The sequence below is a fragment of the Vicia villosa genome, unplaced genomic scaffold (assembly GCF_029867415.1).
Source record: "Vicia villosa cultivar HV-30 ecotype Madison, WI unplaced genomic scaffold, Vvil1.0 ctg.000761F_1_1_3, whole genome shotgun sequence".
In the NCBI taxonomy this organism is placed as follows: domain Eukaryota; kingdom Viridiplantae; phylum Streptophyta; class Magnoliopsida; order Fabales; family Fabaceae; genus Vicia; species Vicia villosa.
The window spans coordinates 4,217-76,305 of record NW_026705342.1 but is presented as its reverse complement, the minus strand read 5'-3'; the positions used below and the strand labels follow the sequence as shown (position 1 = coordinate 76,305).

Below are 72,089 nucleotides of genomic sequence, written 5' to 3'. Positions count from 1 at the left end.
CAACTCTATTCATTATGAATGGTGGAAAACAAATCCATAGTGGAGTAGCTTACATAATTTCACAATATTATTGATGATCTTGAGAATATTGATGTGAAGATTGATGATGAGGACAAGGTTTTACTCTTTTTGAGTTCATTACTCAGATCCTTTGAGCCCTTTAAGGATGCCATTCTTTATGGTAAGGAATGTACTATTACTTTGGATGAGGTCCAAATGACAGTGAAATACAAAGAATTTTCAAAGGCAAAAGATTTTAAGATTGATGATATTGGTGAAGGCTTAAGTGCCTCAAGAGGAGGAACTGAGCATAAAGGGGTGTCTAAATTGAGGAAGTTTGACAAGTCAAATGTAAAATGTTTTAATCGTCAGAAAACTAGTCACTTCAAGAAGGATTGTCTTGAGAGAAAGGTCAATGATGATTCTATTCAAGTTGTGGTGGCCATTGATGAGGATGGTTATGAGGATGCTGATACACTAGTGGTATCGAATTTGGAAACTGAAGATAGTTAGGTTATTGTCTCAGGTAGCTCTTATCACATATGTCAAAGAATAGAATGCTTTGAGACTTTGAAGCTGGTGCAAGGTGGAGTAGTTCACCTTGTTGATAATAAGGATTGGAAGGTTCATGGTATTGGTACGACCAAGCTTAAAATATTTGATGATTGTGAGTTTCTAATTCATAATGTGAAGTATGTTCTATAACTCAAGCAACATTTGTTATCTATACGCATGTTTGATGATCTAGGCTATTTCACTAGAGTTGAACACAAAGTGTTGAAGATTTTACATGATGAAGTGATTATTGCTAAAGGGTCTAAAATATGTGGTCCATATATTTTAGAAGGTTCAAATGATGTTATTCATTCATTATTAACTAGTGGAGGCTTTCATGACAAGAAAGAGATATGGGATTTGAGGTCAAGGCGTTATGAATGCCTTGAGGTTGTTTAAGAAGTGTATAATGAATTTTGCAGAAAACAAGGGATAAAAATGCATGTGACCATAGAGTTGTTATTGAGTTTTTGGAGAATGGATGATGTCAAAGAAGCTTACTTGGTTGGTAGAGAATTTCTTTAGAGGAACAATAGTAAAAACCAAGGGATAAACCTGTTCGAAACTATAACGGAGAAAACTCAGTTTGATAGAGTTTCCTACTATGAATACTAGTAGTAGTAGTGAGGAAACAGTTACATAGATCTCTGATTATCACTTGACTCGTTATAAGGTAAGGAGGGGATTGTAGCATCTCAAAGGTACGATTATGCTAACCTTGGGTGTTATGCTTTGAATATGGATGAAGGGTTACAAAATACAGAAACAGGGACCTTTAGAGACGCGTTTGAAGGCATAGTCGACGAAGGTTGGAGAATCATACTATCAGGCTTGTTATATTACCTAGGAAGAAAAATATTTTCCTCAAGGGAACTTCTTGGGTTCGACTATCGGTCCTAATCTAAGCTATATTTAGCGTAGTATCAAGACTTCTCGGATAGTGTTAAAGGAAAGATGTTGTTGGAAGATTAGTGACAACTCTTCTATTCATATTTGGTTATACACTTGGCTTTGTGATTATGATAGTTCTCGGATTCACACTGTAACTCGGTGAACTGACTTTAATTTTTAATATGCAACAATGTTGCGGTGAGCATGAGTCGCCACCGACTTTTATTTTGTCCAATTTTAGGAAAGGTAAAAAGTACAGAAAAAGACCTTTTGAAAAGAAAACGGCCTCGGGGGGTAAGTTATGAAAAGGGAAGGTGCAAGCACCCTTTTCATCCGTAGTTATCTACGGGCTCTTAACTTGCTTAGCTCATGTTTGTTTGTTTGTTTTGAAAGGAGCATAAGGACTTTAGTGTAAATGCGTAGCCTTAGTTTTTTGAAATAGTATTGAAAAGATATTTTTATTGAGCTAGGCAGTTTAAGAGCACTACCCTAATTGATTGGTCTTTTTCTGTAATTTTTAAAGTTCCCAGGACTATCCATACTATATAGAAGTAGGTAGTCCTTGTTTTATTGGACATGCGGGTCATCGAAGGGTCATCGAGGTCGTTTGAAGGCAACAGGTAGAGGTACCTTTAGCTATATTCGAAGGGACAATCATTGCTTCGTAGGCAACCGTTTGAGGGACTAGATCATATTACCGAGGCAACATCGTGGGTCATTGAGGGACTTATGATCTTTACAATGATTTTAAATCGAGGGACTTTGCTAAAGGATACCTCTACATTCGAGGGACACGACCTTATTTCGAAAGGCAACCAAAAGGGGCGTACCCTAAGGGTGAGTGAGTGCAAGTGTGTTGGATTCGATTATAATTTATCTTGTATTTTTGTGTGATCTATCGTTTCTTTTATCTTGCCATACACGTCTTGATTTAAACATACATTTAACACAATATAAAAATACGGAAATTAAACATGCGGGAAAGTAAAGAGGTTCACTATAATATTTACATTTGACCTATATACATTCTAGTAATAAAATAAAAATCGATAAATTAAACAATCACGCGTCGTACAAGGGATTTTAGATGAGAGAAGAAATCGGGAGGAAACTAGTGGTTAATTAAATTAAATTACTTGATTAATTCCTAAGTTAAAAATTAATAATTAAATTCTAAATAAAAGGTTATGTTTAAAATTATCAAAACCTAATTAGTTCTAATTATCTTTAATGGTGATGACTAATTAAATTAAATTATGTAATTAACCTAATATATATTTTTACTAATTAATTAAAAAAAACATGTGAAATAGGTTAGAAGGTGGAAATAAGTGGGAAAATCAGAACAGAAAATAGGGATCAAAAAACGCCCTCAGACCAGACTCGAACTGGGGTCATGGGGTTTGCAAATGCTGCGTTTGCCATTTGTGCTGCATGCTGTAATTTGTTAGTTCAACCAAACAAATAAAATAAATATAAAGAACAAAAATAAATGGTTGAGTCAAAAGCACAATCTGCGTGGGACCTTGGACGGTTGATCGTCCAATGAGATGAAGAGGGAGAGTTTTGAATTGCTGACTCTCCAATCACAGCACAGCGTGTGGGTCAAAGAGGTACCAAGACCGGCCACGTCACCATCTTCCCCAACCATCAAACCTGCAGAAAATTAAACACCAAATCGCTACCATATTTGCTACGGTTTGGCTGCGTTTTGGTCGTAGCAACACCTGCGAAATCGAAACATGCGAAAAAACGGTCCCAATAATAATTAAAACAGTCCAGATTGCCTAATTAACATACTATGAGTTCAATGGCACAATTATTTTGGATCGAAATAGCTTGCACGCATGAAAACGAGAGCTTTTGTTTTTGGTGCCCTAACAATGGTGGATTTCATCTTACACGTCATGGTTCCTTTGCAACGGTTTAGACCTTCTCTAAATCAAACAAGTAACTCAAATATGCCATTAGATTCGATTAGAAATCACTAAATCATCACAAACGAAAATTAACATATGCATGCAAAAGTATGAACATGGTGCAATAGTGATACGTGTTATGGGGACTCAACCATGGTCCATTCTCGTTCTATATTACCCGGAAATATGTTTGGAAGAGTCGTTTGACCTTTAATGATGCTGCAAATAGGAATCCGAAAGTTCAAGCTTTCTTGAGTTTTTTCTTGCGAGTTTGGAATGCTTCTTGGGGCTAGGGTTTTTTGTGTGAGAGAGATGTACGTGGGAGTGGAGAGTATAGAATCGGCCAGTTTGTGGTCAATAAGGGTTAGAGAGGTGTCTCTATTTGTATTAAAATTTTAGGTTAAATTAAAATAGAAATTAGTTAAGACAAAATCAGTAATTAAATAACTAAATTAAACATTAAAATATTTGTTTTCATTTTTTTTCTAAAAATAGGAAAATCAAATCAAAACTTTAACGTAAACTTGAATTTGAATAAAAAACTACCATATATACTTTTTATGATTTTTGGACTAAAAATGCATAAAAAATTGAGAAAAGTAAAAAATAAATATTTTTTAAAATACTTAATTAAATAATACGAAAATCAAAATTAAATGATTAAAAAAACATATTTTTGTGATTTTTTGAATAAAAAGTGAAATAAAGTTAGAAATAAATTCAAGAAGCAAATAAAAGAAAAAAATGTTAAAAGTGAGGTTCGAACCCGGAACCTCTCACTCTTGTACCTCTTACCCTCAAAGCCTTACCAATTGTGTCATGTCACTTAATCGAAATAAAATGACATTTGTAATTATATGAGGGCAAATTTTGGGGTATGACAGCTGCCCCTGTTCAATCTTCTTAAACCTGAGGATGTAGATTGGCCTGTGTGCCTATCGGAATCTGAAGGTGGAAGAGGATTGAACACTATAATGCCCATAAATTTGCCCTTGCTGAGATAGGGATTTTTGTAGGAGATGGGCTTAAAGATGCCATCCGGATGTTGGCGTAAAATTGTCTGAGATGGGCTTAAAGATGCCATCTAGGTGTTGACAGAGTATTGTCTAAAGCAGATGCTTTTCAGACTGAGTCATATGCATTGATTGTGTTCTAAGGAGAGATTCATCAAAATGAAGTAATGTCTTATAGAAGACTACCTGAAGAGGATCCTGAATAGGTTAGATCACTGACTGATGTAAAGAAGTTTAGGCTTTAATACCAAGCTCGGGCAAAAGTGTCTTAGAGAAGACTAACTGAGAAGCTCCTTGAAAGGGCAACAGATGTCTTAGAAAAGATTGAATAAATATGTTAAAGAAGATTACCTAAAAAGGTGGAGATATGTCTTAGAGAAGACTACCGAGAAAGACTATGATACGTCTTAAACAAGACTATCCTAGAAAGGTATGATATGTCTTAAACAAGACTGACCTAGAAAGGCTCCTAGAAAGGATATGATACGTCTTAAACAAGACTACCTAGAAAGGCTCCTAGAAAGGATATGATATGTCTTAAAAAAGACTACCTAGAAAGGTTACGATACGTCTTAAACAAGACTACCTAGAAAGGCTCCTAGAAAGGATATGATATGTCTTAAAAAAGACTACCTAGAAAGGTTCCTACAAAGGATAAGAAACGTCTTAGAAAAGACTACCTAGAAAGGTTCCTAGAAATGTTATGAAACGTCTTAGAAAAGACTACCTAGAAAGGTTATGACATGTCTTAAACAAGACTGGCTTAGAAAGGCTCCTAGAAAGGATATGATATGTCTTAAACAAGACTACCTAGAAAGGCTACTAGAAAGGATATGAAATGTCTTAGAAAAGACTACCTAGAAAGGTTATGAAACGTCTTAGAAAAGACTACCTAGAAAGGTTATGAAACGTCTTAGAAAAGACTACCTAGAAAGGTTATGACATGTCTTAAACAAGACTGGCCTAGAAAGGCTCCTAGAAAGGATATGATATGTCTTAGAAAAGACTACCTAGAAAGGTTCCTAGAAAGGATAAGAAGTGTCTTAGAAAAGACTACCTAGAAAGGTTCCTAGAAAGGATGAGAAGTTCTTTGATTGTTGATGAATTATCTTTGAAGAAAGATCCAGGATGAAGTATCAGAATTGTATTTGTATCTTGAATGAGTGCCAATATTAAATTGTTGACAAGATCATCTTTGCACCGTATTAGGATGATAATGTTCTTTTGATTAGGAAATGACCTGAAAAGGCAAAATTAGTTTTATGCAATGTCATGATGCATGTATTGTGTGATGAGGTTCTTGAAATAAGGAGCATGCTGAATGTTATGTATGCATTGTGAATGATGCATGGATGGACTATATAGTCGAAGCATATTGGTATCTCTGTATTTCAATTGTTGGTTGAGAAAATAAATCTCTGTATGCTGCTGGAGATGATGACAAGGTGATTGTGTTGAGAGTTCTTGTCTTCCATTCGAGGATATCCAACTGGGGATTTTTATTACCGCTTGGGGATGAAAGTAGCTTGAGTGATTTGATCCTGGTGTGCCCTGACGGGGGATAAGAGAGATGGATAACTGACCAAGTTTCCACTGTGAGTGACAACTTTACTGGGAACAGTGAGTTTGAATAAACCCTGTTGGAGAAGAAGATTATATCGGAGAGCCTATACTGTTGGGGAGCCAAGTCTCTGTTGGGAAGAGATTACTTGAAGATAACTCCTCGAGGATTACTCTGTGGGGATATTGTTGTGAAAACAACTTTGTGGGTAAGATCCCTTGAGATTTCAATTTTTATTGCCCCCATGTCATTGCTGTTGGAAAACATTTTCTTAACCATATGTGGTCATTCGCTTGTGGGAGTCTACCTGCCCCTGGATTCGGTAACTTGATATACTCGATTCTTGAGATTATTGGAATTAGAACTTTGAATGAGAGGCTGATACTGACACCATCTGATACTAGTGTTAGAACAAGATTTGTTCTTATCAATTATCTTAGTTTTGATGATAACAATAATATGAATTTTGCTTAAGATAATATGGTACTCTAATCCAATGCAATTTCCCTTTCAGGAAATATATATAAAGAGTACGCATAATTCAGCGCTCAGAAGATGTGTCTCAAATGGTTCAGCATGCAACATCAGAACATGGTCTGGCAAGACATCAGAAGATGGTCGAAGCAGAATCAGAACATGAGTCTATGGAAGCATCAGAAGAACATGAGATCAGAAGCACTGAAGATCAGAAGATGGTATCACGCTCAGAAGCACTTCAAGGTCAGAAGATCAGAAGATGCTGTGCACCAAGCTGTTTGACTCTGATGATATTCAAACGTCGTATTCATAAACATCAGATCAGAAGGAAGTACACGTGGCAGACTACGCTGACTGACAAAAGGAACGTTAAAGCTACTAAAGGCTACGTCAGTAGACACAGCGTGAACAAGGCTCGAGGTAGTTGACAAAAGCGTATAACATTAAATGCAAAGCTGTACGGAACACGCAAAGCATTAAATGCATTCAACGGTCATCTTCTCAACGCCTATAAATATGAAGTTCTGATGAGAAGCAAGGTTAACGATTCTGCACCAAAACAACTCATATCAAACTTGCTGAAACGCTGTTCAAATCTAAACTCAGAATCTTCATCTTCATCAAAGCTCACTACATTGCTGTTGTAATATCTTAGTGAGATTAAGCTTAAATTGTAAGAGAAATATCACAGTTGTGATTATCGCTTTTAAGAAGCATTTGTAAACTCTTGAATTGATTACATTAAGTTGTAAGGAACTAGAGTGATCAGTTGATCAGTATACTCTAGGAAGTCTTAGCAGTTAGCTGAGCAGGAAGTCTTGGCAGTTGGCTGAGCAGGAAGTCTTGGCAGTTGGCTGAGCAGAAAGTCTTAGGAGTGAACTAAGCCTAGAGTGATCGTGTTGATCAGTAGACTCTAGAAAAGTCTTAGGAGTGAACTAAGCAGTTGTTCCTGGAGTGATCAGGTTGTGATCAGAAGACTCTGGAAGACTTAGTTGCGGCTAAGTGGAAAACCATTGTAATCCGTGCGATTAGTGGATTAAATCCTCAGTTGAGGTAAATCATCTCTGCGGGGGTGGACTGGAGTAGCTTCGTTAACAGCGAACCAGGATAAAAATAATTGTGTATTTTATTTTTATCGCTCAAGATTTTAAGTCACACTTATTCAATCCCCCCCCCCCCTTTCTAAGTGTTTTTCTATCCTTCAATTGGCATCAGAGCGCCGGTTCTAAGGTGCAAGCACTTAACCGTGTTTAGAAAAGATTCAGGAAGAGAAAAACGCTTCATTTAAAAGATGGTTGATGAAAGTGAAAGGACTATACCTACACCTGCATCTACATCTGGCTCTGCTGAGCAATACAACGGTAACAATGGTTATACTAGACCGCCGGTATTTGATGGTGAAAACTTTGAATACTGGAAAGATAAACTGGAGAGTTACTTTCTGGGTCTAGATGGTGATCTATGGGATCTTCTGATGGATGGTTACAAACATCCAGTAAATGCCAGAGGCGTGAAGCTGTCAAGGCAAGAAATGAATGATGACCAAAAGAAGCTTTTCAGGAATCATCATAAATGTAGAACTGTTTTGCTGAATGCTATCTCTCATGCTGAGTATGAGAAGATATCTAACAGGGAAACGGCCTATGACATATATGAGTCCTTGAAAATGACTCATGAAGGAAATGCTCAAGTCAAGGAGACAAAAGCTCTTGCCTTAATCCAGAAGTATGAAGCCTTCAAGATGGAGGATGATGAAGACATTGAAAAGATGTTTTCGAGATTTCAAACTCTGACTGCTGGATTGAGAGTTCTTGACAAAGGATACACCAAGGCTGATCATGTAAAGAAGATCATCAGAAGCTTACCCAGAAGATGGGGTCCGATGGTGACTGCATTCAAGATTGCGAAGAATCTGAATGAAGTTTCTCTGGAAGAGCTTATCAGTGCCTTGAGAAGCCATGAGATTGAGCTGGACGCAAATGAGCCTCAAAAGAAAGGTAAGTCTATTGCATTAAAATCAAATATCAAGAAATGCACTAACGCTTTTCAGGCTAGAGAAGAAGATCCTGAAGAATCAGAATCTGAAGAAGAAGATGAACTGTCCATGATTTCCAGAAGGCTAAATCAACTCTGGAAGACCAAGCAAAGGAAGTTCAGAGGCTTCAGAAGTTCAAGGAAATTTGAACGTGGAGAATCTTCTGATGAAAGAAGATTTGACAAGAAGAAGGTCATGTGCTATGAATGCAATGAGCCTGGACACTACAAGAATGAATGTCCAAATCTTCAGAAGGAAAGTCCCAAGAAAAAGTTTCATAAGAAGAAAGGTCTTATGGCAACCTGGGATGAGTCAGAAGATGATTCAGAAGATGAGCAGGCCAACTGTGCGCTGATGGCGACAGAAGATGACGGATCAGAATCTACATCAGAATCAGATTCTGAAGAGGTATTTTCTGAACTTACTAGAGATGAGTTAGTTTCCGGTCTAACTGAACTTCTGGAACTCAAGTCTCAGATCAGTCTCAAATACAAAAAGCTGAAAAAGCAATTTGAATTTGAAACTAAGAAGCTTGAGTTGGAGAATTCTGAATTAAAGGAAAAACTTTTAAAATTATCCAATAATGTTGGATCTCCTTCTGATTCAGAAAAATCCACTCCCAGTCTGAACCATATTCTGAAAGAATATGATCTAAGTTTCAGGAAGTTCCTATCTAGAAGTATTGGCAGAAGTCAGCTAGCTTCTATGATATATGCTGTGTCTGGAAACAAAAGAGTTGGCATTGGTTATGAGGGTGAAACCCCATACAAACTTGAACCTGTTGATGAAATGAAAATTACATACAAGCCATTGTATGATCAGTTCAAGTATGGCCACTCACATGATATTAGGCACACTTCACATGCACAAAGTTTTCACATTACACACACTAAGAAGCATGTGACACAACCTAGGAAATATCATGAAACTCACATTAAGAATTATCATGCTGTTCCTCCTATTGATTACAATGTTAAACCCAAGTTCAATCAGAACTTGAGAAAATCTAACAAGAAAGGACCCAAGAAGATGTGGGTACCAAAGAAAAAGACTATTTCTTTTGCAGATTCTCTTGATAACAAAGAAGACAACATTCAACATGACTTGACACCTGGATTCAAGTTGGTCTCAACACTTGAAAGGAAGAAAGATTGTCTTTCAAGTTCTGGTTCTTAAATCTGTTGAAGAAACTATGTTTGTAGGATCTCAGAAAAGAAAGTGTATTAGTCTTGGAACCATCTGTTTTTGGTTTGTCTCTAAAGCCTTGATGTTTCATTCTTGATACTACAGAATATACAAAACATTGAAACATTAATTGTGGACAAATCAGTAAACATCTGTTTTGATGATAAACTTGTTTCTGATGAAACAAAGAGCTTAAGAATTTCTGCAGATACAGTTGTGTCCTATCAGAAGCTGCAGATCAATGAAGTAAACCTCCAGAAGTTGTGTATATCAGAAGTAATGGATCAGAAGATCATTCAGACTTATATCAGCACACTTCAGAAGGAGTATTTCCAGAAGAGAAACTTGATCAACTCAGAAGCAGTGATCAGAATCTGAAGGCGTAAAGTCTATTCTTAATACAGCTGTCATCTATTATCTAATGATGAACACGTGTCTGTACGGTTTGTACAAAGCGTGCAGTTGAAAAGACGCCGACCTAGGTAACTGTATTAAATCACTTCTTTTACCACGTTCTCTCTCCTCACGTCATTCATCATTTAATAAAATTGATTTCCTTTGATTCTGGAACTGTTCAATTTTTTTTGTGTCCCTATATATGCTTTTCAAATCATATCATACATCTTTTTCGCTCCTTTGTCTCTCTCTCTTCTTGCATTCTCTCGTTTGAAAAAGCTTTTAGCCGTTTTTTTCTAAAAACCCTAATCGAAGACCTAGTTCGCTTCTCTTGCTCGCTTTCGTTCATTCTACATCAATGGCTGCCTCTTCATCTCATTTTGCTGGTTCATCTACTCTTCTTCATATGCACGATGAAACACACCAGGAACTCACCCCTGTTGTTGCATGCTCCATCCCCAAAGATAATTTGGAAGTTTTGTGTGAACTCATGGTCGACTTTGATAACCTTGAAGAAAATCAATTTCATCTTAAGGAAGACATCATCTTTCAAGGATGGACCTCGTTGTTTGCTGAGTTCGTTGGACCTGTTTATCCGGATCTTGTCAAAGAGTTCTGGGTACATGCTGTGGTTGCACCAAAAGCTATTCTCTCCTTCGTCCATGGAAAGTCTGTCGTTGTTACTGAAAACATCCTAAGAGTGATGTTTGATCTGAAAAATCCTGAAGGGGCTTTTGAATTTGATCAAAGAGAAGATGTGAAAGATATTCTATCCACTCTCTATTCAAATGTCAAGAAAACTACACATGTTAAGAATTTGAAGGATATCTACAGAATCTGGACAAAGATCCTTCTCGGGTGTTTCTACCATAGGAAATCAACTCATGCCCCGGACTTCATCAGTAATGATCAAAGGTATATTCTTTATTGCATTGCCACTCAGAAGAAGGTTGATGCGATTTACATTATCTTCAATCATATGTGGAAAGCAGTAAAGGATTCCAGAAATGCCTTCAGAAAGGAAAATGCTGGAACAACCATTCCTTTTGGTAGGATTATTACAAACCTTCTGATACATTCCAAGATTGTGGAAAGTCTGGAGTCTGAAGGTATCATCAAAGATCTTGCTGTCACCACTGGATCTTGTCTGAATGCTTTCTCTTTAAAGAAGATGAAAATCATTGACACTTTTCTCAAAGTTCCTGATCCTCTAGCTGGGACAAGAACCATAAGAGAACCAGTTCTGGCTGACTTTGAAACCTTCTTCAATAGTGAGGTACCTGAGGTCAAAACTGTTTATCTGAAATCTCTTGAAGAGAATAAGAGCTTTAAAGATCAAGACAAAGGTGCCCCTTTCAAAGTAAATCGCAAGAGGGAAGAAAGAACTAAAAGAAAGCATGATTACCCTTCTGTTGTCTCTAAGAAACAAGAGGTTTCTAAAAAGGTGATTGCCAATATTGTTAAGGCCGTATCTGATGACTTTGAGAAAAAGAAAAAGAAGAAGAAGTCAAACAAAAACGATGAGATAGTTGAAGTTGTTGAAAAGAAGATAACCAAGAAGAGGAAGATGATTATTCAAAGCTCTGATGAAGACAATATCCCTCAAGAAGTTGAAAACCAACAAGAAGTTCAGGCTTATGTCAGAAGGAAAGAAATTTCTAGAGGCAAAGCAAAGATTATTCAAGAGCCAAAGAGTAAAAAGCTGAAGAAAATGGAGGATGTGACCAAAGCGCTTCTGAAGGGTTCAAAAGGTATATGCATTTCTGAACCTAATTCTGTTCCTGTTGTTTGTTCAGAAGCTACACCAATAAAAATTGTACCTACCCCTGAACCAGAAAAGGCCTCATCAGAATCACCCGTTGTTGTCCGTATTCTTACACCGCCATCTTCCCCTATACCCATTCCTTCTTCACATGCAATCAAATCCAATTCTTCTCCTCCCTCACCTTTTCCCTTCACAAAATCCCCACCATCTCCTCAATCCATTCCGTCTCCCTCACCCTCCACTAATCTTGTCTCTGACCAAGCTGTTGACAATCTTGTTCTGAACATACAACCCCTTCAAACTCTCTTTCCATCTCAACCTTCTCCCAATACCACTCTTGAACATACTCCCTCCACCTCTCAAAACAATCCTTGTGATTCTCCTTTTCCAACCTCTGCATCACATGAGCAACTGCTCCGTGATTGCAACTACACTCCCAAGCCTCGTCCTGAAGCTGAAGTGGTAGTGTTAGATTCTGATACTGAAGCAGAATCTTCTTATAAGTTGGATAGAGAACCTCTTCCATACTTCATCTCCAACCCTGTTTTTTCAAAAACCCAAATAAAATCCAGCCCTGAATATTCTATTGGTGTAGTTTTTGAAAACATAAAGAAGAATCTCAGAAGTACCTTAGATTCTCTCAGAATTGCTGAAAGTTCTGGATTAAATGATGTTGCTATGCGGAACTTCTGGAGAATTTTTCGCAGAAAATCAGATGCTCTGTTTTTAGAACTTCAAGAAGCCTGTGTAGCTGCTGCTCCAAGGCCTCGTGGAATTCTGAGGAATTATGAAGACTTCTGGTTTGCTCGCCTCAAAGGAAGATATCTTTTGGAAGAGAAGCCCTTTGTGGATGAATTGGAAGTATTGAGACTGGCTGCTGCAATGGAAGCAAACCCATGCAGGGACATGGTTATCTGGATTCCTGAGTATCCTGTTCTGCTTGGAGACTTCAAGACCTTATTTGACTTTCTGAGGGAAAACCCTTCTAAGAAAGACCCTAGCTTGGTCATTCCAGAAGTTGTTGACCCACCAGATGTGGAAGGTCCCTCTGCTCCAAGGAATTTAGCTGCCATTCTTCAGGCTCTAGAGAATGGAGACTCTGAAATTCCTGCTGCAGAGTATGGAGATGCTTCTATGCAAGAAGCAGATGCTGAAGATCATGTTGCTAAATCAGACCCTGTTGAGGATATCCCAGCAAATGATACTTCTATGGAAGCTGCAGATCAACATGTCATTCCTGTGGTTGAAAGTGGTGAAACTTCACTTGATGAACCTTCTCGTCTTGCAAGGACTCTAGAAGCAATTCAGAGGAGACAGGATGAGCAAAGTTCACTCAATGAGAAGTATGATGCTTTCATTGAGAGGCAAGAAGAACACAACAATGATGTCAAACAGATGCTGGCCAAGATCTTGTCAAGACTAGGGCCATCCTAGATTGAGTCTATGTTGTTTCTTTCTTTTCTTTGCATCTGTTTTGTTTCTGTGCATCTGATTTTTTCATCTTGTACTTCTGTACCCATTGGTTGAACCTTAATGAAATCATTTTCTTCCTCCATGTGTTCTGTTTTATTCATCTGAATCTTTTCTTTTTTTTGATGATATGACAAAAAAGGGGGAGAAAGATAAATGATAAATGATTTGATTTAATCTATCAGTTGCTGGGTAAAGGCTCCCACACATTCACTAACAAGAACTGCAAGTTCTATATGGTTTAAGTGTTTTGCAGGTACAAAGAAGTGAAGTGAATCTTCAAAGCAAACACTAGAAGCAAAACCATTGAAACTGAAGCAAGCTGAGTGCTGTCAAGCTTCAGAGATCAGAAGCAAGAAAGAAGAATGAATCAGAAGCACTGATAATAGAATTTGAATATCATTGTCTATCCTGTTCTGACAAAATTCTATTTGCCCTGATACACATAATGTTATGGCTCTGATACATTACTTGCTCTGATACATGTTTTTAGCCTAAAATGCTCTGATACATTTGGCTCTGATACATATCATGTATTTGAATATACATTTTATGTTCTAACTCGTTCATGCTGACTTTTGTCGTTTAGTTTTTGTTCTGTAACATTTCAGGATGTAGAGATGCTCAAATGATGCTCTAGTACATTCAACAATGTTCTGATACAAATCTAGCATGAAGTGATGTTAGTAGACATTCAAAGTTCTGAAGCTATCCGAGGGAAGCAGAAATCAGAAGATGTGAATGTTCTAAAAAGATCCAGAAATTCAAGTTCTGAAGCTGTCCTGAATGGAAGCAGAAGTCAGAAGCTGTGAATGTTCTGAAGATCAAAGAAATTCAAGTTCTGAAGCTGTCCTGAATGGAAGCAGAAGTCAGAAGCTGTGAATGTTCTGAAGATCAAAGAAATTCAAGTTCTGAAGCTGTCCAATGGAAGCAGAAGTCAGAAGCTATGGATTCTCTGAAGGCAGAAGCTCATATGATCGTCTCTACCGAAATAATCAGGGAAGTCTTTTATTAAAGTTCTTCGAGTATTTATTTCAGGGGGAGATTACTTATCTCAGGGGGAGATTGTTGATCTCAGGGGGAGACATATTCATATGCTTATGCTATAGCTGTGTAATTTGTCTTTTGCCGTCTACTCTTTCTGATCGCAAATTCATATCATTTATATATGTTTTTGTCATCATCAAAAAGGGGGAGATTGTTAGAACAAGATTTGTTCTTATCAATTATCTTAGTTTTGATGATAACAATAATATGAATTTTGCTTAAGATAATATGGTACTCTAATCCAATGCAATTTCCCTTTCAGGAAATATATATAAAGAGTACGCATAATTCAGCGCTCAGAAGATGTGTCTCAAATGGTTCAGCATGCAACATCAGAACATGGTCTGGCAAGACATCAGAAGATGGTCGAAGCAGAATCAGAACATGAGTCTATGGAAGCATCAGAAGAACATGAGATCAGAAGCACTGAAGATCAGAAGATGGTATCACGCTCAGAAGCACTTCAAGGTCAGAAGATCAGAAGATGCTGTGCACCAAGCTGTTTGACTCTGATGATATTCAAACGTCGTATTCATAAACATCAGATCAGAAGGAAGTACACGTGGCAGACTACGCTGACTGACAAAAGGAACGTTAAAGCTACTAAAGGCTACGTCAGTAGACACAGCGTGAACAAGGCTCGAGGTAGTTGACAAAAGCGTATAACATTAAATGCAAAGCTGTACGGAACACGCAAAGCATTAAATGCATTCAACGGTCATCTTCTCAACGCCTATAAATATGAAGTTCTGATGAGAAGCAAGGTTAACGATTCTGCACCAAAACAACTCATATCAAACTTGCTGAAACGCTGTTCAAATCTAAACTCAGAATCTTCATCTTCATCAAAGCTCACTACATTGCTGTTGTAATATCTTAGTGAGATTAAGCTTAAATTGTAAGAGAAATATCACAGTTGTGATTATCGCTTTTAAGAAGCATTTGTAAACTCTTGAATTGATTACATTAAGTTGTAAGGAACTAGAGTGATCAGTTGATCAGTATACTCTAGGAAGTCTTAGCAGTTAGCTGAGCAGGAAGTCTTGGCAGTTGGCTGAGCAGGAAGTCTTGGCAGTTGGCTGAGCAGAAAGTCTTAGGAGTGAACTAAGCCTAGAGTGATCGTGTTGATCAGTAGACTCTAGAAAAGTCTTAGGAGTGAACTAAGCAGTTGTTCCTGGAGTGATCAGGTTGTGATCAGAAGACTCTGGAAGACTTAGTTGCGGCTAAGTGGAAAACCATTGTAATCCGTGCAATTAGTGGATTAAATCCTCAGTTGAGGTAAATCATCTCTGCGGGGGTGGACTGGAGTAGCTTCGTTAACAGCGAACCAGGATAAAAATAATTGTGTATTTTATTTTTATCGCTCAAGATTTTAAGTCACACTTATTCAATCCCCCCCCTTTCTAAGTGTTTTTCTATCCTTCAACTAGTAGCTAAACAGCTCTTGCTGAGATTGGTGACCAATGCAACATGCCCCCAGTGATGGGCTAGCATTTCTGATTATTCAACTCATTCGAGAGATCCTATGAACCGTGATCAGATTGCCCCTAGATATCTGAATGCTTACTCAACAGAGTATTTCGACTGCTTTTGTGCCCCTGAGGGTGATCAGAATTTGAGATATTCTTGCTCGAACTCAACGGAGTTCTGAAGACAACTTGTCCCTTGAGAGGATTAAAATTTTCATCAGCAGCTCATGATGGAAGCTTTCCTGGTGTCAAATACTTGTTCATATGCAAATAATGTTTATTATGAGAAACATAATTCTAATGCAAAGTTCATGTTTGTCTTAAAGTTTAGAAGAAGAAATTTTTGAAAGGATGTTAAAACATCAATTTTTTTATGAAAGGTAGTGCGATACCAACTCAAGCGTTTAGCAAAAACTCCTAGGAGTCAGTTTACCGTATTCGCGTTTACTGTATGCTTTCGAATTAACCCTGCTTCAATTAGGACTTTTGTGGGTTGTAACGTGGCCAGGTTCACGGTTTTAGGAAAAAAAGATTTTTAGGCTCAAAATTGTATTGGTGCCCACCCCCTTCGTGATGTTCTCCAACCTAAGTTCAGTTAACTCGATGCGAGTATTCATCCTTCAAGAGGAGTTTGAGACGATTGAGGAATCAATTAGGTATTTGGACATGACAGTCACTTTACCTTTCATATTTTGTGTCTGATCACACGACTTGTTCTTTGAATTTATAGTCACACGACTTTGCCCTTTTGTTGAGGATCTCTTTTTTGTTTCCCTAACTTTTGCCAGGACAAATTCTTTTGAATTATGATTTTGACGTCCAGCGGGATGCCCTAATTTTTGCCTAAGTCACTTGTTTTCAACTTTGTTGACTTAGCGGGCTTTCTTTTCTTTTTTCTTTTTTTTTTTTTCATTTTTTCTCTTTTTTTTTTTTTGAAAAAGTTGTATGCGACGTCTTCAATTTATTATCATTGGAAATATTGTGACTGCCTCATTTCTTGGTTGACGAGGGATAGTCGTTGTTGTACCGTCATATTTTGACCTCCTATTGTGCGAGAGATGACCATTGCGGTCTCACCTTTTTCTCAACCTTTTGAAGGATAACCATTTTTGTTTCCTTAGATGCGAGCTCCTACTGAATTTTGAACACTCAATCAAGTTAACTGAACACTACCCTGCCCCTAGGTTAAATGTGGGGGTTTTTCGTATAGAAAAGAAACTCCTACTTCAAGGCTCAAATGGGTTGACAAGGGATTAACTTCCTTATATCTCCAGTGTTTGGATTTGAAACAATGCCTGTACATCATCAACAAGGTTTTACTCGAAAGCACACCATTTAAGATTATGGGTATTATGTGTTCGTCATTCTCCCTTCAGAGTCATCATGCTTTATCACTGAGAGTTTGGTATCACAAGCAAATAAAAACATATTAGAGCGAGAGCGAATGAATTTTTTCAAGACAAACATATCCAATGCATCGTCATTATAGTTCAAAAACAAACAAGTATTGCATATAGACAGTATTGAACAAGAACAAGAAAGATTACGCATGAAAATGCATGAGAAATTACGAATTGCCAACATTGAGGAGATTTTCTCCGTATGGACTTATTGATTCAGAAGGTCCATTGAGTCGAAGGAGAACTTCAAATCTGGCCTGCAGGTGTGAGTATGATAGCCTTTGCATCAATCAGGTCTTGTACCTTATCTCGAACTGGTTGGCAATTATTGATCGACTGACCAAGTGCCCAAGAGAGGAAACCAAACCAAGCGTTCGTATCTGAACTTGTAGATTACTTCTAGAGAGAGGATTCTGATGAAGCCACACATGAGTTGTGAGTATCCAGCTTTAGGGATTTGAGGAAGAAGATGAGAAACCCGTTGTCTGGAAACCTGTTATACAATGATATGTATGTAAATGCTTATGCAATGTTTTCAAGGATCTTTATGGACTTTATTTTGCAACATTGAAATGTAGTTGCAGCTTTGTTGAAGAACTTTGACTTCCATCTTTGAACGTCCTTTTTTATGAATCAAGCTCACCATATCCAGTGGGTCATAGCCTCTGATTCGGGATACTCATTTCTGAGTTTGAAAGTGTATGGCTAGAAGAAAATAAATCCTCTTGCCCCTTGATAGATACTGAGCCTTTGAATCGAAAGCTATGTGGCTAGAGGAAAATAAATCCCCTAGCCCCTTGATGAGAGTTCAGTCCTTGATAAGAGCACCTGAAATTGTGCGCCCTAAATTCCTAAGATCCTTGAAAGGGTTAGTTAAATCATGTTATGCGTATGATGTCATGATGTCATGATGTTATGCAATGCATCAGGCACAACGTAAGATAGTAAGGACGAGTGAGTCCCACAAGAAAAACCTGCATGAAAACCGAAGGGTTAGTGGAAAGCACAGACAAGTCACGCAAGTGTCCTTAGTTGCGTGAAGTTCGTAGGTAAGTACCCTCCCCACTGAAGTTAAGTTGGTTCAACCTGTCTTAGAATAGTAACCGGGTTCTATGGTGCTCATATCCTTGATCTTTCTCGCGGGCATTGTCTCAACATGGCACTCGATCGGCCAGCCAAAAGCATCCCTAGAGTCCAATCTCAATGAGTGTAGCATCGAGTATCAACCGGCTTCAGTCAGGAATCCAAAGCCAGCTATCTCGCTACTTCCTATAGGCCAAAGTCAAGTTCAACTAGGGTTCTAAGGGCGAATCAGTGCTTATGACACCACGCGGTAGCCAAATGTCTCCTCGATCATATTCAAGGGCCATCAGGACAAACCAAAGCGTCGCACTAACGGTGGCCACCAGTTCAACCATAACGATACATGTCGTACAGCCTCCCTGGTCTCATGCCACATACTTAAGGTATACTAGATTCGGGTGTAGGACCTTTCACACAATAACAAACCCAAGCAATTCCCTTAAAAATAAAGCATACAAACAAACAATTAAAAACATTTATAATGAACTAAGCCCTAAGATAAACCCCTCTTAAAGAGTCCCCAGCAGAGTCGCCAGTTCTGTAACTCGGTGAACTGACTTTTATTTTTAATATGCAACAATGTTGCGGTGAGCATGAGTCGCCACCGACTTTTATTTTGTCCAATTTTAGGAAAGGTAAAAAGTACAGAAAAAGACCTTTTGAAAAGAAAACGGGCTCGGGGGGTAAGTTATGAAAAGGGAAGGTGCAAGCACCCTTTTCATCCGTAGTTATCTACGGGCTCTTAACTTGCTTAGCTCATGTTTGTTTGTTTGTTTTGAAAGGAGCATAAGGACTTTAGCGTAAATGCGTAGCCTTAGTTTTTTGAAATAGTATTGAAAAGATATTTTTATTGAGCTAGGCAGTTTAAGAGCACTACCCTAATTGATTGGTCTTTTTCTGTAATTTTTAAAGTTCCCAGGACTATCCATACTATATAGAAGTAGGTAGTCCTTGTTTTATTGGACATGCGGGTCATTGAAGGGTCATCGAGGTCGTTTGAAGGCAACAGGTAGAGGTACCTTTAGCTATATTCGAAGGGACAATCATTGCTTCGTAGGAAACCGTTTGAGGGACTAGATCATATTACCGAGGCAACATCGTGGGTCATTGAGGGACTTATGATCTTTACAATGATTTTAAATCGAGGGACTTTGCTAAAGGATACCTCTACATTCGAGGGACACGACCTTATTTCGAAAGGCAACCAAAAGGGGCGTACCCTAAGGGTGAGTGAGTGCACGTGTGTTGGATTCGATTATAATTTATCTTGTATTTTTTTGTGATCTATCGTTTCTTTTATCTTGCCATACACGTCTTGATTTAAACATACATTTAACACAATATAAAAATACAGAAATTGAACATGCGGGAAAGTAAAGAGGTTCACTATAATATTTACATTTGACCTATATACATTCTAGTAATAAAATAAAAATCGATAAATTAAACAATCACGCGTCGTACAAGGGATTTGAGATGAGAGAAGAAATCGGGAGGAAACTAGTGGTTAATTAAATTAAATTACTTGATTAATTCCTAAGTTAAAAATTAATAATTAAATTCTAAATAAAAGGTTATGTTTAAAATTATCAAAACCTAATTAGTTCTAATTATCTTTAATGGTGATGACTAATTAAATTAAATTATGTAATTAACCTAATATATATATTTTTACTAATTAATTAAAAAAAACATGTGAAATAGGTTAGAAGGTGGAAATAAGTGGGAAAATCAGAACAGAAAATAGGGATCAAAAAACGCCCTCAGACCAGACTCGAACTGGGGTCATGGGGTTTGCAAATGCTGCGTTTGCCATTTGTGCTGCATGCTGTAATTTGTTAGTTCAACCAAACAAATAAAATAAATATAAAGAACAAAAATAAATGGTTGAGTCAAAAGCACAATCTGCGTGGGACCCTGGACGGTTGATCGTCCAATGAGATGAAGAGGGAGAGTTTTGAATTGCTGACTCTCCAATCACAGCACAGCGTGTGGGTCAAAGAGGTACCAAGACCGGCCACGTCACCATCTTCCCCAACCATCAAACCTGTAGAAAATTAAACACCAAATCGCTACCATATTTGCTACGGTTTGGCTGCGTTTTGGTCGTAGCAACACCTGCGAAATCGAAACATGCGAAAAAACGGTCCCAATAATAATTAAAACAGTCCAGATTGCCTAATTAACATACTATGAGTTCAATGGCACAATTATTTTGGATCGAAATAGCTTGCACGCATGAAAACGAGAGCTTTTGTTTTTGGTGCCCTAACAATGGTGGATTTCATCTTACACGTCATGGTTCCTTTGCAACGGTTTAGACCTTCTCTAAATCAAACAAGTAACTCAAATATGCCATTAGATTCGATTAGAAATCACTAAATCATCACAAACGAAAATTAACATATGCATGCAAAAGTATGAACATGGTGCAATAGTGATACGTGTTATGGGGACTCAACCATGGTCCATTCTCGTTCTATATTACCCGGAAATATGTTTGGAAGAGTCGTTTGACCTTTAATGATGCTGCAAATAGGAATCCGAAAGTTCAAGCTTTCTTGAGTTTTTTCTTGCGAGTTTGGAATGCTTCTTGGGGCTAGGGTTTTTTGTGTGAGAGAGATGTACGTGGGAGTGGAGAGTATAGAATCGGCCAGTTTGTGGTCAATAAGGGTTAGAGAGGTGTCTCTATTTGTATTAAAATTTTAGGTTAAATTAAAATAGAAATTAGTTAAGACAAAATCAGTAATTAAATAACTAAATTAAACATTAAAATATTTGTTTTCATTTTTTTTTCTAAAAATAGGAAAATCAAATCAAAACTTTAACGTAAACTTGAATTTGAATAAAAAACTACCATATATACTTTTTATGATTTTTGGACTAAAAATGCATAAAAAATTGAGAAAAGTAAAAAATAAATATTTTTTAAAATACTTAATTAAATAATACGAAAATCAAAATTAAATGATTAAAAAAACATATTTTTGTGATTTTTTGAATAAAAAGTGAAATAAAGTTAGAAATAAATTCAAGAAGCAAATAAAAGAAAAAAATGTTAAAAGTGAGGTTCGAACCCGAAACCTCTCACTCTTGTACCTCTTACCCTCAAAGCCTTACCAATCGTGTCATGTCACTTAATCGAAATAAAATGACATTTGTAATTATATGAGGGCAAATTTTGGGGTATGACACACACACCCCTTCCTAATTATTAACATTATATAACAGTAAATCAACTTATAGATCCCATTATAGGTAATTGGAATGAACCACTTGTTAGATCTCTCTTTGTGCATAGAGATGTCAATGAAATTTTAAAGATCCCTCTTTTGAGATTAAATAAGGAAGATGGCATCATAGGGAGGTTTGATAGTACATATGAGTATACTGTCAGAAGTGGCTATAGAGGGTGTGCAAAGTGTGTGGTCAATAAAGATGATTTAAAAGTCCCGAGTAACTGGAAGCGATTGTGGAATCTATCTATCCCACCAGAATCAAAACTTTTGTGTGGAGACTAGGAAGAAATTTCCTTCCACATCGAGATAATCTCCGAAAAAAGGCGTAGATGATCCTTCCTCTTGTATTTGTTGTGATCGAGATACTGAGAATTCTTAGCATATTTTCCTCGTTTGCTCTGATAGTGTATGATGTTGGCAGAAAGTTTCTTTGTGGTTTCCCTTATATAACATGCTACTCTCAGCTAAAGGCTTTTATGATATTTTTTGCAGGTTTTAAGTCATTTTAATGATTATCAGATATTCGTGTTCTCTATGATAACATAGAGTATTTGACAAAAGAGGAATCTAAAGATTTGGGATGACAAATATGATTATGTTGAAAGCGTGATTAATCGAGCAACGAATATGCTTAGCTCATGGTGACATGCTCAGAAGAATCAAATGACTCAAACCAGGTTAAATCCTTCATCAAGTATTCATTGGGAACCTCCCCCCTCTGGTTCTTTCAAATATAATGTAGACGATGACACATTTCAACAACAAGTTTGCTCGAGTATTGTAATGTGTGTTCCAGATGGTAATGGTCGTTTTGTTAAGGCTAGAGAAAATTGGTGTCACATGATTCTTCAAGTAGTAGCGTGTGAAGCTTGGGATTTGTATAATGCGCTACAATGGATTGCGACAACATGTCTTACAAATGTCATTTTCGAGATAGCCTGTAAAAAAGTGGTATATGATATTCACCATGTAACTTAGATTAGGTCAGAATATGATTCTCTAATGGATAATTGTAGAGATATTCTAAAGAGGCACAACAATTTTAAAGTTGTTTTTACTAGGCGACAAGTTAATGATAGTGTTCATGATTTGGCAAGAGCATTTATCTCTTATGCTCATCGCAATGATTTTCATTATCCTCTCGAATGTATTATGAGTTTATTTGTTAGTAATATGAGTTAATTTTGTTTAAATTGTTTATAAAAAAACTCTTTATAATATACCATGTTGGTCTTTTTTTTCGTATGATTAACGACAAATTTATCAATTTTTTCCGTCACTAATTGGACGAATAACACTAACATAATATGCTTTGAAGAATTAATGATCAACATAAATTTTTTTTAGTTAAGAGACCAAAATGAACCTTAAAATTAACATACAAAACTAAATTAAAATAAAATTTAGCAAAAATATCAATTTCAAAATTTATATCAATCAAGTGAATTTCTTTACTTATTTAATTTTTTATTTTATTTGAGAATAGCAACGACTAAACTAAAACAAAACTCAGCGCAGTCAACAATATTTGAGATATGCATGATAATCAAATTAAAAGTATATTTGACCCAACTATTTTTCATATTTTGAATTATTATTATTATTATTTTATATAAAAATATTAGCGATAACTAAACTAAAATAAGATTCAGACTCTATTTGGTAAAAATAGCAGTTGATTGATAAGTTAGGTGATAGTTTATAGTTTATAAGTGATGGATGATTGATAGTTTATAGCTTATAGCTGGTGGGTGATGTCTTATAGCTGATAAGTTAACTGTATTGTTTGGTAAAATTAGCAGTTTAATTAGTTGATAAATTAAAATGACATAAAAAATATTTAATTTTAAATTATTTTATTCAAATTAAAATAAATTATAAAGAATATTTGCGAGTTTTAGTTAAAATAATAAGGACAAAAAAAGTGATAAGTTATAAGTTAAAATGCTATTTAAAATAGTGTATGAAAAATAAATTATAAGTTAGTAAAATAAGCTATAAACTCATGATAAAAATAGTCTTATCAAATAGATCTTTTATTATAAGCTATAAATTAAAAGGTTAATAGTCATTTACCCCCTGCCATATAGGCGAGTTTTGATTTACACCCCTTTAAAAAAAAGTTTTGGATTACTCCCCTATAATTTTTGGGCACCCCCTAAGCGTGTAAAAACCAGGGGGGTTAAATCAAAAAAATATATTTTACAGAGGGTAATTTTTCCTCTTAGGGGGCAAAAGACTTAGAACTTTAAAATTATAGGCAAAAATCCAAAACTTTTTTTAAAGGGGATAAATCAAAACTCGCCTATATGGCAGGGGTAAATGGCTATTAACTCTAAATTAAAAAAAAAAAGTCTTGTAAAATAGAACTTTAGTGTAATTATTGACTTTTAAATTAAAATAATAACTAAGTTAAAAATAAATTTAATACAATTACTTTTACTATTTTATTTACATTAAAAAACTACAATAATTAAACAAAAATTATCATGTATAATAAATGATTCTAATTAAATAGTGATATGTTATGAACAAAATAAGAGTAAAAATAAAAAAGTCTTATTAAGTCAACTCAATTGATAGCTATGCAGGAACATCAAATATAGAGTCGCAGGTTTATACCTATGACATTTCATTTGTTTATTTTTAAAGGACGAACTCACAATAAAATAAGAAAAGACCAATTTATTAAAATATTAACACATAAAATTTAAATGCACTTTTGATTTTGATATTAAAAATATTATTTTTTATTACAAAATTCAATACTTTTTGGTTCCCCTAATTTATTAGGTGGCACATTTGCTGGGTTTACATTTTTTTCCCTTATTTTTGGTCTTTATATAAATAAAAAAGTCAACATTTATAGTTTTTGGTTCCCCTAATTTATTAGGTGGCACATTTGTTGGGTTTATATTTATTTTGGTTCTCTAATATATTATTATTTATTATAAGTAAATTTATTACTAATATTTTGCAAATTTATATTATTATTACCTATTATTTAATGTAAGTAAATTTATTATTAATAATTTACAAAATTTAATTTTGTAGACTTCGAACTTCAGACCTTTCAAATTGAGAAATGAATACACAAGCTGGGCCACCATTTTTTTTTTAATATTAAGGAATTTTTTATTGTACCTATATAGGATGGAAAACACCCCAGAAAACTCTAAAATACCAATTGGATATGCATTTTCGAATGCACTCTTATCCCATTTTCAAATATTTCTGATATGCATATTCGAAAACATTCATATTTTGAACTACTTTTAGATATTTTGGATATGCATGTCCCAAAATGCCATGAAGCAGTTTCGGATATGCATATCCGAAATATGCTCTGATTCTTCATTTTTAGAAACAACAACATTATAATGTTACAATCGGAGCATTGTAGCAACTAAAATTAATACCCTCTATTATCCGACAAATATTTAATAAAAATAAAAAAAGACGTATATTATAGTAAAAAAAACGATATCATAATATATAAATAGTTGTTCTGATAAGTGCAAAACGTCAAAATATTACAACACCGTAAAAAAGTCATAAACAATACATAAATAGGCCAATACTACTGAATATGCCTAATGTGAACTCCCTGCGACCTCCTCTGCCTCCTATACGCCGCCGCACCGGACGCCTCACTGACCATCCTCTGTACTATGGCAATCGCCTCTGAACCGCACTGCTCAATAATCACTCTCTCCAATGCCTCCTGCTCAATCGAGGGTATCCGCTGGCATATCAACGGGAGATCAGTGACATGGTCATCCTCAGCCTGCTGGTTCTCCAAGAGCTCCTCGTGCGCTGGCCTAGGTAGATATCCTAGAGCATCGGGTGTCATGATAGGATGTGACACCTGATAAAACTATGTCATATACTCATCTACATAATATCAGCTTTAGGTGACCCGCATACGTCGATACTCCTCCGGGACTAGATGATGCGCCCAATCTTCAAATATAGCAGTGAGATCTCGGCGGGTAACGGTGTCGGGAGCAGGCTCAAATGGAGATCTTGATATCATTTGCACACACACAGAAATTGTCTCATGCACCGCTCCGGCAGATATCTGACCATGGTGTTGGCCCCACATGCCTATCATTCGGAATATAATGTGATACAGTCGAATGAGACCACATCACTGTAATCACTGAAGGGCGTCCACTGGATGTCATCGTGAGCAGTGCGATCAAAGTATACACGATATTGCCCCACTTTCTGATTCCCCCATGTGGAGGACATATCGTGCAACCCTAGGCGTGGCGTCAGTGCAAAAGGGATCAGGGTCGTAGTCGTGAATGCGGTGGAAGTAAGAGATAATCCAACTCTGAAACACAAATACGATAATATATTAAAAAGAAATGTGATATAATCAAATGTGATATAATGAAAAAGAAATGTACTGTGAGGAGTGTGCAGGAGCCATTCAGCTGTCTGTAGGGATGTCAATTACATCTGTTAATGGGGATCCCTGTGGGGAATATCTGTGCGGAGATCCGAAGTTGGGGATTTTTTTCCCCGTGGGGATGGGGATGGAGGGAAAAGTTCCCCCGATAACACTTTGGGGCGGGGATTGGGAAAGTATCCTCCGTCCCCGTGGATTCCCCGACTCCGAAGATATATGTTAATTTGTATATTTTATATATTATATAATTATATAATTTTACAATGTATTAGAAAATGAAGAGTCATTAGAAGTTATAGATTTTTCACACATAATCAACCACTTGCGCTGGACGACATCGGTATTGTGGTAGTAAATTAGTGGAAGCACGGTAGCAAGAAGTTATGTTACTATTTATTTATTTTTACATAAAAAATATTAGCAACATCAAGTTCTTTTTCTTTTTTTATTTATTATTGATGCAAGATGTATTTTGATTTTTTTTATAAAATAAAGATGCAAATATATGTGTTTTAAAAAATACGGAAAAAAAAACAAAATACTAGTGTCATAGTTTTGATCAAAAAGTGTAGAAATTTTCTTAAAATTCGATCTCCGTGGATATCCGTGGGGATCTGTGGGGATGGGGATGGAGGGAAATATTCCCCCGTGGCGGGGATTGGGGATGGGGATGGAGACTAAATTTGGGGGCGGGGTGGGGAGTGGAGAAGCATCCTCCGAACAATATCTGCCCCGTTGACATCCCTAGCTGTCTGGTCCTCCAGTTGGAGGCTTCATTCAGCTTTTGGTATATGTATACCAGAATGGCGACCCCCCAGTTCCACTCGTGAACTGTAGTCAGATCAATAAAGTACCAAAGATAAGTCATCTCTGTAACACCCTTCTAAACCCCCGCGGCAATTAAAATAAAAATCAGAGTAAACATAAAGCAAGGGTGCCACAATTTATAAAATAATGAAAACCATAAGTCGTTCGTCATGCTTTATTAGGAACGATTCAATAAATTATCAAAATGCATCATCGACACAACGGAATTTCATTCAACAAGTATCGTAAGACATCACTAAAACATAAACCAAACGATACATAATCCAAAACAATAAAATAGAGTGTCATAAGTAACTCTTAAGTCTATCGTTCCCCAGTGTTACAAATCAGAGCATGACTCGACACTGACTACAGACTAGCCTATGAGCTATCCTCACCAAATCAAGATGCCGCTACTCCTTAATCTGAAAATATCAACATGTAAGGGTGAGTCTCATTCGAATTAACAAGTATTATACAGTCATAAGTAATAAAACATCATAGCATTATCATTCACCCAATCACAACATGTATTCAGATTTTATAACAACTAATCAAGCACCAAAATCAAATACATCACCAAGTATAATACACAGTCATTGATCATACTATATTATCATGCACATGAATGACACTATGCATGTGGTACCATACATGGGCTAAACCCATCCAACTGATCTTTCATCATCTAGATACAGTCCAACCGGCACAAATTCCGCACAATGGGAATTATGCCCACCATCTGATCCACAACATCACCGGGATCCATCACCAAAAATGCATATGAATGAATGTACACATATGTCATACTTATAACATCACCGATCCGATGCTTCGCATCGTCTCATTACAACTCACCGTCTCATCGCCAACAAGCATGCACATGTATTAACAATCATTCAATCATATCGCATATAATCATGTCAAAACACCACCCAATTAAATAAAATTCAAGTGGCTACACCACCACAACAATACATTGTTACATTCACACATATATGTACACAATGATATAGTCCATTAATTAAATTAAATCACCATTTAAAATAAACTAGGGCCACTGCCCATTTCATCAATTCATCAAATAAATCTTTCAATTAGCTTCGCAACGCTCAAAATGGCGCTCAAAACGGATGTACGGTTTGAAAGTTATGCCCCTCAGAAAATTTGTCAAAAATTGGAAGCTATGCGTCGACGCAAACCCCCTTCATGTCGACGCATTGGATTTTCTGTCCCCCTCGGGTATGCGCACGCTGATTCTATAGGTCGACGCATGCTGTCACCCAGGTCGACGCAAACTGATACTTAGGTCGACGCATCTGACGCTTAGGTCGAGGCATTCTTCGCAGATGTAGAATTTTTCTGCGATTTTAACATATTTCTTCTCCCAATCTCATCCAAACCGCACCAAAACAGTCTCATACCAAAAACATCATCAGATAACATATTATAATACAAATATAACACGTTTTAGAAGTCATTTAACACCAAACCATTCATCAAGTTCATCAATTGCATCAAATCAACATAAACAACCTAAATTCCCCAAAACCCCAAAAATCAAAACATGCAATCGAACCAAACAACAATCCTAATCAGTTCACTACCCCTGATTATATAATAATCACTAACCCGAAGAGTCCCCCCTTACCTCTTGAGTCGAATCTTTGAAGGTCCTCTTCTTCCTCTTCTTCTCCTTTTCACGTATCTTCTCTTTTTCTCAGACTTTCTCTTTTGCTTCTAATTTCCTTCATTTCCAATTTCCTTATTTTATGAAAAATAGAAAATATCTCAATAAGGCTTACATAGTTAACACCTCCCTTTTGCTAACCACTACACTAAGCCAAATTGTCTATTTCTACAATATTCTTCAATAATTTACCAAAAATGCCATTTAATCCAATTAAATAATCTATAATCCAATTAAATTAAATAATGGAAAATATGGGGTGTTACAATGTCCATGTAGGTTTCACTTTTGTCCACAAAGAGGGAAGTGCCAACCAAAAAACATGAACCAACACCGCAAAGCACAACAACAGTGGCACTAAACAAAAACCCCATCATCCTTCTCTTGGGACTCCGTTGCCGCCACCAAGTGGTTCACATAAAGCTCTTTCAGGATGGAGAATCGGATATGCGCCTCATTAGTTACTCTGCACTGATAATCTGCCATATTTGGGTCCATACCCAGATAATTTACCATCCACTCTATGGCCTAAACCCTCTGTATCCGGGAATGGTTCAAAAACCTCCATCTGATCGACAGGTGGATGAGACAGGCAACATCATAGAGGGTGATCGTTAACTCCTTAACAGGAAAGTGGAAAGACGAGGTTTCCTTGTGCCACCTTTCAGCAAATTCCCCTTGCATGTTGTGGCTTATGGTACTATATTCGGTCATGAATAACCCAAAAAGTCCAGAACCAGCTACAACATCATTAAACCACTGAGCTTGCAGTTTAAATAGATCAAATATTTTCCGCGAATGATTCACGGATTTTATGGTAGGTCGTTCCTGTCACAACAAAAAAACAACAATGCTAATTAAACCGCATAAATTCATTTGAAATATTTGTAATTAAAATGGTTAAATTAGAAAGTGCACAAACAAAAACAACCTCGCCGCCCCAAATACGTCGAGCGGCATGGTCATGGTAGTAAATCAAGAGGGATGTACCAGAAGGCCCTCCTGGGAAGCCGCCATCCTATGCGTCCTGAGCATCGTTGTGCTCATGGTGAACCTCACATACCTTCTCTTCCTCCTCCTCCCGACTAACCTCACTAGAGGAAGACGTCTGAGACAACCGACTCTTCGGTGCAAATGATATCCTTTAGACGCGTCATCCATTTGGACTTGGACTCGGACTCGACCCCGTCCCATAGTCACTCCTTGTTGCGCGGCTCTCTCGCGCCGAGCCGATGTTGTTTGTGTCTACCTCTCTTGTCTAAGTCGTGCGGTCGGTACTTTATTATCTGTCATTTTCCTGAAAAAATGCCACTGGTAAGCGTATGAAGAAAACAAAATTGAAAATTAAAAAAAAAAACAACTCAGACCAAATTTCGGAAGTGCATATCCGAAACTGGTCAGTGTTGATTTCGAAAATGCATTTCCAAAATTACACGCGAACAACCATTTTTGGCAAGGTTCCATTTCTTGCCCTAACTCAACCAAAATCCCATTTTTTGCATCTAAAACATATCATTGAACTACAACGTCATTCAACCTACAATATTATCCTAATTTCTAACAACAAAAACAACATTTTGAATGATCTATAGTTGGAGATTGTTGAAACTTACGGTTTATTGAAGCTTTTAGTGTAAAGGTAATAGAGCTTTAAGACTTGAATGGAAGTTGAGTTGAAGTTGTATGCTTTGAAATGCGTAGAATGGAACACTTGAAAATGAGTTTGAAGTTGATTTTTGTGTATTCTAAAAACTGAAGGGGATGACTGTTTGCGTTTCGAAGATGCATACCCGAAAACACCCTTTATGATTAAAAATAAGTGTTTTGGAATATCTCTAAAATATATGGCTATTTTGAAATTTTCACTGCGGGTCTACGAATATTATATATATATATATATATATATATATATATATATATATATATATATATATATATATATATATATATATATATATATATATATATATATATATATATATATATATATATATATATATATGGGTGCAATGAGAAATTTCTTAATATTATGCAACTATCAAGTATTAATAAAGACTCTGAATTGAAAAACTTTGTAACAATTGATTTAAATAAGTTTTATGAAAATAATTTAAAATAATAAAAATTATTTTCAAATAAATTCAAATATTAAAGATTAAAATATAACTAAAATTACGTTTTTTTAAAATAAAAATACATCTCAAAAATAATTTGTATAAAAAATATTCAAAATAACTTTAAATTTAAGTAATTTATATAAAATTTTGATACCTAAAAGAAATTATAACAAATTATTAAAATATCTAAAATAGTAGTATTTTATGAAGAAGAAAAATATTTAAACCAATTTTTTATAAAGTCTTTTTTAAAAGAAAAATCATTATAAAACAATTTTCAAAAAAATTTATAAAAATCAATTTAAAAAAATCTGAATGGCTTATAATAGTAGACAGAGAGAAACAAAATGGGCCATGCATACGCGCTGAAGCAATCCCTATTCTTAGCTACTGATCCACACGTTATTATATAGTAACACTATCAATCTTAATTATTACTTAATCATTGTTCATTCCTTCACATGCAAAGGAAAAATAGCACGAAACATCCTTACATTCCCCACTTGAACTCTCTCTCAAACCTATATATACATATCTTAGTCCTAATTTCAGTTTCAAACAGTTTCACTCATTCAGTACACACTACTTGATTTGAAAACCATGAAGAGAGTAAGAAACAATGAAACTAGTGAGGTAGACATGGGTGGTGCTTTCAAGTGCAAGACATGTAGTAAAGAATTCCTTTCATTTCAAGCTCTTGGTGGACATAGGGCTAGCCACAATAAGCTTAAGCTAATTGGCAGAAACCAGAAGAAGTTGCATGTATGTTCTATTTGTGGGCTTCAATTTGCAACTGGACAAGCACTTGGAGGGCACATGAGAAAGCATAGAACAGGTCCAGGTCCAGTTCATGATTATGATCAAGATGAGGCCATGGCTAATAGTCCTAAAAGATTTCATTTCTTCTTGGATTTGAACTTGACACCCTATGAGAATGATCTAAAGTTGCTTAACTTCTTCTTTTTTGAGGCATTAAGTACCTTCACTTAATGATACTTGTTTTAAATTAGAGGTTTTTGTAAATTTTATTTGCTTTATTAGAGTATTTACTATGTTGAACCCGAAACCTCACAGTTATGTATGTGTGCGTTTATAGTGGTTATAGTGGTTATTGTGCGATGTCAGGATACATGTTATTGAATTAATATCGATAACTATTATAGTTTAAATAAATAATTTTAAATATATTTGTGTGAATGTTGTTGAGATTATGCTTTCTGTTTAAAATATAAGGTATCTAAGTTTGATATTTTGCAATCTCATTTGACAATTCAAAAGATATATTGTATCAAGATAATAAATAAATGTAATAGACTACTTATTTCTCACAAAAAAAATCAATATACCACTTATACCTAGTGTTTCTCAGAGACAGTGCCTTAAGAACATCAGGAATATGATTCCAAATGTACCAGCCCCAATATCACTAGAATAGTTGGAGTGTAATTCTAGGTCATCATCCTAATTGACAGAATTCTCGTTTAAATTAATTAACAAATCATACAGCTGTAACTTGTAAGACTTTCATCTTTATTAGATCAAAAGTGAAACATGAATATCATGTTTGATCAAACACTTTGTTATATTGTTCTAGTGACTGTAAACCCTATAATATTTTTGCTGTTGTTGTTAGCATAACTATGGCTTTTTTAATCTACAAAACAATCTTATGATAGCATACACAATGAAGAAATAATATGCAGTGACTCAATATTTTCTAATTTCTTACTTTTTTGGATCACTTCTCTAAATATAATACATCAGCTACGGATGGCAAGCACACCCAAATCCGCAGGGCCCACCCGCACACGAACCCGAGTCAATGGGTTAAAACCCGAATTGACTGAGTTTAGGTTCGAGTGCCACCTGATATTTCAGGTGCGGATGCAGGTAGTGTGAAACCCGCACCCGAAATCCGAAATCACACTCGCTTATATATATATATATATATGTATGAAAATTGTAGGAAAAATGTATTTTTATGTATTTTGTTGCAGGTTCGGGTTTGGGTGAAAAAACCCGAATCCAACGGGTGTGAGCGTGTGTGTTATTTTGCCACCCGAACAACCTTTGGGTTTGGATTCGGGTGCCAATTTCGGATGCGGGTTTAGGTGGTGTGAAACCCGCACCCGACCCGACCCGTTGTCATCCCTAACATCAGCCCTAATAGATATTTACAATTCATAATTACAAATATTGAATTGTCTGATCTTGCTAGCATAAATTAGGGAAACTAAATTTATATAATTAAAGGTTTGATCGAATAGGAAACAATTAATATAAAACAATTATGCTCTGATTAATATACCCCTCAAATTGATGTGGTTGATCAAATAATATTAATTTGCTAACAAAAAATTGATGGTTGTCTAGAACAACCTTTGTAAGATATTCTGATTTAATAGATGATTTAGAAACATTTGCTTTATTTTTACTTTTTCAAGAGATCAACGAAGAGCAAAAAAACATGCACCAATCAGTTACATATTCACTAGACATCAGGACACCCGGCCCAATCAACATCACTATAAGCAATCAATATAGAAGTTATCTCCTTACGAAAGAATAGGTCACATTGAGAGGTGCCTTTCAAGTAATGAATTATACAAGCAATTATTGCTAAGTGAAGATGATGAGGAGAGGGCATGAATTGACTTACCTATTGAATTGCAAATGATATGTCATGTCGAGTAATTATTAAGTAATTTAGACTAGCCACGAGTTTCCAATGCAACAAAAGATCGGTCAAAAGGTTGCCATCATCATAGTGATATTTGACATTAACTTCAAGAGGAGTATCCACTTGATTAGCTTGCTCGTCATAAAAATCAGATTTGTGGCATACTTATGTTGAGGGAGAAATATACCCTTGGAAGTAGAATGAACCTCAAGGCCAAGGAAATAATGCAAATTACCAAGATCTTTCATATTAAAAGAGACTTGCAGTTATTGTTGTTTAATCTCCTAGATAAATGTCAAATCAAAACCAATAATAATTATATCATCAACAAAAAAAGAAGAAGAATAATGTCTGTATATGTGTGCTGAATGAATAAAGATTAGTCATATTGATTGAGTAAAGGAGAATCCAAGTAAAGTGAACAAAACTTCTCATACCAAGCTATGGGGGTCTATTTCAACACATATAAGGAGCATTTGAGTTTACACACTCTCTTAGAGGGAGAGATTAAACCTTAAGGGGGAGCCATATAAATATATTCAGTCAAATCTCCATGAAGAAGTGCATTCTTCACATCTATTTGATGAAGAGACCATCCATTCGAATCTGCTATAGAAATCACAGTGCAAACATTTGTCATTTAGCAATTGGTGCAAATGTCTCATCATTCATGGCCGATTGAAGACAATGAAATATTAATTGAATATTAAAAAATGTTACATTTCTAGAAATGAAAAAAATGATGGTTAGAGACATCATAACAAACAAAATCCTTATGAGATTGACTATACCTCATAACCGCACATTGAACATACTGATCTCTAAGCTTATGTCTTTCAAACGTAGGTAGGTGAACATAACACACACACCCAAAAGTATGTAGATCGATATAATCAGGTTGAGTTTTAAGAATACGAAAGAAAGAAGAATCAAGATCAATAAACGTAGAAGGAAGACGTTTGATCAAGAAGACAGTTGTGGAAAGAGCCTCTACCCAAAATTTGAATGGTACAGAAGCTTGGAGAAGTAAGGTTAATGTTATATAATTTTTTAGACAAAATGCCTTTTTAATAGGGCTTATTAGGATAAGATCACTTAGCCATCCCATTTTGTTGGGGCCTATTAGAACAAAAACAACAATAACTAAACCTTGTCCCATTAAATGGGATCGACTACATGGATCAACTTTCGCCATAATGTTCTATCAAGGACCATGCTTCTATCCAAATCATTAATCTCAAGATTTTTCTTATTAACTTCTTCGATAGTCTTTCTAGGTCTTCCTTTCCTTTAAATGTTTCCCTTATCTCCATCTGGTCTATCCTCCTTACTACAGAATCTACCGGTTTTCTCTCTACATACCCAAACCACCTAAGTCTATTTTCCACCATATTCTCCACTATATGAGCTACCCTAATTCTCTCTCTAATAATTTTATTTCTAATTTTATCATGTCAAGTCTTATTACACATCCACAACAATATCCTCATTTCTGTTACACTTACTTTATTCTTGTGTTGATTCTTAATTGCACAACATTATGTCTCGTATAACTGCTCAAACTCAACAGATCCTTACTGGAATCAAAACACAACACATTAATTGTTAAAAAAAATATAAACATTTTATAATATCATTTATATTAATTTAAAGTATCATAGAGTATTTCTTTGTATCCTAAAGTATCTTTAAGTATCTGTTGAAAGAGTATATTGGAGTACTTTTCGTTTATATTGTATCCACAGGGATTATTGCGATATCACTGCCGTTCTATAGCTTATTTTGTCTTGAGTTAAGGTTACTTTGGTTTTGGGTTTGCAAAAGATCATTCAACAATTTAGTAGCAAAGAGTAAATTAATGAAAGTTCTAAGTTTTAAGAAAATGTATCAAGATTCAATTTCACCGACCTAACTTTGTATGTCAACCTATATATATATATATATATATATATATATATGAACTCGTTAACGATCAATATAATTACGTATCGACGTCTATACCGTCCGTGTCCGCAACGATATAGCTAGATTTATCGTATTGTTTAACCGCCGATTTCTCCACCGTTTAAACAATACAAATAACGTTTTAAAACCGATACAACGTAAACATCAAACATTGAGTCCATGTCTGCAACTTATAGTTTGATAGATGATAAAGTTAGATCAAGATAAAAACATTGATGTCTCAAACATTTATACCATAGAAAAACTTTAATAAACAAACTAAACCATCTATATTGATCATCACTTGTTCATACATAATATTCACAAGAAAAACATACAAAAGTCAAGGAGGATTACATCTTATCTTGATACAAAAGAAATTTAGCTATCCATAGAAATGGTAGCTTGCTCAATAAGGAAGGAATGAAGAATGACAAGCATCAACGGCGATTAATCGACGATCAAGGCTTCAAAACTCCAATTCTTCAGTTGCTACAGTAGACAAGGGTTCTTTTAGCTCTCAAGAAGATCAAGATCAAGTAAAATATCTGATTTGCTCCTTATATAGTAAATTTGTTTTATGTCCAGGGCGCGTCGCGCCCTCTAGCGCGCATCGCGCCATTACACTTGAAGATCAAACCGCCCAAGCGCGCTTCTCTCTGCTGGAAGCTTCAACAAAATATCTGGCCCAGGGCGCGACTTGCCCTATTACCGCGCGACGCGCGCTATGCTCTGCCCACCAGTCTTCAATCATGTCCAAAACAAGCTCAAAACTTCCCAAAATTTGCTAAGACCTACAAAATCATAACTTAAACACATATTAACATAAAATAAAATCTTAAAATTATAAACTACAAATAATTATCTAAGTCTACAGGGAATTATACGAATACTCGATAAAAACAGTCGAAGGGTGCCACAAATTAAACTAGATATTAACACAATTTGGCACCTAACAACTCTCCCCAACTTAAACTTTTATTTGTCCTCAAACAAAACAATGATAAATTACCGGGAACACAAAATATCAACAATGAACCAATCAAGCAAAAACAAGAACAGTTGAATGCTTCAAATTCCAAAAGTACACAAAGATCAATCCTTACCAATTTCAATCAAAGTACCATGATAAAGATGCTAATCCTATATACAAATTCTATGTCAGAAATTCCACACGCAAAAGAAGTTCAAGAATGAATCACACCTACACACTTCTCTTTTGAGAGAACAAAAATGGAGGATCCTAACACTCACCAGACAATGACGCAAACATCTAGAATTGATTATGAACTCATCTAAGCAAAAGATATATAAAAAGCGTAAAAGCATGAATCACAAAGGACTTTAGGGTTGTAGCTTGGCTTGGTTAACAAGGAAGTGTCATATCTCACGGCCATTGAAACGAAAGTGTCAAAACCTAAGAAAGCATTTAATTACAATTCAATCCTCACAACCACACCAACCAAGCTTACCACAATATTCTATCCATCTTTTCCCTTCTCTTACTTGCTCAAGGGTCACAATTTTTCTTATATACTATATATATATATATATATATATATATATATATATATATATATATATATATATATATATATATATATATATATATATATAGTATTTTTTTAATACCCCTTGAGCAACATCTTTTTTTTTCTTCTTATCCCCACCAATGTACACCTTTATGTTATTCTCCCCAACTTGTATATTACCATCTGTCATACCCCAAAATTTGCCCAACATATTTATTCATATTCCAGTCCATCTAACTTTCAAATGCTCAAAGATACACAAGAAAGAAACATGCAATCTCTCTCCTAGACAACAACCTCTAAATTAGGGTTTCGGATTTAATCAAGGAATTCGAACTTCTGATACCTCAAGTGAATTCCATAATCTCTCATATGATTCAAAGTGCCCTCATGCCAAGTTTCAAGCTCTGACTCACAAGATTGATCAATCAACTGCCCAAACGATCAACAGTCGACTGATTTGACCTAAAAGTCAACTGTAGTCAAAGTACACAAAACTTCTGATTTTTGGTCAACATCCTCATTATGAAGTATCATTCATCATTTGATCAAGGATTGATCATGATTCACCAAGAAAAGATCAGAAATCAATACATTCAAAGGTTTCTAAATTAGGGTTTCATAGGAGAAAGTCAACTGAACTTTGACCAGCCATAACTTCCACATGGAACATCAGAAATTTTCCATCCAAAGCTTAATTTGAAGGAAATTAAATTCTACACAACTTTGTCTCTCACATGCCAAGGCTAAAAATGCTTCATTTAAGAGATATGAGCCAATACATTACAGGTCCTCCAAAAAGGTCAACGAAAACACCTTTTGGGTCAAAGCTCATAACTTGAGCATGGAATATTTAATTGGGATGAAACCAAAAGCATCATTTAGAGGACACTCTAAGCTTTCTAAAAAGCTCAAGAACACTTCCATACAATAAAAAATGGAGGAGTTATGACTTTCAAAAGTTAGGCGAAATATGGAAAATGGATGAAACCCTAATTGAGTAATTCCACATTTTTTGACTAATGGGCTTAAGTTTTGGACTTCAAACATACCTATGACCCAAATAAGGACCTATAAAACCATTCTCATATTTTTGGCATTTTTATTTTTATTTATTTGAATTTTATTCATTTAAATACAAAATAAATTGGGTAAAATACCAAAAATAATAAATTAAATTGTAGGGCTTTGCTTTGGATCATATGAAGACCCAAAAAACACCTTGAAGACCATGTAATTTCGTTCATACTTGGCTTGGATTTATATTTTATTATTCTTTGGTTTTTATTCGATTTAAATCAAAGAAAAATAAAATAAAATCAAAATTGATGCATGATTTGATTTTTCAATCAAATAACCATTCTTGGGGCTCAAGTGAATAAAATATTTGGAGATTGAATCAATTATAGAAAGATTTTATGGTGATTGTTCAATCAAATTTTTCAAATATTTTTCTCTCACTAAACTCATGATCCAAATCCTTATTTCCAACCCTAATTGATCACATATATAAACACCAACATATGCAGCCACAGAGCACGAAAAAAATAATGCCAAATATTAGGATTCCAAGCCTCCAAAAATTCCAAAGAAAGGTGAGGGATTCGTTTGACCGTTCCAGCCTTCTCCAAGTATGAACAATCATCCTGACCTTTTCTACAAGTGGTAAAGGGTAAGAGTGGACGATTTTTGAAGTCCCATAACGTGTGAAACCTTGGCGTCATGTTCATTCTATATCTTATGTTCTGAATTTTTGTTTATTATGTTTGTACATATTTACCTTGAATTTAATGATTTGCATGAGCTCTTGGTGACTTTTTTTTTTTTTTGATAAGCAATGTATTATATTAACAACAGCACCAGTAGTGCAAAATACAGCATTACAATTGTTCTGTGGAGTAAACCACCAGACTCAAACCCAACTTCTTACATGAAATCAAACCTACATTACAGGGCCTGAAACATTACATAGACATAGAGATTAAGGGATAGTTATACCAGTCATAAAATGAACATACAACCATTTTTCTACAACCTATTGCCATCCACCACCATGAGTACATCTTCACTTTGTGCACAAGATCCTCCAAGTCTTCCATTGCATTTTCAAATAAGATTGCATTCCTATGTTTCCATGCACACCAACAAACTGCAGCCCAAAGTGAGGCCGCTCTCTTCACCGGACAGAACCGTTTCAGGTTATCCACAAACTGCAAAAGATGGTTCCCACAGTCCACGGTAAAATCCACATGAATTCCCAACCACCGGTAGATGTTTATCCATACTGTCCTCATTTTACCGCAATCCAAAAAGAGGTGTTGGACGTCTTCTATTGCTGAACAGCCTAGCACACAGCAACAATCTTCATTGACTTCTATGATGTTTCTATGTAGAAGTTGCATACGAGTCGGAATTCTATCTTTAAGCATCCTCCACGCAAAGACCTTGACCTTCGATGGCATCGAAGCATTCCAAATTAAATTGATGGCTGCCCTATTTTCCTCCTCCAAATTTTACCCATTATCATCACTGAGATCTTGTAGCTTCAAATAATACCTTTTCACCTCAAAACCTTCACATCCATTCAAAGACCAGACCAACCTATCATTTACACCAGCTTTCGGTTCTACTTCATTCAGAATAGCCAGAAGTTCCTCCAGTTCTTGATGTATAAGGACAGTAGCCACTTCCTCCCTAATAGGGATGTTCCAATGCCAATCTGAATTTATTCTCCCTCCCATCATAGCCACGGTTCCATCAGTACATTGTAAGCTAGAGAATAAGTTTGGGAAAACATACCTGAGGGGTCTCTGCCCAATCCACCTACTATGCCAAAACGAAGTTCTGTTTCCATCTCCTATTTTGCTGGTCAGCTGTTGTACAAAACCAGAATTCTCCACCGCATCACCTATCAGCATCAAATCCCTCCAACAGACTGATTTGTACTTTTTACTTGATTGTCTAATCTTAAGAATTATTCTGTTATGCAAGTTCCCATATCTTTCTTCAAGCAATGCCTTCCAAATATTATTTTCTTCAGTAACAAAGCGCCACAACCATTTGGTTAGAAGAGCTCTATTAAAAAGCCAAATATTCTTTATACCCAAGCCACCCTCCTCCTTTGATTTGTTGACCGTCTTCCAGCTTATCCAGTCTATTCCTTTCCTCTCCAACGAATGATGCCATAAGAAATTCCGTTGAAGCTTTATAATCTCCAGGTGCACTTTTTTGGGAATTTTGAAAAAAGAGAGATAGTAGATAGGAACATTGGTAATTACTGAGTTTAGCAAAGTAACCCTGCCACCTATAGATAACAGCCTGCCAATCCAAGGGCTGAAACGTGCCTTTAAACTTGCCAAAAGGGGAGCCCAAAAGCTCATCCTCCTTGGATTATCGCCCACAACCAAACCCAGGAATTTAAAAGGAATTTTATCAAGCTTACAGGTTAAAAAATGACATGCCGCTTGCATGAAATGCTGCTCCATCCCCACTGCATAAAGTTTACTCTTCCACATGTTTACCCGAAGTCCTGAAACCATCTCAAAGCCACGCAAAATAATCTTCAGCTCCCACACATTCTTCCAGCTGCCTTCTCCCACCATAATTGTATCATCAGCGAATTGTAATAGATCATAAGAAGCACCTCCTTCTAGTTCATAACCTTTGAAACCCCCACGATGAATTGATTGTCTTACCATACCCGCCAAACCTTCAGCCACGATAGCAAACAGAAAAGGCGACAACGGATCGCCTTGCCTCAATCCTCGATTTGCTTTAAATTCAGATGTTGGGCTCCCATTTACTAGAACTGAAATATTGCTTGTGAAGACCGTAGCTTCCCGCCAGTTTAACCACCTCCCACCGAACCCCATTTTACTAAGCATTTCCTTCAAAAAGTCCCAATCAACACAGTCGAATGCCTGCACAAAATCTACCTTAAAGAGAATGCACGACCTTTTTCTCCTTATAGCATGATCAATCAACTCATTTGTTACCAGAACCCCGTCCAAGATCTGTCTCCCTGGAACAAATGCAGTTTGGGAAGAAGAGATGAGCTTACCAATGACTTTGCGTAACCTGGCAGCAAGCAGCTTTGCAATGATTTTGTATATGCACCCAATGAGGCAGATAGGCCAAAAATCATTTAAATCTTGAGGGTGGTCCACCTTAGGAATAAGGGACAGAAAAGATGCAGTGAAAGCTCTAGGTAAGCGAGCTTTAAGATGGAACTCTTGGACACACTTAATCACGTCTTCGCCTACAATCCCCCAGCATTTTTTGATGAAACCCAGGTTAAAGCCGTCTGGCCCAGGGCTTTTAAGGTTATCACAGTTGGCAATAACATCATAAATCTCTTCCTTTGAAAACGCCTCCTCTAGAGCCAAACTTTCCCCTTCAGTCAGTTTGTTGAATTCTACCCCTGCCAACTTCGGTCTCGGTCTAGTAGTTTTAGTAAATCTCTCCTCAAAATGTCTCTTCGCTTCCCTTTTTACCGCCCCAACCTCCTCAATGTAGCCATGTTCAGTTTTTAAGGAAACCACGGAATTGTTCCTCATTCTGTTTTTGAAACCCGAGTGGAAATATCTTGAATTACACTCCCCTTCTTTTATCCATTTCAACTTAGATTTTTGTTTGAGCATACTCTCCTTGAGGTTGATGTTTCTCCAAATATTCTCTTGCACTTGCTTTCTTTTCTCCCAACTCTCGTTGCTCAGCTGATTCGTTATTACCAAACAGTCGTCTTCGATCCCATCAAGCTCCTCCACCTCTTGTTCAATTTTCAAGTCCACATGGCCGAACACATTAGAATTCCACCACCTTAATCTTCCTTTCAGGTATTTAAGTTTTTCTTTGAGTATATATGCCCTGGTTCCAGAAATCGTGCAGCTATTCCATTCCTCCTCCACAAATTTTAAGAAGTTTTCGTGTTCCCACCAACAATTGAACACTTTAAAAGGTTTGGGCCCCCAGTTTGAGTTGCTTGTCTTAATCCAGATTGGCCGATGGTCTGATATGTCCCTCTTACCAGTTATCTGCGCTACTGCTTTCCATTGGTTTGCAATTCCTTCTGTTAATAGAAATCTATCGATTCTACTACGTGCTTTCCCATTAGAGTTAATCCAGGTAAATCTGTTTCCAATCAGAGGAAAATCCACCACTTCCATAAGTTCAATGAACTTAGAGAACTCTTCCATTTCCACCCTATTAGACAGATTCTTCCCCATTCTTTCCTCTTTTTTTTTTACAGAGTTAAAGTCCCCCCCTAATATCCATTCCCCTGCAGGCATATTATGTTTCTTTTCCAGCAAAAACTTCCAAACCAATCTCTTCTCTGCCAAATTGCAAGGTGAGTAGATATTTATGAAATAACAATTCCTGCCTTTCCACTCTGCATTAATTCCCAACACACCTTTTCCTTTGAAGCTAGAAATAGGGTTAATAATACCTGATTTCCAGATTGTGAGAACGCCCCCTGATGCACCATCTGAATCTAATGCCGACCACTCGCAATCCGAATTACCCCAAAAACTTGTTGCCAAATGAGCTTCCATACTTTTGATCTTTGTTTCCTGGATGAAACACAAATCTGTCCTTGCCGAAGCCAGGACCTGACACACCCTTCTTCGCTTGGCCGAACCACCACCCCCACGAATATTGAATGATCCAATATTCATGGGATAACCGTAGTAGACTCCTTCTTGGTTTCGAACTGCTTTCTCTCCCTTGCTTCAATCTCCCGAACAATTCCTTCGAATACTTCATCATCCTCCTCACCTTCAACACCTAAATCCTTTATAGAACTCCATACTTTTGCCGGAAATCCATCCAAAGCCCTCCAGATTCGCTTGTTGCCTTGATTGATGCCTGAGCCCCCAACAGAATTCTCACTGAGAAGACCGCCTTTAGTTAGACTATCTTTCGAATTACAAGAAATAGCATCTCCCGGTGAGGCATTGGAGGCAAAAGGTACAATAGGGTGGGACTGAGAGTGAAGAAGTGCAGAGAAATAGGAAGGGGCAAAAGGTATTTTTAGGTTTTGATAGACTTCTTCAATGGGAACTACTTTTTTGGGCTTGAGGATGCTGGCAAACCCAATGGGCCGTGACGGTGATCCAGAAATAGGGTCCGAATCATCAGAGTCCCCCACTTGACAAGTTAAGCTACCGTTACCTGGCCCCGCCACTTGTTTCCTTTCTTTTTGGAGAGAACCCACCTCTGATGTTGACTTGGTATCCACCTCACCTTCAATAAATGCTCCCTTACCATCAGCTTTTGATTTTGACTTTATAGCTACAGTAGTAGGCGTGTCTTTTTCTAAACCTCCCTTTTCCAAAAACCTTCCAACTTCACACGTACCACACTTGCTTTGTATTGGTTGGGTACCAGTTCCAACGCCACCTAGGAGAGAAGTGACATTCTGATTGTCGTCTTTTGTCAAATCGACATTATCAGCCTCAATATCCGTGCTATCTTCTTCTTCCCAGGATTCACCCTCCGTCTCCGATGAGCCACTGAAACATTCACTCGCATTTTCCGGCACCACGATTCTTTTAGGACCATGTACATCTTCCACTAGTTTCACGCAATATACTTCATCGTTAACACCCACGTTGAAACATTCGTTTAATGTTAAGGTATATTTTGTTCGGATCAGGAACCTCGCAACATCCAGTTTTGATAGGTTTTTCGTTTCCTCATCACAACGAAAGTACCCACCGGTTTTGATATGAATTCAAAGAACTCCTCCTGCCAAGCATGACAAGGTAAACCATAGCAACTCATCCATGTCAACCTTTCATTGTCTACGTCCGCCGGTGACCAAGGGTGAATATCAGAGAACCATTTCAGTATTAGATCAGATTCATCCGTGATCATCCTTTTTATTTCACCAACCTCCATTTCTTCCATGAGACACAAGTTTGCTCCCATAGGTGTAATTTTTACCCTATAGCATCCTTCAGCATGAAACGCCGCCTGGACGACATATGTTGACCCTGGATTCTCCACGACACCAACATATGCATCTTTGAATCTTTTCATATGGCCTTCTTCTACCTGGAATTCAAGATGAGTGAACTTAGGCTTGGGTTCATGATTGTTCCACCCTAACAACGGCCTATTCTCCTTCGTTGGCTTCCTGAACGTGTTTGACTTTAGGACATCTGCATAACTTCCTCCTATATTTCTTGGGTTTCCTCGTGTGCTTCCTACACCTTTTCTTTCTATCTCCTGCACCATATCTCTCTTCACCCCACCATCCATCCCTCTTTGGAATCTTGGCACGTTTGCATGGATCTTTCTTCCCTTGATGATGATACTGTCTAAACTTATCTCCAGTATTCTTACATCCTCTACCTTCCTGTATCTCACGAAGCCATATCTCTTCCCCCTCTTGTCTCTTCTCGGCGGTATGACTACCTCTACCACCAAACCAAAGTCTTTGAAAATATCAAACATCTCCCTAGCTCCAAAATCATCAGGGAACTCAGAGAAATAAAAGCTACACACCACCTCACCCTCCATGTTGGTCTTCCCCTTCCTTGAATCCCATTTGTTCTGTAGAGCTCCTCTAGGTTTCCATATTTTTTTTGTAACTTCCGTCCACTCACTATCGACTCTCAGCTCACCTTTTTCTCTTTCTCTCTCCTGTTTCTCTCTCATTGTATGTTTTTTTCCTATTATAAATACTAGGTCTCTCATCCACCATACTAGAGCTCTTTGGTGACTGGAAGAGAAGATCTGAACCATCGAATGGAAGCTCTAATGCCCTAACCGAAACTCACCATGGCTAGGGCAAAGAGGTGATGCACCTTCGTGTTCGTGTTTTTAGGGCGTTTCCGGCCCAGATAATTGCACCATCTTGGTCGTAAGGATGGGGTTAGTGGATTTGGGCAGTGTTTAGGTTCATGCGACGTCACCCATGGCAGCCCTGAAGTCACGAAATTGAAGGAGGAAAAACCTGCAAAAATCTGTAGGTAATTCCATGGGTAAACTTGCAGCAATTTCCGCAGGTACCTACAAGGAAGATGATGAACAGTAATTCTGGATAATAATCACGCATGCTGCATCTCCATTGGTTGGTCAACGAGGATGGCTTTTCTCTCTCTCCTTTCCATCCTTTCATTGGCTGCGCGTGGGCCCTACAGGGATTGCTCTTTGACTTTTCCCATATGCTTTTGCTTTCTCATTTATTTATTTAAGCCCATTAAATATCAAGATAAGCATGCAGCACAACTGGCCAAGGGAACATTCGTGAGCCATCAAGACCCAGGTTCGATTCCTGGCTGGGTCTCAACTTATCTTTTTATTTCATTAACATGCAGGTTCTAAGGGAATCTGACGCATCCAGTCAGCACGCGTCCATGATGCAGCAACCGATTCCCACCATTGGATTCCCATACGCCCAAATCCAAGGACCCAGATGGCGATGGTCCACCATACTCCTTCAAGGCACCACCACACAGAACCAAAGCTAAGTTTCTCTAATTTTTTATTATTTTATTTTTCAATTACATAATTATCTTTTGTTCCTTTTTTTCATTATTATTATTATTATCATCATTTTTTTGTTATTTATTTGTTTTGCTATAAATCATTTATATAAATAATAGTTTTATAATTAATTTTTAAATCAAAAACTCGATTTTCTTTACAATCCTTTAATTTTTATTTTTAAAATATTAGGTTTAACCTTATAATTATTATATTCTATTATGGCTCATCTAGCCATCTTATCGAACTTTCGATTCCATTAGCCTTTTAGGGTTTGTTCAATCCCATTTATTTATTTTATAAATTAGGGTTTATACCCATAGTTAACGGATCTTAAATGCACTAACGCTTCTCTTCTTTGTGTTTAACTTTTCAGGGTTTAATTAGAAATCCTCCGACTACGCACCATGCCAATCAGGAAGTTAAGTTTCTAATCTTTTTTTATTTATTTATTTATTTTAAATATTATTTTACTTTTCTTTATAGATTGAATTAGGGTTTACACAAATCTCTCCTACACTAATCCACCATCATTTTTCGTTTAATTCTCAGATGATCAGAGTCAATCAAGGGTTCGAAAAGATCAAACCACTCAAAGATAGTTATTGATCCCTCTTATTTTCTTTTGCCTTTTAATTCCCCCTTCCCCGCAGGTGTTTATTGTAATAGCGTAGGACATTTACCTTTCCGCCTTTAAATTCTGCAATTTTAAACTGCGTGGTTAGTAATCTTAGGGAGTGCAAGCCTTTAACAGAATTAGAATAACTATAATTATAAGATAAATATTATCTGAATACAATCACGTGATTGGTGCACATACTCACCTTTAGGGTAACCTCTTTTGTTGCCTTGTTGCCTGTTGCCTCTAATGGTACTAAATAGTCAAAGTCCCTCGATTCCGAGGATACCTAAAGCAAAGGTTGCCTTATTCAGTGATATCATCAATTTTGTCCCTCGAAGCTGCCTCGGTAAAAGATAATTGTCCCAATTGCTAAGGTATCCTCGCATGATGCCTAAAAAGATTAATGACTATAATATCCTTCCCTTAGACTACCTGCCCTCTTTATGGCAAGGGACAGTCTTATGGCGAACGATTATTTCCGATGACCCTTAAACATCCAATTGAAAGACTTCCTGCCTTCTTATGGTATGGATAGATCCTTTCGCCCGAAAAGCTAAAAGAACGTTTTTCAAACTTAGGGTAGTTGCTACTAATTGCTTGCTCTAAATTCAAACATTTTCCCACTCTTTTCAAAATCAAATTCAAAAGACTACGCTTATTTACAAGCTAAAGTTCTAATTCAAAATCTTTTTTCCAAACACACTTCAAACATTTCAAATAAACAAAGTGAGCTAAGCAATTAAGAGCCCATGGATAACCATGGATGCAAAGGGTGCCTTACACCTTCCCTTTGCATAACTTACCCCCCGAACTCAAAATCTTTTTAAAAGGCCTTTTCCTGTTCTTTTAGCCTTTCCAATTGGATAAAATAAAAGTCGGTGGCGACTCTTGCTATCCGCACATTTCGATAAAAAGTCAGTTCACCGTATTACACCATCACATAATTAAGAATGCTCCCTATTCTAAGGCAAAAAGGAATCAATCCTAACCATCTTTCATGGCAACAGTTCAAGGTAAAAAGAAAAATCATCAAGATTCTATCAAAAATCGGTAAAGAGATCAATATACAACACAAGCTTAACCGATAAGAATCTTGGCAAACGGCTCAAAGTAGTTAGCAAATACTCACACACTCACCGGGTAGGTTACATTTGGATAGGAAGTTATTCTCATAGTGCGGAACAAAACGCCTTGATCACTTTCATGCTTAACATAATTTAATAAAAATGCAAGATTAATCATAAGGAAAACGAGTTAAAATGCACATTGCTGGTATCCAGCACAATTTATATATATACAGTGGAAAGTCTCCTCGCAACTAAATCTGGGCTAAAGTGATTCACAATTGAACTAATTTTACCAACAGAAATTAATGACAACTAATTTGTACAATTAAAAGCATCAGAATCAAAGGTACTTGATAAAGAAAATGATAAAGGATGTACCTTGCACGTACAGTTTTCAACTTATATCATTACCACTCAAATTGCTTTGCATCACCCACATTCATCGTGACAACAAAAATTCGTGTTCCAGCTAATTAATCATCAGGACAACTTTCACAAACCATTATTTCTTAAACATAAATACTAAACTAAAAATAAAACGACTTAAAAATCAATGCGATAATAAAATAAACTGAACTTATATATATATATATATATATATATATATATATATATATATATATATAAAACCACACCAAACGGTTTTAACTTTCTAAAGGCATAAACTTAGCCTTTCAAAATCCCTCATCCAAAAGGATGGAACAAAATTTAAAAACAAAACAAAGAAAATTATTCTAACATGCTAACATAAAAACTAAAAAAAAAACAAAACCATAAAAACAACATAAAATCTACTTCTCCTCAGAAGTCTCCTCATCATCCTGCTCCATCCCCTCCTCAGGATCTGGTCTGCCACCAGGCCATGAAGCATAAGCAGAAAGATTATCCCTGGAACCTACAGGCTGCTGAAGAGATAACTGCCGGATGGAATCCTGCAAAAACATAAAGGCTCTCTGATGCGCCATGTGCATCTGATAGTTCCAATCACTTGCATCACCATACTGAGAACCAGCAGGCGGTGCAGCAGCAACCGGAACAGCTCGAGCAGCATCAGGAAGGTCAGGTGCATTAGCAGCAACACCATGAGGACGGCAACCAGGAAGACATTACATGTTAGCAAAAATATCATCGATAACTCCATCCATGGGAATCATTCCCCCAGGTGGAAACCGGACTCCAGCCTTCCTGCAAAAACCCATAATAAGTCCAGGAAAAATCAATCTACATTTTACCCCATCGCCATGACGAGTCCCATTCAGAGCGACTCTCTCCAGCTCATTTGCCACAATCCTCGGCACATCCATATTATCGTCGTTCAAGATACACTGAACCAGGCCTGCAATATCAATGGTGATGGAAGAAGTGTGACTTCGTGGCCTTATGTTGTAAAGGACCACCGAGGTCACCAATTGAGCATCTTTCGTCAACTGATTACGAGTAAACGTCTTCGGTAGCCCAGCCCTAGTCAAAGTATAAGTAAAACCAGGTCGAAAAATCTTCTCCTTAATACTCTCTACATCCCAATTGCCTTTATTCAAGTTGGGATGGTATTCACATTCTTCCACCAAAGCTAGAGGATTGTCAAGATAATCGAATATTGCATCTTTGCTAAAATCAATGACCTTACCTCTTACCCATGTTTTAAACGGGTATGGTTCAGTGTCTACCCAATTGCTCAGAGGCAAGGCGTTTGCATAGAATTCTCTAACAATCTCCACCTGATAGAATTGGCCTGGAGTGAACAATTTGTCCCAGCAAGTATCAGACAAAGAGTTCCACGCCCTTTGGAAGTGGTCGTGGTCAACAGGAACTACCGTGCGTGTAGCAACCTGCCCTAAAATTAAACCTTTAGAGTCGCCACCTATTCTACCAAGGCGAATAGGAAACCTCGCGTAGCTAAGAGATCAGGGTAAGATTATTATAATCAGGTCGAGGGAAGGTGTTAGGCACCCTTAACCCTTTCCTAAGGTTTGCATTATAAAGTCAAGGTTTATGGCTAAAAAATAAAGAAAGATGACAGACAGTTAATAGAATTAAAGGCTAATTACTTGAACATGATTAGAGTTTGGAGGAGGGGACTCGCCTTGTTGCCAAGTGCCTACGTATCTCCTTAGGGAGAATCAGAGTCTACGTAGTTCGGGGAAGGGTTGTACGCCCTTAGAGTTGAAATTTGATTTGATATGGTTTTAGAGGCTTTTGAATGGCCTATCGTAGTTTTGAACATTGCAGTGTTGAAGGGATGAAAATCCGTAGTATCGTGGTTTAGTGTGTTTTGAATGTTTTGGGCGTACAACCCTGGTTTTAATTTGTTACCATTAGTTACGATAATCCATAGGTTTGATTACCACGGCTAACGGATTGAAGGGAGGATTGCTAACCACTATAATCGATGGATTCGATTACCACGAATAGCAAATGTGCGTATTTTAAATTATCGTTACTCCTCATAATCGATATATTCGATTACAAATAATAACGAATTTGATAAAGGGAAAATGCTAATCATCATAACCAATAGCTTTGGTTAAAACCATTTAGCAGAATAAATGTTGTTTTAATTTGTATTTAATTAAAGAATTAAATAATTAATTGATTATTACCCACCGCGATCAATTGATTTAATCGAAGCGAATAAAATTCTAAAATTATTTGGCTAAAGCCTAAGTTGGTTAGAAAACCCTAATCCTAATACTTTGGCCACTAGCCAGTGGGATTGGGCAAACCCTAAACCTTAATATATTTCCATAGGGTTTTTATGGTTTTTAGAATTTAAAGGTTATAACAAATTAAATCGAATAATTGAAGAAAAATCGGGAAAATAATTCTAATACTAATTTCCCTAATTAATATATCATAACCATAATTTTATTATTTTAATTCTGACTAAAATAAATTAATTGAATAAAACAATTAACCAATAGTTAATCTAAATATTTTAACAATAATTAAATAAATATTAAAAAATATATAGAAACCTGGGCAGATCCTATGTGTATGGCCTGCGAGGCTCCATGGTGGGTACGCGCTCTTAGGGATGTTAGATTATCTCTGGCCGAGATCTGACGGCTATCAGTTGAAAGCGTATGGTGCTTGCTTGTTGGTGCGCGCATTGGATCTTTGACTACGGTTTACCAAAGAATTAAATCAAAACAAACATGCAGGGAGCAAGGATCGATCCCATGCTCCTGCACTTGACAAAGCTAACAACTCCTTAAACCACTGAGCCACTTCCACTGCGCTGTTAAGTACACAATCAGTAAATAAAATATATAAAAATTAAGTTTGCCCAGGATTCAAAAAATAAACAAACGCGCGCTTTGGGGCTCGTCTTCTTCGTTGAGTCGTTTCCTGCAAATAAAGCCACCTTTTACCTACGGTTTTCTCGCTGTAGCCAAAGGTATTCACCCCCCACAACCTGCAGACTAACACCAATAAATACAATAAAACGATAGATATCGATTATACGTAGCGTCACGAATCCAACAAGCTCCTTAATTGGTCATGAAATTGCTGCTATCGGATTCCCCCAAAATCATGTACATGAACCCTAACAATGACACCAGTCCAAACCTGCACTTGATATACAATTAAACTGCCCAGAAAGTATCAACACATTGTTGTAAACATGAATATACCATTAAAATCAATTTTCAATGCGTGAAAAGGTGTAATCGGAACTAAAAAAATCATGGAAACTGTGGCCTATGGGACATGATTCCGGATGTTCTGTGGACTTGTGATGATCCAAACGGATTCAATCTACACCCAGGAAGCTAATTCAAGCCTTTAAACGCCATGAATTCGTATATAAATTAAAAATTGAATCTCCCTTTTTTTTGAGTTTTGGTGAGTTCGATTTTTGCTCTTGGAGGCCAGCCAAATCCCCTAAACCTTGTGAATCCTTTATGTACTTATACTACAAGGTGTTAGGTTAACAAAACCTAACTGAATCTTTTTAAGTCCATGATTGGAACCTTGATTGAAATCACCATCGAAACTTTCTAAAATTTGCCCAAATATGACCTATCTCTCTCCAATCTCCCTTGAACGAATTTGGTATGATATAATACATATTTTAACGATTGCATATGATTGAAAGTTAAACCAAATCAAATCTCTTATATTTTCCTTTGATTATTTGATTTAAAATGGTATTTTAAATGAATAAAATTCACTAAAAAAATAGGAAAAATAAAATAATTGTGGGATTGGTCTTGGGCATTCTTGGTGACTTCATAAGCATGTTTGGATTGTAAAAAGTCAGACCCATTTGTAAAGATATCCATTTTGAACCTTATTTCCTTCACATTTTCCCTCCAAAATCGACCAACTTCGACAAGGCATATCTCCCTCAATATTTAAGATATGAGAGATTTCTAGGACTTTTTGGAAACCTCAAGATGTCCTCTATAAGCCACTTTGGAACATATTTTTTATTTGGAGATTTTATCTTGATGATATGGCCTTTGACAAAAAACTGCTTTCGGTTGACTTTTGAAAAGGACCTATAATCTTTTGTACCATATCTCCCAAATGAAGCATTTATGGCCTTGGCTTGTGAGAGACAAAGTTGTAGAGAATCCAATTTCCTTCAAAATAGGCTTTGGTTGGGAAATTTTTTATACTCCGTGTAAAAGTTATGACCAGTCAAAGTTGAGTTGACTTTTCCTATAAAAAACCCTAATTTGAACCTTTTGAATTTGTTCATTTCTGAGTTTTTATTAGTGGATCATGATCAACCTTTGATCAAATGATGGATATGATCTCAAATACTTGATTTTGACCAAAAGTCAGGAGTTTTGACTGTACTTTGACCATAGTTGACTTTTAGGTCAAACTAGTTGACTGTGAATCTTTGAGTTGTTGAATGAGTAATCTTTGGAATTGGTCTTTGACTTTTGACATAGGAGTATCTTGGATCATAATAGGCCATGGAGAGCTTGATTAGGGATCTTGTCTTGTTGATTTCCTTAAGAGAACCTCAAACCCTAGTTTTAGGAGACTCTTGCTCAAGAGAATGACTTGATGAATCTCCTGAGCTTTTGAACAATTTGACTGAAATATGGAAGGCAAATTTTGGGGTATGACAGCTGCCCCTAATTAATTACCTTTGATTGAATGGCGTGAGAATACATAGTTCTCACATCCTTGGATCGAAGAGTTATTAAATAATGGAAGACCCCTTGAATTTGCCTTGTACCTGGTAGTGGAGAAAAGAATGCCTTGCTAATGCTTGAGACTTACATAGCGAGGCCTCGTAGTTTGTTGCGTAGAAAGTAGTTACCTTGCTATGGTGCTAGCAAGAGTTTGCAGTTTGTAGGTAACCCACTCACTATAGTCATAGTAAGTCGTCGCGGTTGGTATAGCCACTCCCTATCGTAGTTTGAGTAAGCTTAACGTAGATGGTAGGGCCCACTTACTATAGTTCTAGTAAGTCATCGCAGTTAGCCATACCTGCTTACTATCGTAGTTTCAGCAAGTTTATCGCAGATGGTTGTTAGGGACCAAATAGTACTAATTTTCATATATTGTTTTTGGTCCCTTTAACCACTTTTTACTCAATAATCACACTTTTATTCATACAATTTAATAATTTTGAAATTTTGTTCATTTTAGTTCATTTGAATTGTTATTTCACATGTTTGTTAGTTTTGTAGCGTTTTTAAGGTTTGAAGATCATGGAAGCAAAGAGGAATTACTTGAATACTTGGAATAGCAAAAGAAGTGTTGATGAGGCCAGTTTTCCCCGCAAACATCCTTTGCGCCGCCAACTGCTAGATGCTGAACAAGTCCAGTTTTGAATTTCACTGTTTGCCCCGCAAACATTGTTTGCCCCGCAAACACTGCGCTGCAGAATTTTATCTTTTACTTTGTTGCCACTTGTCATGAGAATTGGGCTTATCTTTTGAATAGGAAAAGTTAGTACGAATTAGGGGTTATTTAGGGAGATAAAAAAGGGGAATTAGAACATTATATTCTATTGTAAACCAAACATTGAGGCTAGGGTTTTGGGAGAGAAAAGAACAACTTTGTGGGAGATTGATGTTCTTAGCTTCTTCTTTATTCTTCTTGCTGTCAACCATGGTGATGAGTAGCTAAATCCCAGTTTGACAAGATTGGAGGTAGTAGCTATCCTTGTTAACTATGTATTTCCTCTAACACTTTTGTATGAACTTCATTAGTATTGAAATGGATGAATGTTGTTGTTTTATATTTCATATTTAGATTTGATTTATGATTGAGAAATATATTTCAAGTCTTGTTCTACAACATTTTATCAAGTATTGGATAAATGCTAGAGATAGATTTATTTGCCACTTTTCTATTTGTATCAATCAATCAAGCTTAGTGTATTGATAGTTAGAGTGAGAGATCACCTAAAGATTAATATATTAACTTTCACAACTTTGTTTAGACATAAACATTGTTGAGAGGATACTAGAACATTGCATTGCTATTGAAGTATACTTTAGTTGTTAAAGTCACATAGGAGATAGGGATAGTGAAACCAAAACCAATCTTGTCAATCTTTTATCTTTGAACAAATCTTATTTTATTACTTGTTTTACCTTTTGAATAGAAAAATAAAAACTCAACTCAAACCAACTTTGTTACAACTTAAACTTAAAGCGATAGTAACTATAGAACGGCGGTAATATCACCCAATCTCTGTGGATACGATTTAAAAATATTTGCCTTGAATATACTATTCAACAAATTGGCGCCGTTGCCGGGGATTGGCGTTTGATATTGCAAGCATTGCAATAGTTCATTGTTTTAAGTTTGTTACTTTATTCTTAATTATTTTGCGTTTCACTTGGTTTACTAGTTTTGTAGATCCTTGTGTATGCGAGAAAAAGCTACCGAAGAGCAATTTCATTTCGATCCCGAAATTGAAAGAACACTCCGAAAGCTCAATAGCAAGACACGAAGAAGAAGGAAGTTAGCCCAAGAGAAGCGACAAAGAGAAGAGGCATCTACTTCTTCTAACAATCAAATTGAAGAGGTAGTTGTAGACACTTTTGAAGGAGACATGGCGGGTATTGTTCCAACCGAAATGTCCGCCAATAGTCCAAGACGCACCGCCCAATTTGCACGCAATGCTCAAGGTGGAGCAAATACGGAGATGAATACCGGAATCCTCCAACTTGTTTATGCAAATCCATTCACCGGAATGGATCATGAGGATCCTTTCGCACATCTCACCAAATTTTATGAGATTGCGGGTTCAACGGGAGTTGATGCGGCGAATGAAGAGTCATTGTTCAAGAGGCTATTTACACATTCATTAATTGGGAAAGCTAAAGAATGGTATCTTGATCAATTACCAAATGTGATGACGGATTGTAATCTATTGGAAGAAAAGTTTTTAGAACGATATTTTCCTCAATCCCGATTCATGGAGGCCAAAACGGCAATCGCGGTGTTCACTCAAGGAAGCAACGAATCTCTTAATGAAGCGTGGGAAAGATTCAAATCCATGCTTAGAAAATGCAAGGGTCATGGTTTTGATGCTCTCACACAAATTCACATCTTCCGCAATGGGCTTCAACCGGTGCACAAGACACTTTTGGATGCTACCGCGGGTGGATCTTTAATGTCAAAAAGCGCGGAGGATGCAATAATGATAATTGATCGTATGGCACTCAATGACCTCCAAACTCAACATGATAGGAGTCCATCACAAAGAAAGCCGGGTGTTCTTGAATTAAACACCAATGATGCCATCCTTGCTCAAAACAAGATTCTCTCTCAACAAGTTGAGTTACTCACTAAGCAAATGTCGAAGCTTCCACAACAAATGAAGGAAATTCATGGGATGCAAATGACTTCTCACGTAGCAAGTTGTGAACTTTGTCAAGGTGACCATCCTACCGGGTTTTGTCCTCCTCCCGAGGGTGAAGAAGTGAATTATGTCAACAATCAAAATCAAGGTTATCAAAGGCAACCTCCACCTCACAACAATCCTTACCAAAGAAACAACCAAGGATTCCAACCTTCAAGATTCGGCAATCAACACTATCAACATCAAAGTCCTTATCAAAGTTCAAATCCACAAGGCCAAGGTCAACAATCTCAAAGTGGAAGCTCATAGTTGGAAGACACTCTTACACAATTCATGCAAGCATCCATGGCTAATCAAAGGAGTAATGAAGCGGCCATAAAGAATTTATAAAATCAAGTGAGCCAACTTACAAAGCAATTGTCCGAGCAACAACCGGGAGCATATTTTTCCGCCAACACCCAAACCAACCCAAAGGAGCATTGCAAAGCCATTGTTACAAGAAGTGGGAAAGAGGTGAATAGTGGTGTAAATGAAGAGTTTATAGTGGAAGATGAGGAGGAAGTAATAGTTGAAGATGAAGAGGAGGAAGTGATAGTTGAAAATGAGGGAGAAAAGAGTGAGGAGAAAATGGAGGAAGAATTAGTTGAAAAAGAGCGGAAAGAAAAAGAAGAAAGAGAGAAGAATGACAAAAAGGTGAAGAGGAATAAAAAGAGAAATGAGAATGTGAGCAAAATTCCTCTCCAATATCTACCTTACCCGCACGTGCAATCAAGGAAGGAAGACGCAAGGCGCTACACTCGATTTATGGATATATTTAGACAACTTCACATAAATATTCCATTTTCCGAAGCATTGGAGAAAATGCCCAAGTATGCAAAATTCATGAAGCAAATGCTCACAAAGAAAAAGAAGTACACGGATGAAGAGACAGTTGTGCTTGATGCTCATTGTAGTGCAATTATTCAAAAAAACTCCCCCAAGAAAGGAAGCCGATCCGGGACGAGTCATTTTACCGATCACCATTGGAGGTAACTACATTAGTAATGGTTTGGTTGATTTGGGGTCTAGCATCAATTTAATACCTTTATCCGTTGTCAAGAGATTGGGGAACATTGAGATGAAACACACCAGGATAACTTTACAACTAGCCGATAAGTCTATCATTTCACCATATGGAGTTGTACAAGACATGCTGGTAAAGGTGGACAAATTTTTGTTCCCGGTTGATTTTGTGGTAGTCGACATGGAGGAGGATCGTGATGTGCCATTAATACTTGGAAGACCATTCATGAAGACCACCCGAATGATGATTGATATTGATGATGGGATTATGAAAGTAAGGGTGCAAGATAAAGAGGTAATTTTTACTCTTTTTGAGTCTATGAAGCCTCCTAAGGATGAACATGACAACTTCCGAATCGATGATGAAAAAGGAGAAATCATTGAGGTGGAGAATCAATTTCACAAGGACAAGGACAAGGCAAATCATGAGGGAAAGACTCATCACAAAAAATTTAAAGTTGGACAAATGGTGCTTATGTGCAATTCAAGACTCAAGGTGTTTCCTAGCAAGTTAAAGTCAAAGTGGTCGGGGCCATTTGTTGTGAAAGAGGTGCGAAATTATGGATCCATTATGGTGGAGGACCCTAAAACACAAGAAAGCTGGACTGTAAAGGAACGAAGACTCAAAGTCTACCATGATGGATAAGCAAGCCGCGATGGTGTGTCATTTCGCTCGTCAAGCCTTGGTGCACCATCGAACCGTCGAGCTCGAACGACGTTAAACAAAGTGCTTGTTGGGAGGCAACCCAACGTCGTAAGTAAATTCTATTATGCTTTTTGATTTTTGTTTTCAGAGTTATTTAGTAACTATTTTTGAAAGGAAGTGGAAGTTAAGTGTAAAAATTGGCATTTTTCAAAAATTCAAGTCTGTTTGCGCCGCAAACATTGTTTGCCCCGCAAACAGAGCACAAACAGTGAGTAAGCCAATTTTACAAAGAAAATTTCTCCTGTTTGCCCCGCAAACAGGTGATTGCCCCGCAAACAGGTCAGCCAATTTTGAAAAAGAAATTTTCATCAGTGATTGCCCCGCAAACATTGTTTGCCCCGCAAACAAAGCACAAACAGTGAGTAAGCCAATTTTACAAAGAAAAATTTTCTTGTTTGCCCCGCGAACAGGTGTTTGCCCCGCAAACACTTCAGTACAAAAAATTCCACTTTCAAAAAAAAAAAGCTTTTAATTTAACCTAGTTTTTTATTTTTATCTTTTATTTTTACTTCTCTCCTCTCACTCTACCGCTCTCGTCCTCACTAAACTCATCTCCCATTCTAATACCCTATCTTCACCCACATTCCTTGGAAGCGGAGTATGATGCATACGCAAATTGGCCTGTGGGCAGGCCACTTTTCATGGGGGGGTGCAGGAGGCAGCGGTACCGGAAATGAGGACGACGCAATAAAAGATGTGATCGGGACAGTTGGTGGCGGTGATGATGAAGAAGATTGAAGTAGTGTTGCAACACTTTTGTATTTTTATTTTTATTTTAATTTAGTCTGAATTCTGTTTTATTTCTAGTTATTGACTGTTGCACTTTTCGGTTTTTTTTAATTTGTGTACTTTATGGTGGCTCTCGTTTCACCATTTGAACCTTTTAAAAATTGCATTTTTATTATTGTAGTTTAATTGTGTGTTTGGGTGGAAAGTGATTAACCCAACTTTTTCAAAGTGTTTTGTTTAATTGTTCTTTTGCAAAGGAATCTTGAGGAACCATTGGACACGGACAAGAGTTGATTTGGTGAACACTTCGAGTGGCAATGATGAGAATCAGTATTGAGGAAAATTAAGGTACACTTTATCGCTTTCTAGACTTAACATGGTTAGTTGATGGTGTGTGCAAATTGCTTAGCATAAATTCCTTGAGTCACATGTCATTTGTGAATCAAAGTTTAGAACTTAGCCAAGTGAGGAAGCTTTCCATTGTACACTAAATGCGGGATACCGGAATTTATTTCAACTCAATTAACCTTGTGAGGAGTGATTCTTAGTCAACCCCTTTGAGCTTATTAGGATTCATGTGATTATTGAAAATATTTTGTATGTGAATCCTAATTTTTTGTTCTTTCATTAAAACCTTCAACCGCAATGGTTGCAATTTTGCCTTGTGCCTATGTCTATGTAGGGAGCATTGTTGTATCTATTATGGTTTGAATCCTAAAGTTGGGGAGAGTTGATTGAAAAACAAATGAAAAAAGTGGTACTTATGATGTTTTGTGATAATAAGAAAAGAACAACACATTTTGAAAGTATGGGGCAAGAAAAAGAAATAAAATCGTTCCCATTATGTGTTGATTGAAAAAAAAAAAAAGGGGGATTCAAGCAAGTGTTGTTGTTAAGTGAATTGATAGGAATGCTCCCTTAGGATAGGCATTTTTGTTTAATTTCCCTCTAATAAAACCATTTCTTTGTAACCCAAGCCACATTACAACCTATGAAAGCCCTCTTGATTCTCACTTTGCACATCATTTTGAACTTGTTATGGTGAACGCATGATTTGAGTTGTTGTTGATTTAAATGCCCAGATGAGTGAAAGTAAACCCTCTTATATTCATCATTACTATGATGTGTGTGTAGGTTTGATTCAATTTTGACATGTCTCTTTTGGAATTTCTTGATAATAATTTGCACTTTGCCATCATTCTTTCTCATGCTTTGTTTTAGCATTGTGGTGAGTGTACTTTGAAAAGACTTATACTTTTGAGCCACTTGAGTGTTCGGTTACCTTCATCATTCTCTTGTGCATTGCTCTTGCTACTCTTGTGAATTTTTGTTTAGGGACAAACAAAATGGTAAGTTGGGGAGAGTTGTTAGGGACCAAATAGTACTAATTTTCATATATTGTTTTTGGTCCCTTTAACCACTTTTTACTCAATAATCACACTTTTATTCATACAATTTAATAATTTTGCAATTTTGTTCATTTTAGTTCATTTGAATTGTTATTTCACATGTTTGTTAGTTTTGTAGCGTTTTTAAGGTTTGAAGATCATGGAAGCAAAGAGGAATTACTTGAATACTTGGAATAGCAAAAGAAGTGTTGATGAGGCCAGTTTTCCCCGCAAACATCCTTTGCGCCGCCAACTGCTAGTTGCTGAACAAGTCCAGTTTTGAATTTCACTGTTTGCCCCGCAAACATTATTTGCCCCGCAAACACTGCGCTGCAGAATTTTATCTTTTACTTTGTTGCCACTTGTCATGAGAATTGGGCTTATCTTTTGAATAGGAAAAGTTAGTACGAATTAGGGGTTATTTAGGGAGATAAAAAAGGGGAATTAGAACATTATATTCTATTGTAAACCAAACATTGAGGCTAGGGTTTTGGGAGATAAAAGAACAACTTTGTGGGAGATTGATGTTCTTAGCTTCTTCTTTATTCTTCTTGCTGTCAACCATGGTGATGAGTAGCTAAATCCCACTTTGACAAGATTGGAGGTAGTAGCTATCCTTGTTAACTATGTATTTCCTCTAACACTTTTGTATGAACTTCATTAGTATTGAAATGGATGAATGTTGTTGTTTTATATTTCATATTTAGATTTGATTTATGATTGAGAAATATATTTCAAGTCTTGTTCTACAACATTTTATCAAGTATTGGATAAATGCTAGAGATAGATTTATTTGCCACTTTTCTATTTGTATCAATCAATCAAGCTTAGTGTATTGATAGTTAGAGTGAGAGATCACCTAAAGATTAATATATTAACTTTCACAACTTTGTTTAGACATAAACATTGTTGAGAGGATACTAGAACATTGCATTGCTATTGAAGTATACTTTAGTTGTTAAAGTCACATAGGAGATAGGGATAGTGAAACCAAAACCAATCTTGTCAATCTTTTATCTTTGAACAAATCTTATTTTATTACTTGTTTTACCTTTTGAATAGAAAAATAAAAACTCAACTCAAACCAACTTTGTTACAACTTAAACTTAAGGCGATAGTAACTATAGAACGGCGGTAATATCACCCAATCTCTGTGGATACGATTTACAAATATTTGCCTTGAATATACTATTCAACAATGGTGTGGCCCACTTACTATAGCTCCAGTAAGTCGTCGCAGTTAGCCATACCTACTTGCTATCGTAGTTGGAGTAAGCTTATCATAGATGGTATGACCCACTTACTATAGTTCTAGTAAGTCGCCGCAGTTAGCCATACCTGCTTACTATCGTAGTCTCAGCAAGTTTATCGCAGATGGTGTGGCCCACTTACTATAGCTCCAGTAAGTCGTCGCAGTTAGCCATACCTCCCTTTGGTACTGTGAATGACAAAGCCACGTGTGATGAATAACTAACCTTCTAGGGTTAGTTAGTTAAATAAGTTTGTTATGAAAGTTAGTTAGTTAGTTGGAACTTCTTATCTTAGATAGCTATATAACTACCAATGTAATCAATGCATGCTTCTTGAGATTGATCAATATAGACTTGCACTCTTCTTCTTCTTTAATATTCAGTTTCTCTCTCTTTTCTTGTGCATTCATCAATGGCTGACATGCATGAAACTGATTGTTCACATGGTATCATCGACATGTGATCCTTTATTCCGCTGCACTTTGCAAGTCCTCAATCTCCATATCTCCTTCTTCTCCGTTCGTTAACTCCACACCTTCGTTATCACCATGTTCGCGTCCTCAGAAGGTAGTGTTCGTGGTGAAACCATTCTTCGCAATCAGCAAAAAGGGTATCAAAATGATACTCTCAATCCATACTTCATGCATCCAAACGAAAATCCGGCGTTGGTTCTCGTTACTCCTCTCTTATCAAGCAGCAATTATCATTCTTGGTCTCGTTCCATGACAATGGCGCTACGTTCTAAGAACAAACTTCACTTCATCAATGGTGCTTTACCTCGTCCATCAGATCTTGATTTCAACTCCATTTTTTGGGATAGATGCAACACCATGATCATGTCATGGATCAAGAATTCTGTAGAACATGAAATTGCTCAAAGCATTCTTTGGATTGAAAATGCAGCTGACATGTGGATTGAACTGAAGGAAAGATTCTATCATGGTGATGTTTTTCGCATCTCTGATCTACAGGAAGAAATCTGCACTTTAAAGCAAGGTGACACATCTATTTCTTCCTATCACACTAAGTAGAAAATCTTGTGGCAAGAGTTAGATAATTTTCGTCCCATTCCTACGTGTGACTGTGATCCTACATGTTGTGCTATCACTAAGATTCGCACCTACAGAGATAGTGATCAAGTTATTCGATTCTTAAAGGGTTTGAATGATCAGTATGCCGCAATTCGATCTCAAATTATGATGATGGATCCACTGCCTAACATATGCAAGGTTTACTCTTTGCTTGTTCAACAAGAAAGACAATCTTGCATCCCTCTTGATGAACCAAAAGTGTTAGCTACTCCTAGCACTAATCGTGATCCACAATCCATAAGTAATTCTCGAGGCAGAGGTAATTCTCGTGGTGGAAGATCCCTTGGTGGCAGAGGAAGAGGTAATCGTGTCTGTACTCATTGTGGAATGACAAATCACACTGTTGATACTTGCTTCAAAAAGCATGGCTATCCTCCCAATTGGAAACCAGATGGTACAGTCAACAATTATACCACTTCACATGACAAATCTAATGCTCATCCAAGTGATGATTCTGAAGCTAGTGCATAGGTAAACCCTGGATTGGCTTTTACTCCTGAGCAGCACAAAGCTTTGCTTGCTTTACTCCAAGATGCATCAAACTTACAATCTCATAGCATTAATCACATTACTTCAAAAACCAATCCTAGTTCAGGTATCATTTGTGCTCTTCCAAATTCCTTTCATCCTGAAACTTTTGTACTTGACACAGGGGCAACTTATCATGTATGCTTTACACAAAACTATTTTCAGTGCATTAAACAAATCAATCCTATCACAATCAAACTTCCTAATGGTAGCCTTGTAACCACAAAATTTTCAGGCACCATAAAGTTTACTGAATCATTTTATATCACAGATGTCTTATACATGCCTGACTTTGCTTTCAATCTTATTTCTGTTCCCAAGTTAACCAAAAACCTTAATTGTCAACTTATGTTTACTGATGTTGATTGTGTCATACAGGATTTATCATCCAAGATGATGATTGGCACAACTGAACTGCATGGTGGATTGTATCTCCTCAAGTCTCCATCTGTTTCCTTGTACCCTAATCCACCTAGTCATTTTGTTAATTCAAATGTGCATGTACCTGTAAATAGTTCTTCCAATTATAGCCTATGGCACCTAAGACTTGGTCATACTTCTTTTTCAAAACTTGTTGAACTCAATAAAATCTTTCCTTTTATCAAACCTGTCAACCCTACTTTACCATGTGATATGTGTTTTTATGCCAAACAAAAGAGATTACCCTTTTCACACAGCACTCATATATCTCAGGATGTATTTGATTTGCTCCACATGGACATATGGGGACCTTTGGCCACTCCCTCCATGATGGGATTTAGATATTTCCTCACTATTGTAGATGATAAGAGTAGATTTACTTGGCTATTTCTCATGAGACAGAAATCTGAAACTTCTAAACTTGTCCAATCTTTCATAGCCATGGTTAAGACACAATTTAATTGCCAAGTTAAAAGTATCAGATCTGACAATGGTCATGAATTTAAAATTCCTGAGTTTTATCAGACACTTGGCATCACACACCAAACTTCTTGTGTTGGTACCCCTCAACAAAATGGTATTGTTGAGAGGAAACATCAACACATTGTTGGCATCTCTAGAGCACTCTTATTTCAAGCCAATCTCCCACACATTTTTTGGGCTCATGCTGTTAGTCACTCAGTTCACATCATCAATAGACTACCTACTCTTTTCTTAAAGCACAAGTTGTAACGCCCGAAAATTTATTTATTCGCTTAATTTAGACGTTTGTGATATTTATTGAATTTTTGCGTTTTGAAGCGATTTAGTCGGTATTAGTTCGGGATAGCGGATCGACATTTAATCGGAAATTTTAATATTTTTAGTATTAGAAATATTAATAAGCTAATATGTAGCGTTTTGAGAATTTTCTGAGTAATTGAGATTAGACCGTAAATATGAGTTATTGAATATTAACTGATATATTAAATAATTAGATATTATTTTTTTTTATGGAATAAAAGTGAAATATTATTAGAAATAGTATTTTAATTTATTTTGAGTTAATGAGTTTATTGGGCCTATATTTGATTTAGTAAAGATTGGTGAAGGGGTGTTAACTCTTAGGCCCAATATTGTAGAAAGAATAGATTTTTATGTTAGTAAGGGTTTAAGGAAGTGTAGAGAAAAACCAGAAAATAGAAAATCATTTTGGAAGAGTGGAGGCTAGGTCTTAAAGAGTAGGAGCAAGCTTAGAGAAATTCCAACCCAAGTGCTAGGATTTGTAGAGTTTTCTTCAATCCAAACAAGGTAAGGGGTGGGGTTCTCTTCCTATAATGGGGCTTATGAAACCTTATATGTTGGGGATTAGGGATTTAGGTTGTTGCTTTTGCTTGTGTTAATCTTGCTTGTATTAATATTGCTTGTGTTAATCACTACTGTTTGTCTTAATAAACATGAGGTTGTTGCTGTTTATTTACTCTAATGTTTCATGGTACTCTAGAATTGGTTTTATTTACGTTCTATTACCCTGTTCCACCATTGTTTTCTTTTATTTCGTACGGAAATTGGTAATTTCAATTTGTTTCCTGTAGCATGAGATGCCGGTCTTGATAGGGACGGCTGTTCTTGGCCTGTGTTCCCTTTACTTGTCTTTTTTTTTTGTTAATCTGGTTAGTGTGTATGTTCACATAATTGAGATAATATAGGTGACATTTAATAATTATATGACTTAGTAATTATTAATAGAAAACAGAAAAGATAGTAGATGCATGTTTAGGAATAGAACTAATAAGACTACATAAACAACTTGATCTTATCCATTTGCTGTAGTGACATATTCGTTTATATGTTCTTTTAAATACAAATTAGAAGAATTAATAATGATACATGTTAGGGGTACTTAGATATGTATATATACATTATGATAATGTATAATGGAAAAGGGAATATAATTGTGAGCTGAAATAATTGAAGTCAGTAGAGATTAGAATTAAGAATAGGTAGTATGTAATAGAAATAATCAAATGCAAAACAGTCCCGTTTGATCGAAATAGCCGATTTAAGCGGTATAATTAGTTGTCCGGAATTTGATGAAAATTTACGTGGTGGCTAAGTTTAATTAGCACATTAACGTGGTGGTGTTCTTTTGTCAAAATTGTGATATTAATTGGTCGATTAAATTAATAGTTGAATTAATTTTTTTAAGCCTATTTAATTAGAATAAATTGAACTTAGATTAACTATTCGTTTTATCGGTAAATTACGGTATCTCGAGGATTTGGCCGTAATTGTGAATTGTTGTGAATATCTTTGTGATTATTTTTCTAATGATATCGTCCGTTGATTTGATGAATTGTCGGAATTGTTTCGTTGTTGTATGAAGTTGTTGTATTATGTGTGAAGTGTATTACCTTTAATAATCGGTAATAATTGTGTTATGGGCGTGTGCCTTGTGACGAATATTTTTGTGAAGTAAATGACGATGATGGTGTTGTGTGATGTTCGGTTCATCGAGTCGCATGCATTTGCATATTTATTGTGACGGCCTGGATTGGCAAATTAGTGACGAAGGCTTATGCCTTGTGCCTCTGAATTGGGCAATTGGTGACGGGGGCTGAAGCTCCGATTGGTACCACATGCATATACATGAGTCATGTCCCATATATTTCTATGTGATTCATAGCGTGACGTTTGTGACTTTGTCGTGAATTGTATTTTTGTGACTTATTAAATGATGGGATTATGTGAAGATGTGACTTTGTGACTTAATGATAGAATGACTATATTAATACTTGTGAATGCGATTAACCGAATATGTCTAATTTCTAATATATAATTTATCATGCGCTCGATTATATGAATTGATATCTCACCCTTTCTTTGTTTCGCCGTTGCCTTTATATTGGTAACGTGCAGGTGATTCGCATTGAGAGGAGGTTAGTCGAGTTGGTCTTGAGTCGTTGTCGCTCTGATACGTAGCACTCGGGGGGACGAACGCGTCAATTTACTTGCTATTGATTTATTATATTTTGGCAAATACTTGAGTTGTTTATTTGAGATTGCCACTTTACTTGCGTTAATTGTTGAATTAAGATGCTATGAAATCTTTGAACTAATTGTTGAGTTTCCGTTGCACTTCTATGGAAGTTGTTTTATGTTAAAGACTATCATTCGATGTTGTCGGTTCTCCCATATTTTTTTATGAATGCTATGTATCCGCTTTATGCGACGAGGTGATTTGTCTTTGAGAATGAATATGTGATACCTCGATTGCTTATTTTGTGAATTGTTATACTCTGATTTTATTTAAATTTCGTGGGTAGAATTGGGGTGTTACATTAGTGGTATCAGAGCAGGTCGGTCTTGTCCGACCAAGTGTCGAGTCGTAGTGTGGTCTAACAATCATGTGTTGTTGTTTGTGCTGATTGTTTTTGTGTTGTAGTGAAGCTATGGCTGGGAGGAATGATGCTGCGATTGCTGCTGCTTTGGAAGCGATGGCTCAGGCTATGCAGAACCAACCGAATGCTGACGAGTGTGCTGGATCTCGTAGTTTGGCGACTTTCCAGAGGGAGAATCCGCCGGTGTTCAAGGGTACGCACGATCCCGATGGTGCTCTTGATTGGTTGAAGGAGATCGAGCGAATTTTCCGTGTTATGGATTGCACTCCTACACAGAAGGTTAGATATGGCACTCATATGCTGGCTAAGGAAGCGGATGATTGGTGGCTTGAGACCCGTAGGAGGTTAGAGGCTCATGGTGAGGAGATCACTTGGATTGCGTTTCGCATGGAGTTCTTAAGGAAATACTTTCCTGAGGATGTCCGTGGTAAGAAGGAGATTGAATTCCTTGAGCTAAAACAAGGGAACAAGTCTGTTGTGGAGTATGCTGCTAAGTTTGGTGAGCTGGCTAAGTTTTACCAATACTATGATGGTCCGAATGGTGAGTTTTCCAAGTGTATCAAGTTTGAGAATGGGTTGCGTCCAGAAATCAAGAAAGCGGTTAGTTACCAGAAGATCCGTATTTTTGTTGATTTGGTGGATAGTTGTCGGATTTATGAGGAGGACAACAATGCTCATTATCGTGTTATTAATGAGAAGAGGGGCAAGAATCAACAAAGCCGTGAGAAACCATATGATGCTGGTAAAGGGAAGCAAAGAGTTGCTCATGGTCATAAGACTAGTGGGGGAGATGCTCCTGCTAGGGTTGTATGCTTCAAGTGTGGTCGACCTGGTCATAAGAGCGATGTTTGTACTGCTGATGTGAAGAGGTGTTACCGTTGTGGTAAGACGGGACATATGTCATCTGCTTGTAAGCATAAGGATGTTGTTTGCTTTAACTGTGGTGCGGAGGGACATATTGATAGCCAGTGTCAGAAGCCAAAGAAGACAGCTGTAGGTGGTAAAGTGTTTGCTTTGTCAGGAACTCAGACATCTAGTGAGGATGGCCTTGTTAGAGGTACTTGTTTCATTAATAACATTCCTTTAATTACTATTATTGATACCGGTGCCACTCATTGTTTTATTGCTACTGATTGTGTAAAAAGATTGGGTCTTACTTTGTCTGCTATGAATGGAGAAATGGTTGTCGAACTCCCCGCTAAGGGAACGGTGACTACTTCTCTAATGTGTTTGAATTGTCCTCTGTCAATCTTTGATAGGGACTTTGTTGTTGACTTTGTGTGTTTACCACTTGTTGGTTTGGATGTGGTTTTGGGTATGAATTGGTTGAAACGCAACTACGTTCATATCAATTGTTTTAACAACACGGTGAGATTTTCTTCTCTTGAAGAAGAAGGAGTTGGTTTGTTGACTGGTAAGCAATTGAAGCAACTGATGCAAGACGAAGCGCAAATGTTCTCATTGATGGCGTCCCTGTCTTTTGAGAATCAAGTTCGAATTGATGAGTTAAAGGTGGTGAGAGAATTTTCTGAAGTGTTTCCTGATGAAATTCCTGATGTACCTCCAGAAAGAGAAGTTGAGTTTACGATTGATCTTGTACCTGGTACCAGACCTGTTTCTATGGAACCGTACAGAATGTCTGCATCAGAGTTGTCTGAATTGAAGAAGCAATTAGAGGAATTGCTTGAGAAGAAGTTTGTAAGACCAAGTGTATCACCGTGGGGAGCACCCGTATTGCTTGTAAAGAAGAAAGATGGAAGTATGAGACTTTGTGTTGATTATCGGCAGTTGAATAAAGTGACGATAAAGAACAAGTATCCACTTCCAAGAATCGATGACTTGATGGATCAGTTAGTGGGTGCTAGTGTGTTTTCTAAGATTGATTTAAGGTCCGGATATCACCAGATTAGAGTAAAGGAAGATGACATTCAGAAGACCGCGTTCAGGACTCGGTATGGACACTACGAGTATTCGGTGATGCCCTTTGGTGTCACTAATGCACCGGGAGTATTCATGGAGTACATGAACCGTATTTTTCATACTTACTTGGATCGGTTCGTGGTGGTATTCATTGATGACATTCTTATCTACTCTAAATCTGAAGAAGAGCATGAAGAGCATTTGAGGATTGTGTTACAAGTTTTGAAAGGGAAGCAATTGTATGCCAAGTTGTCTAAGTGTGAATTTTGGTTGCATGAAGTTAGTTTCCTTGGTCATGTCATTTCTGGTCGTGGCATTGCCGTGGATCCTTCTAAAGTTGATGCTGTGTTACAATGGGAGACTCCGAAGTCAGCTACTGAGATTAGAAGCTTCTTGGGTTTGGCCGGTTACTATAGACAGTTTATCGAAGGATTTTCTAAGTTGGCACTTCCATTGACGAGATTGACTTGCAAAGGAAAGGCGTTTGTGTGGGATGTTCAATGTGAAGAGAGTTTCAATGAGTTGAAGAAGAGATTGACGTCGGCTCCAGTTTTGACCTTGCCTAATTCAGGAGAGCCTTTTGTTGTGTATTGTGATGCTTGCTTGATGGGGTTAGGTGGTGTACTTATGCAGAATGGTAAAGTGGTTGCTTATGCGTCTAGGCAGTTGAGGACCCATGAAAAGAATTATCCTACGCATGATCTTGAGTTGGCTGCAGTGGTCTTTGTGTTAAAGATTTGGAGACATTATCTTTATGGTTCTAGATTTGAAGTGTTTAGCGACCATAAGAGTTTGAAGTACCTGTTCGATCAAAAAGAGTTGAATATGAGGCAGCGAAGGTGGCTTGAATTGTTGAAGGATTATGATTTCGGTTTGAACTATCATCCTGGAAAAGCAAATGTAGTGGCCGATGCTTTGAGCCGAAAGACTTTGCATATGTCAGCCATGATGGTTAAAGAGTTGGAGTTGATTGAGCAGTTCCGAGACTTGAGTTTGGTATGCGAAGTAACACCGCATAGTGTTATGTTGGGAATGTTAAAGATTAACAATGACTTTCTTGACAATATCAGAGAGGCTCAGAAGCTAGATGTGAAGTTGGTGGATTTGATGGTAGGAACCGATCGACTTGAGAAGGATGATTTCAAGTTAGATGCACGTGGAGTGTTGAGATTCCGAGATCGTATTTGCATTCCTGATGATGAAGAGATTAAGAAGGCGATTCTTGAAGAGAGTCATAGAAGCAAATTGAGTATTCATCCAGGAGCTACAAAGATGTACCAAGACTTGAAGGGTTTGTTTTGGTGGCCTGGTATGAAACGTGATGTGGCAGAGTTTGTGTATTCTTGTTTGACTTGTCAGAAGTCAAAGGTCGAACATCAGAAGCCTGCAGGATTGATGCAACCGTTAGAAGTTCCAGAATGGAAATGGGATAGCATTTCGATGGACTTTGTAACGGGATTACCTAATACCTTGAGAGGATTTGATTCGATTTGGGTGATTGTTGATAGGCTTACGAAGTCGGCACACTTTATACCTATTAACATCACATTTCCAATTGCGAAGTTAGCAGAGATATATGTCAAGGTGATTGTGAAGTTGCATGGTGTACCTTTATGTATTGTGTCTGATAGAGATCCGAGGTTTACCTCAGATTTCTGGAGAAGTTTGCAAGAGGCGTTGGGATCTAAGTTAAGGTTGAGTACGGCGTATCATCCGCAGACAGATGGTCAGACTGAAAGGACTATTCAATCATTAGAGGATTTGTTGAGAGCATGTGTTCTTGAGCAGGGAGGTTCGTGGGATACTTATCTTCCGTTGATTGAGTTCACTTACAATAACAGTTATCATTCTAGTATTGGGATGGCACCTTTTGAGGCGTTGTATGGTCGGAGGTGTAGGACTCCGTTATGTTGGCACGAGTCGGGTGAGAGTGTGGTACTTGGACCCGAGATGGTTAGGGAGACTACGGAGAAAGTGAGACTTATTCGAGATAAGATGAAAGCTTCTCAAAGTAGGCAGAAAAGTTACCATGACAAGAGAAGAAAAGATTTGGAATTCCAAGCTGGTGATCATGTGTTTTTGAGAGTCACACCTGTGACTGGTGTTGGGCGAGCTCTAAAGTCTAAGAAGCTCACTCCTCGCTTTATCGGTCCGTATCAGATATCAGATCGTGTGGGGAAAGTTGCTTATCGTGTGGCGTTACCGCCAAATCTTGCTAATTTGCACGATGTGTTTCATGTGTCACAACTCCGGAAGTATGTTTCAGATCCGTCTCATGTGATTCAGATGGACGATGTGCAAGTGCGCGATAATCTCACAGTGGAGACGATGCCCGTGCGAATTGAGGATCGCGAAGTGAAGGTTCTAAGAGGCAAAGAGATTCCATTGGTGAAAGTTGTCTGGTTGGGAGCTGCTGGTGAGAGCCTAACCTGGGAGCTGGAGAGCAAGATGCGAGACTCCTATCCCGAGTTATTTGAATCAGGTAAATTTCTATTTTCGAGGACGAAAATATTCTAGTGGGGGAGAGTTGTAACGCCCGAAAATTTATTTATTCGCTTAATTTAGACGTTTGTGATATTTATTGAATTTTTGCGTTTTGAAGCAATTTAGTCGGTATTAGTTCGGGATAGCGGATCGACATTTAATCGGAAATTTTAATATTTTTAGTATTAGAAATATTAATAAGCTAATATGTAGCGTTTTGAGAATTTTCTGAGTAATTGAGATTAGACCGTAAATATGAGTTATTGAATATTAACTGATATATTAAATAATTAGATATTATTTTTTTTTATGGAATAAAAGTGAAATATTATTAGAAATAGTATTTTAATTTATTTTGAGTTAATGAGTTTATTGGGCCTATATTTGATTTAGTAAAGATTGGTGAAGGGGTGTTAACTCTTAGGCCCAATATTGTAGAAAGAATAGATTTTTATGTTAGTAAGGGTTTAAGGAAGTGTAGAGAAAAACCAGAAAATAGAAAATCATTTTGGAAGAGTGGAGGCTAGGTCTTAAAGAGTAGGAGCAAGCTTAGAGAAATTCCAACCCAAGTGCTAGGATTTGTAGAGTTTTCTTCAATCCAAACAAGGTAAGGGGTGGGGTTCTCTTCCTATAATGGGGCTTATGAAACCTTATATGTTGGGGATTAGGGATTTAGGTTGTTGCTTTTGCTTGTGTTAATCTTGCTTGTATTAATATTGCTTGTGTTAATCACTACTGTTTGTCTTAATAAACATGAGGTTGTTGCTGTTTATTTACTCTAATGTTTCATGGTACTCTAGAATTGGTTTTATTTACGTTCTATTACCCTGTTCCACCATTGTTTTCTTTTATTTCGTACGGAAATTGGTAATTTCAATTTGTTTCCTGTAGCATGAGATGCCGGTCTTGATAGGGACGGCTGTTCTTGGCCTGTGTTCCCTTTACTTGTCTTTTTTTTTTGTTAATCTGGTTAGTGTGTATGTTCACATAATTGAGATAATATAGGTGACATTTAATAATTATATGACTTAGTAATTATTAATAGAAAACAGAAAAGATAGTAGATGCATGTTTAGGAATAGAACTAATAAGACTACATAAACAACTTGATCTTATCCATTTGCTGTAGTGACATATTCGTTTATATGTTCTTTTAAATACAAATTAGAAGAATTAATAATGATACATGTTAGGGGTACTTAGATATGTATATATACATTATGATAATGTATAATGGAAAAGGGAATATAATTGTGAGCTGAAATAATTGAAGTCAGTAGAGATTAGAATTAAGAATAGGTAGTATGTAATAGAAATAATCAAATGCAAAACAGTCCCGTTTGATCGAAATAGCCGATTTAAGCGGTATAATTAGTTGTCCGGAATTTGATGAAAATTTACGTGGTGGCTAAGTTTAATTAGCACATTAACGTGGTGGTGTTCTTTTGTCAAAATTGTGATATTAATTGGTCGATTAAATTAATAGTTGAATTAATTTTTTTAAGCCTATTTAATTAGAATAAATTGAACTTAGATTAACTATTCGTTTTATCGGTAAATTACGGTATCTCGAGGATTTGGCCGTAATTGTGAATTGTTGTGAATATCTTTGTGATTATTTTTCTAATGATATCGTCCGTTGATTTGATGAATTGTCGGAATTGTTTCGTTGTTGTATGAAGTTGTTGTATTATGTGTGAAGTGTATTACCTTTAATAATCGGTAATAATTGTGTTATGGGCGTGTGCCTTGTGACGAATATTTTTGTGAAGTAAATGACGATGATGGTGTTGTGTGATGTTCGGTTCATCGAGTCGCATGCATTTGCATATTTATTGTGACGGCCTGGATTGGCAAATTAGTGACGAAGGCTTATGCCTTGTGCCTCTGAATTGGGCAATTGGTGACGGGGGCTGAAGCTCCGATTGGTACCACATGCATATACATGAGTCATGTCCCATATATTTCTATGTGATTCATAGCGTGACGTTTGTGACTTTGTCGTGAATTGTATTTTTGTGACTTATTAAATGATGGGATTATGTGAAGATGTGACTTTGTGACTTAATGATAGAATGACTATATTAATACTTGTGAATGCGATTAACCGAATATGTCTAATTTCTAATATATAATTTATCATGCGCTCGATTATATGAATTGATATCTCACCCTTTCTTTGTTTCGCCGTTGCCTTTATATTGGTAACGTGCAGGTGATTCGCATTGAGAGGAGGTTAGTCGAGTTGGTCTTGAGTCGTTGTCGCTCTGATACGTAGCACTCGGGGGGACGAACGCGTCAATTTACTTGCTATTGATTTATTATATTTTGGCAAATACTTGAGTTGTTTATTTGAGATTGCCACTTTAATTGCGTTAATTGTTGAATTAAGATGCTATGAAATCTTTGAACTAATTGTTGAGTTTCCGTTGCACTTCTATGGAAGTTGTTTTATGTTAAAGACTATCATT

General features: G+C 36.8%; 3 protein-coding genes across 3 annotated transcripts; 2 read left to right on the top strand and 1 right to left on the bottom strand.

Moving 5' to 3' along the window:
- Window positions 1-31,112: 31,112 nt before the first annotated feature.
- LOC131631065 (zinc finger protein ZAT18-like) lies at window positions 31,113-31,594 on the top strand. The gene has a single exon (XM_058901853.1). The coding sequence runs from the start codon at window positions 31,137-31,139 to the stop codon at window positions 31,524-31,526; it is 390 nt and encodes a 129-aa protein (XP_058757836.1). The 5' UTR covers window positions 31,113-31,136; the 3' UTR covers window positions 31,527-31,594.
- A 6,978-nt stretch (window positions 31,595-38,572) lies between these two features.
- On the bottom strand, window positions 38,573-39,154 carry LOC131631064 (uncharacterized). Its single transcript, XM_058901852.1, has 2 exons — window positions 38,691-39,154; window positions 38,573-38,648 (listed from the first exon to the last, which is right to left on the bottom strand). The coding sequence occupies exons 1-2, from the start codon at window positions 39,152-39,154 to the stop codon at window positions 38,573-38,575; spliced, it is 540 nt and encodes a 179-aa protein (XP_058757835.1).
- A 21,189-nt stretch (window positions 39,155-60,343) lies between these two features.
- Window positions 60,344-61,357, top strand: LOC131631063 (uncharacterized). The gene is made up of 2 exons (XM_058901850.1): window positions 60,344-60,791; window positions 60,843-61,357. Exons 1-2 carry the CDS (start codon window positions 60,344-60,346, stop codon window positions 61,355-61,357), a joined length of 963 nt encoding a protein of 320 aa, XP_058757833.1.
- The last annotated feature ends 10,732 nt before the right edge of the window (window positions 61,358-72,089 follow it).

Bases quoted from the DNA above. Each gene is read 5' to 3' on its own strand.
- LOC131631065 (XM_058901853.1), top strand. From the start codon at position 31,137: ATGAAGAGAGTAAGAAACAATGAAACTAGTGAGGTAGACATGGGTGGT.
- LOC131631064 (XM_058901852.1), bottom strand. From the start codon at position 39,154: ATGCCATCGAAGGTCAAGGTCTTTGCGTGGAGGATGCTTAAAGATAGA. The intron at 38,649-38,690 runs GTATAACTATCC...GTAATGTTTCAG, and splicing joins GTATGTTCATTTTATGACTG to GCCCTGTAATGTAGGTTTGA.
- LOC131631063 (XM_058901850.1), top strand. From the start codon at position 60,344: ATGTTCGCGTCCTCAGAAGGTAGTGTTCGTGGTGAAACCATTCTTCGC. The intron at 60,792-60,842 runs GTGACACATCTA...TCTTGTGGCAAG, and splicing joins AATCTGCACTTTAAAGCAAG to AGTTAGATAATTTTCGTCCC.